Raw genomic sequence first — 72,089 nt, 5'->3', positions numbered from 1 at the left:
CTAAATAACGAAAAGTGTGAGTTCATCCACATGAGTGCTAAAAGGAACTCGTTAAACTTCGGTTACACGATAAATCAGTCTAATCTAAAAGCCGTAAATTCAACTAAATACCTAGGTATTACAATTACGAACAACTTAAATAGGAAAGAACGCATAGAAAATGTTGTGGGGATGGTTAACCAAAGGCTGCGTTTTATTGGCAGGATTCTTAGGAAATGTAACAGACCTTGTAAGGAGACTGCTTACACTACGCTTGTCCGTCCTCTTTTAGAATGCTGCAGCACAGTGTGGGATCGTTACCAGGTAGGACTGACGGAGTACATCGAAAAAGTTCAAAGAAAGGAAGCACGTTTTGTATTATCACGAAATATGGGAGAGAGTGTCATAGAAATGATACAGGATTTGGGCTGGAAATCATTGAAAGAAAGTCGTTTTTCGTTGCGACGGAATCTTCTCACGAAATTCCAATCACCAACTTTCTCCTCCGAATGTGAAAATATTTTGTTGACACCGACCTACATAAGGCGGAACGATCACCACGATAAAATAAGGGAAATCAGAGCTCGTACGGAAAGATATAGGTGTTCATTCTTTCTGGGCGCCATACGAGATTGGAATAATAGAGAATTGTGAAGGTGGTTCGATGAACCCTCTGCCAGGCACTTAAATGTGACTTGGAGAGTATCCATGTAGATGTAGAATGTTGTGGGTCAGTGTTGACACGATAAGAAGAAGTAAAGAGGAAGTAGGCTCAGTACGTTCGGGTTTACTCAGCTGTTTCAGAATCAAATAACGTAGAAGTTTCATCTTCTCAGTCATTCAGCAATTTAAGTACAGACACACACATTTAAATAAAGAAGTTTCACATTTAATTTATAAATGGATTTTAATAAATAAACGGCTTTTTGAAGAGTGTCCTCGCTTTCAGCTATAAGAAATTGTCAGTAAATAGTATTGTCGTAAGATAATTTCGTTGGTTGTAGTTACGAGTGTAAAACTACTTCAATACTAATCAAGAAGTCGGAAAGAATCTTACATAGGGCTGCCTACAATATATATTAACGACTCCCACGTGGGGCTGATCCCGGTCGTCGTCGTCTTACCTAAGCTATAAAAGCAGAACCGATTAATCGGCTTCGTGGCCGCGATAGTGCTGTTCACGGCAGTCGCGAGACACGAACTGCCATTACTCCAGCCATTAGTCGCGCCTCGTAAGTCGCGCATCGGACTGCGCGGATGATGCTTTAATTAACGTGTTAGAGTGCTGGAAATGAGACTTTAGATTTGTAGATGATACACTTCTGACGCATCTACATGCCCGGTACATGGAAAAAATACTCACTTACCACTGTACCAGGGGTCATCCCATAACGTACAATGCTGACGAATGTAATAAGGTAACATTTACTATGGAGGTTAAATGTGACCATAATATTTGGGAGCACCAAGAACATCCAAAGAGCTTTAGAAGCAGACACAGTAAAGACATTCTGCGCAATGGTGAAAAAAGGGAAAGCCTTATCTGGCATAATCACTGTTGAATGTGATGTGCATCGAAGTGCTTCAGAACGTATTAATACCGCCGAAACTGTGAACACTAACAACCTGAACGGATCAGAATACTTTGATGACAAAAATCTACGACGAAATTTTACACACAGTTCAGAAATATGCGAAGAATGGTGTTCTTTGTTTATCCAACGCACGTTTATAGACATCTTGTAATGACTATGAGTTCACTTGTGACGTGAGATAAAGAGAAACAATGTTTGATTTATGTAAATAACTCTGGTTTAATCAGCGCGAGTCTTCAAATCCATTGCAAATCTCACGAAGTCCTGGACATGATCTCCACTCAAATCAAAATTCCTATTGGACAGATCAAAAGTATTGAAAAGCCGACAGAATTCTGTTGTCACCAGCGGTTTAAGGGTAGCGTCTTCAACTAGTAATCATAACTTCCTTGGTGCAGGGTTCGAACCCCACCACTGTTTAAATTTTGAATAAAAATAATCAGCATTGGCGGCAGAAGACGTCCGGCGTAAGAAGTCACTCTCATTCTGCCCATGCCATTGCCAAAGAGAGTGGAGGAGTGGACAGAGGTTCAGCGCACTCTCTTGGGCTTGGGGTGCGTGTGTAACTGCCCCCAAAAGGCGGAAAAATCACTAATGATCAACGGCATAAGGATAAAGAAGGCAATGAAAACCACTGCATTAAAGACACATGGACATGTGGCCTGTAACTGAAAACGGTCATGATGATCTCACCATTAGCAAAAGATTCCGGAAAAGTCCCTTATTCGGATACCAGGAGAGGACTGCCAAAGGGAAGGTGACCATGAGAAAAAGACCGAATAACCGACGAAACGATAACGTTCTACGAGTCGGGGCGTAGCGTGGAATGTTAGAAGTTTGAACATGGTAGGGAAGCTGGAACATCTGAAAAGGGAACTGCTAAGACTCAAGCAAGATACAGTGCGCGTCAGTGATGCGAAATGATCAGACGAGTATAGGGTAATATCAATATCAGCGGAAAGTGGCATAACGGGAGTAGGATTCGTTATGAAGAGGAAGGTGGGCAGAGAGTGACTTACTATGAACAATTCACTGACAAGGTTGTTATCATCAGAATCGACAACAGACAAACACCAGCAACGGCTGTTCAGGTATACATGCCGACATTGCAAAACAATATGAAGAGACAGAGAAAGTATATGAGTATATTCAAGGAATAATTTAATACGTAAAAGGAGATGAAACCTAATAGTCACGAGGAATTGGAATACGGCTGTAGGGGAAAGTTCAAATGGCTCTGAGCACTATGAGACCTAACATCTATGGTCATCAGTCCCCTAGAACTTAGAACTACTTAAACCTAACTAACCTAAGGACATCACACAACATCCAGTCATCACGAGGCAGAGAAAATCCCTGACCCCTCCGGCAATCGAAGGGAAGCGAGAACGCTACCGCACGACCACGAGCTGCGGACGTAGGGGAAAGAGTAAAAGAAATGGTTACGGGCGAATATGGACTTAGTAGTGAGAACGAAAAAGGAGAAAAACTAATTGAGTTCTGCATTAAATTTCGGATGGTAATAGCGAATACTATGTTCAAGAATCACAAGAGGAAGAGCTATACTTAGAAAAGGCTGGGAGGTTCAGCAAGATTTCAGTTATACAGGGTGATTCAAAAAGAATACCACAACTTTAAAAATGTGTATTTAATGAAAGAAACATAATATAACCTTCTGTTGTACATCATTACAAAGAGTATTTAAAAAGGTTTTTTTTCACTCAAAAACAAGTTCAGAGATGTTCAATATGGCCCCCTCCAGACACTCGAGCAATATCAACCCGATAATCCAACTCGTTCCACACTCTCTGTAGCGTATCAGGCGTAACAGTTTGGATAGCTGCTGTTATTTCTCGTTTCAAATCATCAATGGTGGCTGGGAGAGGTTTCCCGCGGATTCTCAGTGCCCCATATACAGACATTGTGACGGTTGACTTTCCCGTTAGTGTGGAAAGTTGCTTCATCACTAAACACAATCTTTGAAACGAAAGATTCATCTGTTTCCATTTGAGCAAGGATAAAATCACAGAAATCGATTGTTTTAATCTTATCAGCTGCAGACAGTGCTTGAACCAATTTCAGACGATAAGGTTTCATAACTAACCTTTTTCGTAGGACTCTCCATACAGTTGATTGTGGGATTTGCAGCTCTCTGCTAGCTCTGCGAGTCGATTCTCCTGGGCTGCGAACAAATGCTTGCTGGATGCGTGCTACATTTTCATCACTCGTTCTCGGCCGTCCAGAACTTTTCCCTTTGCACAAACACCCATTCTCTGTAAACTGTTTATACCAACGTTTAATACACCACCTATCAGGAGGTTTAACACCATACTTCGTTCGAAATGCACGCTGAACAACTGTAATCGATTCACTTCTGCCGTACTCAATAACACAAAAAGCTTTCTGTTGAGCGGTCGCCATCTTAGCATCAACTGACGCTGACGCCTAGTCAACAGCGCCTCAAGCGAACAAATGTACAACTAAATGAAACTTTATAGCTCCCTTAATTCGCCGACAGATAGTGCTTAGCTCTGCCTTTTGTCGTTGCAGAGTTTTAAATTCCTAAAGTTGTGGTATTCTTTTCTGAATCACCCTGTATAATGGTGAAGCAGAAAGTCCGAAAACAGATATTAGATTATAAAGTGTACCCAGGAACAGATACAGTCTCAGATCAGAATTTAGTGGTGTTTATATGTTCAAATGAGTATGCATTCCTGAGGGAGCAAACTCCTGAGGTCATCGGTCCCTAGGCTTACACACTACTTAAACTAACACTAACTTAAACTAACTTATGCTAAGAACAACACACACACACACACACACACACACACACACACACACACACACACACGCTCGAGGGAGGGCTCGAACCTCCGGCAGGAGGGACGGCGCAATACGTAACATGACGCCCCAAACCGCGCGGCCACAATGGTGTTGAAGAGTAGGCTGAAGTTTGAGAGACTAGTCAGGAAGAATTAGTGGGCACAGAAATGTGGTAAGGAAGAATTAAGGAATGAAGAGATACGCTTGAAGTTCTCTGAGGCTATAGTTACTGAGATAAGAAATAGCTCAGTAGGTAGTTCACTTAAAGATGAGTGTACATTTCTAAAAAAAAGAGCAATCACAGAAGTTGGAGAAAAAAACGTAGATGCAAAGAAGGTAACTGAGAAGAAACCGTGGGTAGCAGAAGAAATATTTCAGTTGATCGATGAAAGAATGAAGCACAAAAAATGTTCTGGGAGATTCAGGTATACGGAAATACAAGTCACTTCGGAATGAAATAAACAGGAAGTGCAGGGAAGCTAAGGCGAAATGGCTGCATGAAAAATGTGTAGAAATCGAAAAAGAAATGATTGTCGGAAGGACAGACTCCGCGTATAGAAACGTCAAACCAACCTTAGATGAAAATAAAAGCAAGGGCGGTAACATTAAGAGTTCAAGGGGATTCCACTATTCAACGCAGAGGAGAGAGCTGATAGGTGAAAAGAGTACATTGAAGGCCTCTATGTGGGCGAGGAATTTTCTGATGACGTGACAGAAGAAATAACAGGAGACGACAGAGAAGAGATAGGGGAGCCAGCAGAGTCTGAATTTAAAAGAGCTTTGGATGTCTTAAGATCATATAATACAGAAGGGATTGATAACATTCGATCAGAATTTATAAAATCATTGACGGAAGTGAGTAAAATAATATTCTGGTGTGTAGAATTTATGAGTCTGGCGTTATACCATCAGACTTTCGGAAGAATATCGCCACACAATTCCGAAAGCCACTAGTGAGAGAATTATCGGTCAATCAACTTAACAGCTCATACATCCGAGCTGCTGACAAGAATAGCGTACCGAAGAAGAAAAAATAAAATTGAGGATCTGTTAGATGATGATGATCAGTGTTGCTTTAGGAAAAGTGAAAGCACCAGAGAGGCAGTTCTGATCTTGCGGTTGATAATGGAAGCATGTCTGAAGAAAAATCGACATGTTCATAGGTTTCGTCAACCTGGAAAAGCGTTAGACAATGTAAAGTGGAGTAAAGTGTTTTAAACTCTGAGAAAAAAATGGTAAACTATAGGGAAATATGGGTAATATACAGTATGTACAGGAACCAAGAGGGAACAGAAAGAGGAGGAGGCCAAGAACGAAGATCACGGATTAAAAAGGGTGTAAGACAGGGATGTAGTCTTTCTCCCCTGCTGTTCAATCTGTGCGTCGAAAAAATTATGACGGAAATAAAAGAAAGGTTCAAGAGTGGGATTAAAATTCAGGGTGAAAAGATACCAACGTTATGATTCGCTAATGACATTGCTATTCTCAGTGAAAGTGAAGGAGAATTGCAGGACCTGTTGAACGGAGTGAACAGTCTAATGAGTACAGAATATGTATTGAGAGCAAATCGAAGAAAGACTAAAGTAATGACGAGTATCAGACATGAGAACAGCGAGAAACTTGACATCAGGATAGGTGATCTAGAATTAGGTGAAGTTAAGGAATTCTGTCTGCTACGGAGGCAGCAAAATAACTCACGACCGACGGAACGAAGAAGACGTAAAATGCAGACTAGAACTGGCAGAGAGGACATTCGTGGCCGAGGGAAGTCTACTAGCATCAGACATGGTTCTTATGGAAAACACTGACAAGAAGAGCTACAGGATGGTAGGACATCTGTTAAGATATGAGGGAAAAATTTCCATGCTACTAGAGGAAGCTGCAGGGTAAAAACTGTAGAGGATGACAGAGATTGGGATACATGCAGCAAATAATTGAGCACGTAAGTTGAGATAAAAAGATTAATTCAGGAGAGGAATTCATGGCGGGCCGCATCAAACATGGATTGCAGGAAATCGAGGAAGCACTGAAAATGTGGTACTACAATACAATGTTAAAAATTAACTGACGATATGCATGAAACAATCATCATTGGGAGGAAGAAGAATAGATAGGTTAGCGGGCATACGGCGAGGTAAGCAAGAACAAAATAGACTCCGTTAAAGAATGTGGCTATGGGCCCACAGATAGACTGGGAAGAAAGTGATGACTCCTCTGAGGGTTCCGTACAAACTCAGTTACGTGTACAGCTATAATAATAATTTCTGCGTGGCTCAACGCCCCGGTGCAAGTCTTCCTATTGAACGTCACTTCAGCGACTTGCGTGCTCCCCACTTATTCAACGAGAAAGGAGATCTACAGTTTAACGTGGAATTCGAATCACGCTTTGTTTCTGGTGACACATCACATCGGCGAGAGGTGAAGTCTAGGTTATTACCAAGACTGAAAAAATCCTTGGTCTGACCGAGATTCGATACGGCGACAGGAGTCGTATCACTGGACCACCACGTCCGATATGTACATACATCTGTAGGTTTTGATACGTGAGCTTGCGAGTATCAAAATATCTACGTACATATTCTACAAGACACCATATGGTGCCTGGTACAACTACAAGTTTATTCGTTTCCTGTTACACTCGCAAATAGAACGAGGGTAAAACTACTGTCTGTATGCTCTCTACGAACCCTGATTTCTGTTATCTTCATGGAAATTGCGCGAAATGTATGCCGGCGGCAGTAGAATCGTTCTGGAGTCAGCTTAAAATGCAGGTCTCTAAATTTTCTCTATAGTGTTCCGCGAAAAGAAAGTCGCGGGAAGTATTTCCAGTCGAGTTCATGTATCATCACTGTAACACTGACGTGATGATCAAATTTACCGGTAACAAAACTAGAAGCACACTTCTGAATTGCTTTGACGTATTCCTTTAATCCAACCTGATGAGGATCACAAACACTCGAGCATTACTCTGGAATGGGTCGCACTGGTGTTCTATTCGCATTCTTCTTTACAGATGAACCACACTTTCCTAAAATTCGACCATTCGACTTCCCTACTACCGTTCTTACGTGTCTGTTTCATTTAATATCGCTTTGCAACGTTACGCCAAGATATTTAATCGAAATGACTGTGTCAAGGAGCACACTGTAACTGCTATTTTCGAACACTATGGGAATGCTTTTCCTACTTATCCACATTAATTTACGTTTTTCTATATTTAGAGCATGCTGCCATTAATAATACGAAATAGTCTAAGTGATTTTGTTGCTTCCACAGTCATACAACTACGATAATTTCCCGTACGCAAAAGCATCATCAGCAAACAGTCGAAGACTGCTGCTCACCGTATCCGTCAGATCATTTACGTATACAAAGAATAAACTCGGTTCTATCACTCTGTCCTGGGGGAGCCGCCCTGACCGTACCCTCGTTTCGATGAACGCTCGCCGTCGAGGAAAACGCTCTGAGTTCTGTTATTAAGAAATCTTCGAGCCCCTCGCATATCTGGGAACTTACTCTGCATCTCATACCTTCGTTAAAGATCTGCAGTGGGGCGCTCTGTCATGGGTCATATATAAGGCAGCATCTTTTGATTCCATTGATTTAGAAGTTTATATTTTTTACATTGCCAAGAGGCAGTAATCTCTAGTATGTTGTGTTAATTGCAAATTGATACCTCTACCACTTCCTGAGGAAAAATGGTCTTAACAATCAGACAGACATATAGACAGAGGAACGACAAAGAGATCCTGTAAAGATTCCGTTTTTACCGACTGAGGTACGGAACTCTGAGAATTACTAACAGTAATTTTGGTGTATCTGCTCAAACACGGCCTCTTCTATACAAGAAGTAAATAAATTGCAATAGCGAACGTGGTTTTAATTAAAATTAGTACTGGAACTTCACGATGGGAAGTAATAAATAAATTTTGGTATTTAACTATGTACTGTAGATATCGCTTGTCTTGACAACAGCTGTACGACATTTCACAAAAATTCATCCTATTTCACAATACCACATTTTCAACATGAATGAAGACAGAGAAAAAAGGGATACATTTTAGATTACACATCGAAACTAAAAGTTTATCTTGGTGACAGTTGAAATTTGCTGGTTTATGTGGTGGCCTTCAGGAATCTCCCTGGCGCAGCAATCAAGGTCGTTCGTTTCCTAAGACGGTGACAACACAACAGCAGAAGGTGTTTTATCGTTATCCGTTTTAGCAGGTGTTCAAATCAGTTACGAACGTGAGAAGTGATTTTCGTCGAGAGTACTGTACTGCACCTCTTGCATCTCATCTCATTCCACAATGAAACCAACAGTTTCAAGATATTGGTTGTTTGTACAAGGGTAAATCTACAAGTTGCTTCCGTGTGCTTGTTTAACACGTTCACGCCAGCGTGTACCACCAGTGGCTCACTCCCAGAGCCTCCCATCGGGCGGCCCATATGACCGGTGGCTCACGCTCGGCTGTACAAACTATGCTACCAGCATCGCAACGCGGTATGATGTATTACGTATCAGCCAGGCGCAACGATCATCTGTGAATATAATTTTGTGAGACCCTTCAACGAGACATTTTTCTGAACAAATAAGATCTCATAATCTGTCGTTATTTTATGTCGTCTCTCTTGTTTTAAGGGAATGGATTTACGTCATTTTCTAAATAAAAGGTCAATATATTAAAGCAGTAGCGAGAAAGAGGAAAAGCAGCGCCGCCAGACGAAGGAAAGCAAGAAACATAATTCTCAGCGACGGCTTGAACGTGTTACGACTTAGAGCACATTTAACAGAGTTTTGCACAGAGTCCACAGCAGTCTATTCGTCCTACAAACCGAGAGTTATCCATTCCTCATGTGCTTGTAGTGTTTCGCGGCGAAGTGTGCCTTTCAAACCCTACAAGATTCAATAGCTACAATTCTTTCATGTTGGTGATAACAACACATGGTTTTTGTGAATTCATTCGGTAATGGAGATAAAGAATAACAAATTTCTTTCATGTTTGGTATTCTGTGATAAGGCAACGTTCCATTTAAGAGGAAAGTGAATCACTTCAACATTACAGTTTGCTGAACACTGTCGACGAGTAACATAGTCGCGCTCGAGGGAGACTATCAATGAGCATCACACATTTTATACCAGGAAAGTGCGGTCTGGCAATGGTTTGGCTTCGCAGATGTTGATGATCGTAAGTTCAATAAATGTATCTAGCTACCTGAAAATGGGCTAAGACCGAAACTGTATGACTGTAAAGAAAATAATCCATTAACTGATAATTTCAGTGGGCACGAACTCATTTAAAATTTCTTTGCAACTGTGAACAAATTTCAGATAAAATAATAAAATAATTATGCATCTTTTGTAGCTGGAAGAATTCACTGACGTAAGCTGATGAGCCTTAAGATTCACAATTACCTGGATTTTCCCCCTCACCCCCCTCCCCACGCTCCAAAAAATGTTGTTGTCGGAGAGGATTAAGATTAACGTTTCTATAAACACGTCAAAGAAGTGGGACACGAGCATTACGGGAGCCTGCTATTAATCATTTCACCGAGACGCACAAATCCAACTGTTCGAGAAAAAGTACATTATATGCTTGAAGAAGAAGAAGAAAGGAAAGAATTGTAAGTCAATGGACTCGAAGTTCCCTTGTGGTAAAGGGGTGTTTTCATGCTTACACTTCAGTATTTTCGTTCTTAATGAAAATTTCTTCTAATTAAAATTACAAGTTTTAGCTAATTCTCTAATTTATAACGAAGTCTGATTGTGACAAAACTCTACGTGATAAAAAAAATCTGACATTTATGAATTCAGTGCCCAAAATATCTGTATGATTTAGCTATATGTAACAAGAAGTAATAAAAAAGTGTTTGTTCGTTGACCAGTGTAATCAACGTTTGACACTTGTCACTGACACTCAGACACATCAAATGTGACGCCGTGCATAGAAATAATTGAAAAGCCTCGATATTATTTTATTGCACCGGCGTCAGGCAAACACTGAATGAATCACAACGGGCCAATACCTAGCCAGAGCGATTTAAAGTAGCACGATGGCGTAAGTTTTGCTGTGGGAAATACAGATGACAGATTCATTAGAAGAAGACAGTGGAAGTGTAATCGTCCTCCGGGTAGTGCTTTGTGAACCTGAGTTTGTGGAATAGTATTCTGATTATTCACACTTATTCAACGTAAGTGTATGCTCCGTTGGGGTTCTGTCCTAGCAAAAAATTCATTCACGGTCAACCGCTGCCAGTCGGGGCACGACAGCTTCTGTGACACGGCAAACAAGGCATCTTAAACAGTCTGTAAGAGAAAGGAAGGACTGCCAGGGTTTAACGTCTCGTAGACGACAAGGTCATCAGAGACTGAGCACAAGCTAGGATTAGACAAGAAAACTTGCCGAGCCTTGTACACAGAACAGTCGCTTTAAAGTTTTTAGGGAAATTACGGACGCAGGTTTGAACGACATTCCTACAACACACGACCAGTGTCGTAACGTTGCCACACGTCACTCGGTATTTCTTGTCAAGAAACTCCTGCGATAAACGTTAATGGAAAGACGCTGAGTGTCGCATAATGGCTTAATGCTCGAGTTACCGGAGATTATCTTTTTAGACAAGTTAGGAAACCCACATAGGATGTTCGGAAATTCTCGTTACAAACTTCTAGGACTTATAGAGGGGAGTGAGTAAATAATATTTTGAACAGGAATCTATTTCCGAATACGTACCGTTCCCGTGCTACAGTCGATGGAAAAACGTTTGAAACAGGGTAGTCATACTGCGGGGCAATTAAGTTGTATTGGTGGATGTCATTTGACATCTATCCTACCTCTCTGACTTGATTCGAGCCTCATTATAGCAATATGGTTGAGTATACGCTTAAAGAATACACCGATATGATCCTTCTGAATGGCGAAGCTCATGGCAATGAAAGAGCTGCTCGTTGCTTTTATCGAGATCGTTCTTCACAACCTCCGACTCCATCGCATATCCTACCCGCTACAATTATGCAACGGCTTCGAGAAAGAGTACCTTACCGTCCGTTGGCGTAACTGAGGTACTCCAAGGAGACGCTGCACACCTGAAATGGAAGAGGTCGTACTGCACCACGTTGAAGAGAACCCGTCAACGAGTACACGAGCGTGCAATGGTGTTGCTCCATGTACCGTCTGGTATACTACGGATAACCAACAATTACATCCATACCTCCTCTATTCCAGACCACCTCTAACACTAACTCACACGTGAATGAAGCTTGAATCAGATGAGAGGTGTAAGGCAGGCGTCAAATGACGTCAGCCAATCCGGCATAAGCACCCCCACCATGACTCCCCTGTTGCAAACCGACCTAGCAGACATTTTTTCAAACGGCTGTAGCACAGAAACGGTACGTTTGCGGACGTGGCTTCCTTTTCAAAATATTATGTACTCACTCCCCTTTACAAGTCCTAGAAATTTGTAGCGGGAATTTACGAACACCCTGTACAACATTATCTCCCTACAAAGTAAGTAATCATCATGGCCGCCCGGTGAGCCGAGCGGTCTAACGCACGACTTTCCGGAGCGGGAAGTAGCGCCTGGTCCTGGCACGAATCCGCCTGGCGGACTTATGTGGAGGTCCGGTGAGCCAGCCATTCTGTGGATGGTTTTTAGGCCGTTTTCCATCTGCCTCTGTGAATGCGGGCTGGTTCCCCTTATTCCGCCTCAGCTACACTATGTCGGCGATTGCTGCGCAAACAAGTTCTCCACGTACGTGTACACCACCATTACTATACCAAGCAAACAAAGGTGTTACACTAGTCTGGTGTGAGACGTTTCCTTGGGGGGGGGGGGGGGGGTCCACTGGGGGCCGAACCGCACAATAACCTTGGGTTCGGTGTGGCGCGGCGGAGGGGTGAAATTGACAGCGGTAGTCGTCGTGGGGTTGTGGACCACTGCGGCTGCGGAGAGGACCAAGTCTCTCCGTCGTTTCTAGGTCCCCGATTAACATACAAGTAATAATCATAACGGAGATGCTGGAAAAAATGCCACCCCTCAAGGACTGTGTTATGGTGGCAGGGTACTGAGGACTTGTAGGGTTACTAATTCATTTGTCATGGTCGTCGACGATCAGATGGCGCTCCAGGGGCTTGTGCGTTTGTGCTCTGTGTATTGACTCTGCAGGCATTATCTATGCTGAGTTAAGAGGCGAGCAGTGTTTCATTCTAGTGTACAACCGTGCCTCATCGACGAGTACGTACTCCTGGTGAACAACTTCAGACATTTGAACGTGGTCGCATTGTTGGCCAGCGGTACGCTGTATAGAAGAATGGACGACTGCTGAACAAGTTGAGCAGATTGTATCGCTGATGTATCGCTCCTTTCAACAGAGGACTGTGAAATATTCCAACACCTGTAGACTAGGTTCTGGGCGTCCGTGTAAGTACACGCGCACGGCAAGATTGACGCAGCCTTAGCCGACCGAACATCACACAGGGATGATACCCAGACACATGTCACACCTGCTGCATCATCCGGGGCCTTTGGGAACCCACTGCCTGCAGAAGAATTAAGATGACGCATTCCTCTGAGAAGGCTACATCTGACACTATGACACTGCCGAGCACGGCTACTCGCGTGTCGTGAAAGAATTGACTGGAGAACGGAATTTTGCTCTATTATCTTCAGTGATGACAGTGGGTTCTGTTCTGGTGAGTGATGAACGTCCACGCGTCTCTAGTGAGCTGTCTATTCAAGAGTACATTCGCCCACGACGCTCAGGTGCCAACACAGGTTTCCTGATATGGGGATTACCTGTCACAACTCGTGGTCAAATACGGCGATCAAACATGGCGTGTTTGCATTGTCCTGCGTTAATGCCACTTCTTCGATAGGAAGGGGACGTGCTTTTTCAGCAGAGCAACGTATGTGCGCACACGGCTGCTGCGTCGTAACGTGCTTTTCGTGGTGTACAGCAACTGCTGTGGCCATCAAGACAATCAGATCTCTCGTCAGTTAAATACTGTTCAGAATATTGACGAATTACAACAAAAGGCGCAAGATGCTTGAGACAATCTATCGTAGGCTGCCATTCGATACCTTTACGATCTTTTGTATGCGGGAATAAATGTCTGCGTTGCCACCGGAATGTGGTACACTGTGTATTGATGCGACCGTTTCGGTACCCTTTACAGTGACACATGTGTTTCACTCGGTCTTAATTTGTTATCATAACTGGAAAAAATGAGTAACTACCTGTCACCTCATTTGTCAATATGACCACCTTGTCCTTGAGGGTGTCGCATTTTTTCCCAGCAGTGTATATTCACTAAACGTTCGGTAGTGCAGACCGGCAAATTACGTATACAGTAATGAGATTTTCACTCTGCAGGGGAGTGTGCGCTGATATGAAATTTCCTGAATGAGATTTTCACTCTGTAGCGGAGTGTGTGCTGATATGAAACTTCCTGGCAGATTAAAACTGTGTGCCGGACCGAGACTCGAACTCGGGAACTTTGCCTTTCGCGGGCAAGTGCCCTACCAAATAAGCTACCCAAGCACGACTCACGCCCCGTTCGCAGCTTTACTTCTGCCAGTACCTCGTCTCCTACCTTCCAAACTTTATAGAAGCTCTCCTGCGAACCTTGCAGAACTAGCACTCCTGATAGAAAGGCTATTGCGGAGACATGGCTTAGCCACAGCCTGCGGGACGTTTCCAGAAGTTTCATATCAACGCACACTCCGCTGCAGAGTGAAAATCTCATTCTGGAAACATCCCCCAGACTGTGGCAAAGCCATGTCTCCGCAATATCCACTCTTTCAGGAGTGCTAGTTCCGCAAGGTTCGCAGGAGAGCTTCTGTAAAGTTTGAAAGGTAGGAGACGAGGTACTGGCAGAAGTAAAGCTGTGAGGACGGGACGTGAGTTGTGCTTGGGTAGCTCAGTTGGTAGAGCACTTGCCCGCGAAAGGTAAAGTTCCCGAGTTCGAGTCTCGGTCTGGCACACAGTTTTAATCTGCCAGGAAGTTTCATTTCAGCGCACACTCCGCTGCAGAGTGAAAATCTCATTCTGGAAACATCCCCCAGGCCTTGGCTAAGCCATGTCTCCGCAATATCCTTTCTTTCAGGAGTGCTAGTTCTGCAAGGTTTCATGAAACTTCCTGTCAGATTAAAACTGTGCGACGAACCGAGATCCGATCTCGGGACCTTTGCCTTTCGCGGGCAAGTGCTCTGCCAACTGAGCTATACAAACACGACTAAAGACCCGTCTTCACAGCTTCAATTCCTTTAGTATCTCGTCTCCCACCTGGTAGAGCACTTGCCCGCGAAAGGCAAAGATCCCGAGTTCGATTCTCGGTCCGGCACACAGTTTTAATCTGCCAGGAAATTAGGTATACAGTGCCACACACAGCACGGTTGCTTGCAGAACACGGTTGAAGATTAAAGTATTTATCTGATGCCCACTTCCACGATGCTGTTTATTTCATGATATTCTATTGGAAAGAAAGTCGAATGACTCTGTAGGATGGCTTACATAGAGTTATGTTAAGTTGCCCAACCGGAAAGATTTTCAACTTTCACGCGCAACTGCAACTTTCGTTCAATTATTGTAAGTGTTGTCTTAAAAAAAAATGTTCAAATGTGTGTGAAATCTAACGGGACTCAACTGCTAAGGTCATCAGTCCCTAAGCTTACACACTACTTAACCTAAATTATCCTAAGGACAAACACACACATCCATGCCCGAGGGAGGATTCGAACCTCCGCCGGGATCAGCCATGTTGTCTTCAGCGTGCCTGTTGAATGTAAGCGACTGTAATGGTCATGTGTGGTAAAGTGTAGTGGCCTTATTGTGGTCGGTTAAAGGAAGAATAATCGATAAACTGGTGTCAGCACATGTAGGGGCCACGTGTGTGTGTGTGCGCGTGTGCGTGTGCGTGTGATTTCTTCACCACGTCACAAGTGTACAGCTTCCAGGAAATTTCCCTGTCTCATTTATCCTTCAAGGCAGTATTTTACGCGGTAGATATACAGGTGTATTTAATATGCCTACTTGTTTCACAAGTGTTGCATATGTAATGAAGGAAATTTTTCGGGAGGCAGACATCAACGATCTGGCAACATGAACGTATTTACACACTGATCTCTAAATAATAATCACAGATTATGCCTTATGAAATAACTAAAAACAGAGTGAAGTACAGTACTGGAAGTATGTAAGCGAACTTTAAACATCACAGCTGCGGGTTTATATATGGAATACCGGTACTCATTCCAGAAGGCTGAAGACCCTGGCCAGTTGGCAGAAATTCTTCAATACAGCTCCATTCCTAATGAATGAGTTGTCCCAGTTACGTGAAGTATGGCGTGAGTGCGTGAACGACCTGAGGCTCGATTTCTCCATCAGTTCTGGGAACTGTGAATTCCTGGAGCTCCGAAGTGACTGTGTGAGAACAGGCACCAAATGCTCAATTGAGTAGATTTGGATTATGTCGTCTAGATGCAGCTGTTGCCATATGAACAGCAATGAAATAGCAAACTTGACGTTCCTAAGAAAGCATGTTGTTTGCTTCAGTTGAATTATCACTTTCAAATCACTTATAACTCTTTCTGTTCTCGTAGCTGAACGAAGATCTACACAAGATATAGAACAAAGGGGACTAATGTCATTTATTGCTGAAGCGTCCAAGCAATATCTCCGTAGACATTCGAGTATATGATCATCCTTAGCACTCTCAGACCGTTCTGAAAAATTACATTTGCTACAGAATCAAATAGGATTGCCGAGACGGTAGTTAGTAATTAGAGAGAGAGAGTGAACTTGTTCATTTCTAGGATAATGGGGGAAGAGAGCCGTCGTGACCTGTATTAAGTAAAGATGCCGATATTCGGCGTGACTGATTTACGAAAATCACGAACGACCGAACGGGGACCTGAACCTTGCAGCAGGAAGGAATTCTTATATTTTGTGTGGAACTCCTGCGGGTATCTGAGGACAGTTTTTATAAATGAAAGACGTTTCCTTAAGCACGTAATAGTACACTTGACAGAGAACATCAATTCTATTGATTACAACACACTAATGTCTTCACTTCTTTTATTTACTTGCAGCTGGTCTAATTATTACTCCTTTCTGGTATCAAGTTGCCTCTTCTCGTTGTCTACTAGAAAAGGAAAGGAACTGGAAACAGCTCGCCACTGTGGCCGAGTGGTTCTAGGCGCTTCAGTCCGGAACCGCGCTGCTGCTGCTGCGACAGCTTGTTCGAATCCTGCTTCGGGCAAGGATATGTGATGTCATTAGGTTAGTTAGATTTAAGTAGTTCTAAGCCTAGGTGATGATCTCAGATGTTAAGTGCCATAGTGCTTAGAGCCATTTGAACCATTTGAATTGGGGACATCAGAAATGGATTACCAGAAAACATTGTCAAAGCCGAAGAGCAGATATTTTTTCTTTGTTATTGTCATCAGTCTTTGATTGGAATGGTTTGATGCTACTTGCCACGACATACTCTTCTGTACCAACCTCTTCATCTCACCGCAGCACCTAGACAATATTTTCTCCATTATTTGTAGAAATCTAATCTCTGCTTCCCCTACATTTTTTTAGCTACTGCTTCTTCTAGTACGGAGTACGTTACTCCCTAATGTCTTAGCATCTGTACTGTTATTCTCCCTTTTTCTACTAATTTTTTGCCACATATTTCTTTCCTCGTCGATTCTGCAGAGAATTCAGTTTTTAATTTTTCCAGTTCATTGAACTTTGGGCATTCTAGCACAACACGAAATCTCAAACCTTTCGATTCTCTTCTCTTCCGATTTTCAGGCAGTCTATGATTCACTTCCGTGCAATGCTGTGTACGAGACGTACAGTATCAGAAATTTCTTTCTCAAATTAAGATCAAAGTTTAATACTAGTGGAACCTAGCAGCGTGGTCTCAGAGTCTAGAGGGCTGGATACTTTTAGACTGTTAGCAATAATGAATGGTTTGCCTATTTTAGAGGATTCAGTTTCTTCAAAGTAACTTTTCTTGACAGCCACCTCATGTACCACGACGGTTTTGGGTTGAAAAATCCGTACAAGCGTCGCATGACAATATTCCTAAGATATAAAAAGAAGATATTCAGGGAAGGCACAAGAAACGTCATGGAAAAGATCTTTCAAATATACCGACCCTCAGATTTAAGGCCGACGGTTTGAATAGATACAGAATGCAAAAGTTACAGATCTGTCTACATCTACTACACAGTAATTAGCTATTTATGAAATGACGCATTGATGTAACACTTAGCAAAAGTCTACCAGTAATACCTACGCAAGAAAACGATTAACATTTGGAACTGGATGAGGAAAAATTACTGGCACTAGAACCAGCAAAATACGTGAAATCCCTGGGCCAGCAGGACAGAGCGGATGAGGTTATATTTGTGGGAAGGGGCCAAAATAAGTTACTGTCAGTTGCACTCAACATATAAACTTTAGTTCTTGAAACACACAAGCAACAATCAAAACTCTCAAGGTTTTAACGAAAGACCTCCTTTGAATTAATTTATATCGTCTGAAGGCCACATCGAAAATCCAAGGCACAAGCCCTAAGCAAGGAATTGAGGTACACAAATTCTTCTGGAGATTTCACTTCTTTAGAAAAAGAATTTTTATCTTCAATATAAATAGACTGAAAGCCTTAGCTTAAATTTTTCCCATAGAACTCGGCTGAAGGCCTCACATTAACCAAGAACAGTGTTACGGTTTAAGCCCGAGACAAAGATTTTCAAAGCTTAATCTAAATAGGCTGACTCAAATGGTTCAAATGGCTCTGAGCACTATGGGACTTAACATCTATGGTCATCAGTCCCCTAGAACTTAGAACTACTTAAACATGACTAACCTAAGGACATCACACAACACGCAGTCATCACGAGGCAGAGAAAATCCCTGACCCTATCAACAAAACAATTTAACGGCTTAAGGCCTAGGAAGAAGAGCTTTGCAATTTTAATAAGCTAAAACTCGGCTGAGAGCCACACAAAGTACTTCAGACTAAGAAGGAAATCACTATGTAAAACACAGGGAGCGGCGCTCAGAAGGTTCCAAGGACCGGCCTGGAAAGGTAAAACTAACACAGGTTTAGGTGACACAGGCAGCCAGACCGACAACCTCTTAATCGGGAGGCAACACAACCTAAGGACGGTTCACGACCGACCGACAATCTGACCGATTTCCAACGGTCAGATCGAACTGCACAGATAATGGAAAATATCGGCCGATGAAGAGTAAACCAAGATACCAATAACTTCAGACTCGGTCTCGCCAAGATCAAGGCATCAAAGAGCACTCAAGACAAGTTTAAAAGAATACCGAAAACAGAAGTGACAACTGTCAAGTCACTACGGGAGGTTTCAGATTCTAGGCAACAAAACACTCGAGTTGTTATCACACGCGTCAACGGCTGAAGAAACAACAATCCACAAATAACGAACAAATCGTAACAGTGGAGTTTCAAGAAAAGGTAAATAAGTATTGAACTTGAGGATCCTGCTTCGGAAGAAAGCGAAAAGTCGCTCACACAGCTAGCGCCTCCAAATGAAACAGCGCGTGCCAGCCGCCGAAAGCCCCGGCCTGACTTCGCGCTGTGGAGACTGCGGCTCTGCTCAGTTCCAACGAACCAACATGGTCCAACCACTCGGAAAATGGTGTTCGTGCTGAGGATACAAGGTGTCGTAGACTGAGACGACCGGCGGAGCAAACGACCAACGGCAGCCCATTTTCGCCGACAGCGGTCCCAGCGAATACTAACACCAAAGGACCCGACTGTTGCTGGCTGGCAACTCTTCCTCGACTAATACTGGTGTCAGTACTCAGCAGACCACATGTCGTCATCCGACGACCAGCCGACCGACCGACCAACCAACGACCAGCCGACCGACCGACCAACCAACCAACGACCTTCCGTCTGCGTCGACCACGGTCCCGGCGCGTACTTGCACCGTGCGAACCTGCCTGCTACTGACTACCAACTCGTCCAACCGCTTAGTAACGACGAACCCGACTCAGTCCACAATCCAAAAGCGAGTGAGACTCAGAGCCGATTGACTAACATGCGACTGTCTGCCTTCCGACTGACTCTGCCGACTCACTACACAAACTCCCCCGTCAGAGCAGAACCCGGAAATACTCGCCGTCGATCCACCGATAGTAAGACGAACCTGCTATCGAAAGCGCTGGTGCTGCCACTCACAGACAGCGAAGGTGAGCAAGGATAGTGGCGCCAGAAGACATTAACAAAAAATTAAAAAAAATATGCTCTCCGTTTCAGAATTTCAGGAAGGACAGGTCACAATCGTGAGCCACGCACGGCTCAATACGGTAAAGGTCGACTACGTTTTTCCACCAGATTTGAATCTACTCCGTACGCTAAACACGTCGCATTTGCCAGACTTGTTGGACACTACATTTTTTCCCTTGCCAGACTTGAGGGCTCTGATGTACTATTAATTATCGAATATTTGTGAACACTAGAGCCTTACTCCTCATTGAGGATCCAGATATGAACCGTCAGTGCACAATTGTCTGCGCCTTATTCTCGAGACTTGTCAAGAAACGAAAATGATGTGGTGACACAAACACCAGACTGAGCAAAACAGTTGGGAAAATTCTGTTGAGTAACAGATAGGTTTAAAATACGTAATTTTTGAGGCCACATGTAAGTGTTGTGCACGCCTATGTACACAACAGTAAGGAGACGCGGCGCGACAACTGTCATTGTAGGAAAGCTGGATAGGAGCAGAAGTGATTAGCGAACAAGTTAAGACAACAAACAGAAGATTTCCTTAACTTGTATTTTTCCAAGCATAAGAATAATCACTACAAATATTGTAGCAAGAAACAGAGTCCAGCTATCACAATATCAACAAGGAAGAGGCTCACTGTACGAAGCACGAACGATGGTGTATTAGTGAATAGGCTGAGTGCAAGTGGACTGAGTGCTGCCGCCGGCCTTCCTATATTGCAGCGGCAAAGAGCGCTCGCGGTACAGAGCCACTGTAGGCGTGGCTCAGCGGCCTCACTGTTTTGGGTCTGCCAGAGACCATGCGACTGCTGTTGGCATCAGATGGAAGCTTGCAGTTCCACTGCCAACAGCGACGCCCGCATTAGAGGGAAATCACTAGTTGGCGTAACTTGGTGTTTTTTTAAAATCATCATCATTCTTACTTTGCATCTCATGTCTAATTTCATAATTATATCGTTTAATTAACAAATCTGGATAAATCACTTTCATTAACAAAAAATGTGAACAAATCTTTCATATCATTAACATAACTATAGCGTGTTCATTTTCTTATAACGTAAGTGAAGTTCTTATTTTAGGAAAAGCTTGAATTATGTAGGAATTGTTACAATTCTACTATTTGATTTCCCTGATTTACTTCTAATAGCAATTCAAACAAAACAACATCGTAGTATTTCTTGACTCAGAAAAAACGCAAGACAACATTACAGAAGATGTTTTAAGGCCTCAGAGAATTAGTTGTAACCTTTATGGAAATACGGATAATGTACGATATGTACAAGAACCAAGAGAGGATAATAACAATGGAAAAAATAAGAGGGCCTAATGACTGGATGCAGTTTCCTTGTATATCGATCAACGTAAACATGGAAGGAGCAGTGATAGTTAAAGAACGGAGAATCAACAATAATACATGTGAAAGTGTATCTATCAGAAGATTCGCTGATGAAATTGTTACACTCAGTACAGGACTTTTCGAATAGAGCCATTTTGCTGTAAAACTGTTAAAAGCTACTATAAGGTGTACAACTTTGCTTCCGCCGTTTCTTCCCCAACATCTGAGGCTTTAATGAAACAAATTGGTTACACATGTATCATTCAAAGTATTTTCCATCGCTGGCGACTACTTTCTCCCGCCTTTCGGGCAGTTCACGAATTTCGAGTCGAAACAATTGCTCATCTTTTGAAACGATTCATGAATCGATCCAATTTGTGACTTCTTTATGAGATCGGAAGTGTTGGTCAGCCAGACCATGCACCATTGATCTACACAGATGATAGAGGGAGCAATGACTGGAGAATACGGCGGGTGGGGTAGGACTTCCCATTTTAAAGTTTCCAAGTACGTTTTGATCTCTTTTGCAACGTGGAGTGAGCGTTGTCGTGTTGCAAAATCACTTTGTCGTACCTCAAGCTGTATTGCGACCGAGTGTCTTTTAATGCTCCTGTGATTGTTTCACTTGGTTTTAACACCTCATAGTACACGACGCCGAGCTGGTCCCACCAAATGCAGAGCATGATCTTGGAGTCGTGAATATTCGGTTTGACCGTCAAGGTGGACGCATGGCCGGGATGTCCCCATGATTTTTTGCGTTTAGGGTTATCGTAATGAACCCATTTTCCATCCCCGGTCACAATGCGATGCAGATATCCCTGCCGTTTTTGCCTCTGAAGCAACTGTCCACAAACACACAAACGCCGTTCAACGTCTCTTGGTTTCAGCTGACACGGGACCCAAGTTTCTTCTTTCTGAATGATGCCCATAGCCTTGAGACGTTTTGAAATGGCTTGCTGTGTCACTCCCACTCATCGTGCCAATTCTTCTTCTGTTTGACGTGGGTCTTCACCCAGCAATGTCTCCAATTCTGCATCTTCGAAAACATTCTCTCTTCCACCACTATGCCGGTCTAAGACGTTAAAATCACCGTTCTTGAAGCGTTGAACCACTCACGACACGTTCTTTCACTAATAGCGTCCTTACCATATCTACTTGAGAGCATTTGATGAGACTCAGCCGCAGTTTTCTTCGTATTCAAACAAAACAGTAACACCTCCCACAAATGACGAGAATTAGGCTCCTAAACTGACATTTTCAATCAAGAACAACTTTATGATGCAGAAACAAATCGACTAATGTTTGAATGAGGTTATGTTGACCGAGGTCCAAGCTCACTGCCTGACGTCTGCGATCTGTTTCTTTCGACCGCTACTTACCGTTGTCGCCACCTATCGGCAAACGGCGGAAGCAAAGTTGTACACCTTGTAAAGTGGTTACCATTCTGTAACTGGTTTTGACATTACGACCTCCGGAGATACGGCGGAAAAATGCTCTCCTCGCAGAATAGAACAAGGGAATCAATAACCCTCAGCTGCCCATACACAATGATACAGCTGACCTGCAGCCCAGAAGACTTAAATCGAGGAGACTACCACTACTCAGTGCTAAAGAGATGACAATCACCAACTTTGTCATCCACAATCTTTAGAAACAATAATGGCGAGAACTCTGCCCACCAAAGTGCCAAAACTTCACCATAAATGAGAAACCGCCCGGCTTCAATCAGTCACGCAAAGTGTGGACAAGTTTAAACTGCATACGCATTGCCCACAGAAGAAGTGCTGACGTCCTCTACAAATGGGGAGAGATACCAATTCCAAATTGCGACTGTGGTGCTGAAAAACAAACAATCCAGCACATAGCAGAAGAATGTCCGATTCGACTTTACAAGGGAACTTTCGCCGACTCCCTAGCTGCAACCGAGGAGGCTATCGATTATATTCAATGTCTGGATGTCAATTTGCAATCAAATTGTATATAAAGTGTATAAGAATATCGATGTATGCCATACAATAAATAAAAAATAAATAAAACATTAATGTCATCATATAGAAGATTTTAAAAATATTTACGGTTTACACCACATGTCTAATAATTTGAAATATATTTGGTATCTGCGTTTTAAAATAGTAGACATGTAGTGGCAGACGATGATACTAATGTCGAAACAAGTTACAGGTAACCAGCTTGTGGTGATTTTACACAAAAATCTTGTACAAAAGCTGTGGAGCACAAGTTAAGTATATTATTCTAATAAGCACTGAATACGGATCGAGGATAAACAAAAATTAATTACAAATGTAATGAGGAGAAGCAGAAAAGACATTAACAACTAACTTAACATGAAAAAGGGTGGGAGGGGGGGGTGCAAGTAGTATATGACGTGCTGTCTTGCAAGCAAGGAAGATATAGAAAACAGACCATCACAGGCTAAGAAAGAATTTCTCCCTGCAAGAAAAAAAATTTGAGAACGAAAGCTCTGCTATTACATCTCTGGAACAAAGCGTCGAACGAAAATGAATCACTGAATGTGGAGAAACTGGAAAGAAAGAACACTGAAGCTTTTGACACGTGATATTACAGGAGGATGCTGGAAAAGAACGGAATTGATACGACATTAAATCAGTAAATATCTGCAGAGTCAGGGACAAAATAAATATGTGGAGCAGGATGATAACTTTTTAAGACATCAAGATATAAAATGCTTATTGTTAGAGGGAGCCACAGAGGGCAGAGATTGTATGGGAATCAAACATCTGCGAATATCTGACAAATAACCTAGGGTGTAAGTCGAGGCTTACGAGAAAGACAGGCCGCTGCGCGTACGTCACGAAGGTAGTCCTGCGCTCGCTCGCTCGCTCAAATCAGAAGCTACGTTTCTACACCTGTTAACTCCGTACCAGATGTGTCCGTACAAACGAAAACTGAATCTTCTAGTGGAATCCGCTATTATGGAATCTTACTGTTATTAGTCCTATAATGATGGGAAGTCCATGGGCCTACTTATAATTTGTTACAGCTGTACTGGTGTACAATAAAATCAAATCATGCTGACACTATTATCAGTTGCATAAGGCACCACTTCCAGCGTGTAATGAGTACTGTTAAGCATAAGAGACTAAATGCTATAAACAAGCCGTTATACCACTTATATCGAGTATTGAACTTAAATTAAATTTTGCTGTAGTGCTGTTAATAAGTAAGAATTCATAACAGCAGATTCCAGTGGAAGATGCAATTCTCTTTAGTACTTACACGCCCAGCTGCGAGTTAACAGGTTTAGAAACGCAGTTTGTCTGCTGAGCTGAGTGAGCGAGCGAGTTCAGGACTACCTTCGTGACGTACGCGCCGCGGCCTGTCCTCGTGGGCCTCGGTGTAAGTGCTACTCTGAGATAAAGAAGTTGTCACAGAAGAGTAATTTGTGGCGGGCTGCATAGTAAATCCCTATATACATATCTCTCTCTCTCTCTTTCTCTCTCTCTGGTTATTGTTTGCATTATGCTAAAACTACTGATATAAATAACTGTTAAGGATTTTGATGTTCCCATCGCTGATTAATCTGTGACTTGAGTTCACATAAAACGATAAACGTAGTCACACTTTCTCGGAAATAAAGAGCATTTCCGTATTAATTCTCCATTGTATACAGAATGGAATAGCCAGTATCAGTACTGACGTCAATAAACAGTATCTAAATTGGACAGTCAATACACTATCATTAATTTGTAACGTTTCAGTTTGAGTGTGCGCACAGCTTTGTGGACAGACGCTGCAGACAAACCAGTCTACAGTGTTCAGTCGTAAAGCGATTACCCTGAACGTCTTACAACATCGTTCCTAATTCGTCTCTCTACCGTTCTCTCTCTTTTTGTCATCAGACATCTGACTGGTCCGATGCGGTGCGTCACGATTTCCTCTTCTGTAAGAACCTCTTCATCTCAAACACTCGCACTCCACGATCTCAATTATTTCTTCGATATATTTCAATCTCTCTCTCTTCCCGTACAGTTTTTAACATTCGCTGACGTCTTAACAAACGTACTATCGTCCTATCTCCCCTTATTGTCAATGGTCTGCACATATTACATTAGGAGGACCCAACACAGACATAAAATTTGCCAAGCATCAATAGCGCAAATAGGTTTTAAATTACAACCTACCAACAAATAAATCCGAAAGACATTGAAGCACAAATATCCAGTTCTTTGAAAACTTGCAACTGATAATAACATGATGAAGCAGATTCGTAAATTTAACGACTTAGGATGTTTGATTTCATATGATCAAAATGAAGTGTTGATTAATAAATAAATTCCAGTGATATCTGGCGCTGTGAGCAGAACGCCGACAAACAAAACAAGAAAGGAGACAAAAATGCAATTATATTAAGTGTGGCAATGACTGTGCTGTTAACTGGTTGTGAGAATTGCGACACAAAGAGAAAGGGGAGCAGATATATTGAAATAGCGGAAATGAAATTCGTAACAAGGGTGGTTGGGTGTACCTTTAAAGTTGGAACCAAAAAAATCAAAACATTAGACATGAATTAAAAATGTTTTTGGGTATTAGTCCTTTGGTTTGATGCAGCCCGCCAAGGGAGTAAGCGAGATTTTGTCTACCTGTTGACTCATGACGCAACATAAAACTGTTACAGAGAAAAAGAGAACGTGTGTGTGTGTGTGTGGTGTGTGTGTGTGTGTGTGTGTGTGTGTGTGTTGAGAGAGAGAGAGAGAGAGAGAGAGAGAGAGAGAGAGAGAGAGAGAAAGAGAGAGAGAGAGAGAGAGAGAAGATAATATGTATACAAGAAAGAAGTTTCATACCCGATTTCACAATTTACATCCTGTAACCGCATGCCAGCTTCAATTTTCACTCCTCCTTTCTCATTCGCTGCACGCTTCAAGGGACGCCGCTGCTCGCCTCTTCCTTTCTGTCAACAACGGCTGACAAATCTGGGTGTTTACGTGAAGTGCCACTGTTGGTGGAGATTATAACTACTGAGCTTAGCCTGAGATAGGCACAATGCAATGTCAGACAGCAATAGAGGAAGATATGCGACAAGGTCAGGGAACAGGTGTATGTGTGCTTCAGTCTTAAGCTCTCATCTCTATACAGATATTGTTTGGTACAAACTACTCGTGATTTTATCACAAGAACAGATACCCACAAAATACATATTTGAAACAATCCAAAATTTTCGATATGTGTCATCGACAACAGAATTTACACACCTCAAAAAAAGTTTTGCATCATCCGAGAGTTCCGGAACCTGTACAGAAAATTGGATTAGAGATCGACACAAGCATCATTTCCGCCCTTTTTATTGCTCATGAAAATCACACATTGCATGTTGTACCAGCACATAGCAAGACCTTCAGAGGTGGTGGTCCAGATCGCTGTACACACCGGTACCTCTAATACCCAGTAGCAAGTCCTCTTGCTCGATGCATTCGTGACATGCTTCCATCAAGGCATTCTTGGTACAGATTGTCACACTCCTCAACAGTTATTCGGTGTAGATCCCTCAGCATGGTTGGTGGGTTACGTCGCCCATGAAAAGCCCTTTTCAATCTGTCCCAGGCATGTTCGACAGGGTTCATGCCTGGAGAACATACTGACGACTCTAGTCGAGCGATGTCGTTATCCTGAAGGAAGTCATTCACAATGGGGGGCTTATTGTTGTCATGAAGATGAATGCCTCGCCAATATGCTGCCGATATGGTTGCACTATCGGTCGGAGGATGGTATTCACGTATCGCACAGTCGTTACGGCGCTTTCCATGACCACCATCGGCGTACGTCGGCCCCACATAATGCCACCCCAAAACAGCAGGGAACCTCCTCCTTGTTGCACTAGCTGGACAGTGTGCATAGGACGTTCAGCCTGACCGGGTTGCCTCCAAACACGTCTCCGACGACTGGTTGAAAGCATATGCGACAATCACTGGTGAAGAAAACGTGGTACCAATCATGAGGGCCGGCCGCTGTGACCGAGCGGTTCTAGGCGCTTCAGTCAGTAGCACGAGTTGAGTAGCACCATGGTGTAATGGTTATGATACTAAACTGCTGCATGGAGGGTCGTGAGTTCAAAACTCACCTGGACTGTACAATTTTATTTCGTGATACACTTGTAAGAGAATTTGAAAACTGTTTCCCCAAGAAAGTAGTTAAATCTAATTATAAGAAACCATGTAAAAAACCTTGGCTTACTAAAGGAATAAAAATATCTTGTAACCACAAAAGGGAACTGTATCTAACAACAAGAAAGAGTAATGACCTAGAAACAGCCAAATATTACAAAAACTACTGTGCTACATTAAGAAAGGTTATTAAAAAGTCCAGAAGCATGTGCGTCATGTCTGAGATTAATACCTCTGATAACAAAATCAAAACAATTTGGAATATTATTACAAGGGAGACAGGGCAACCGAGAGCACAGGATGATGGCGTCACCATCGACGCGAATGGAAACTTGATAAACAACAAACCAGAAGTGGAAAAGATTTTGAATAATCATTTTTTAAATGTTGTAGAGAAAATAGGATCTAAATGTTCATTAGAAGAAGCAAGGCAGTTAATGGAAAGGCCTTACCCACACCATTTGATACAATTGAAATTTCACCCACCTCTCCTGCTGAAATTAGGAAGATAATAAACTCTCTCAAGAATAAAAGCTCACGTGGAATTGATGGCATTTCCAGCAGGATAGTAAAAGCTTGTTGCCAAGAAATAAGTGGGATTCTTAGCCATATATGTAATAGCTCTCTGAAGCAGGGTATGCTCCCAGATAGACTGAAGTGTCCCATTGTTAAACCACGGCATAAAAAAGGGGATACGTCTGATGTCAACAACTACCGCCCAATCTCTCTTCAGACTGCCTCATCCAAAATTTTTCAAAAAGTAATGTACTGTAGATTAGCTTCACACCTTTGTAAAAATAAAGTTCTAACAAAATGTCAGTTTGGTTTCCAGAAGGGTTTTTCAACGGAAAATGCTATATATACTTTCACTAATGAAATATTAAATTCTCTGAGTAACAGGAAGTCACCCGTTGGGATTTTTTGTGATGTGTCAAAGGCTTGTGATTGTGTAAATCATGGAATATTTCTAGATAAGCTCAAGTACTGTGGTGTGAATGGGACAGTGCTCCAATGGTTTAAATCATACCTAACTGGAAGAGTGCAGAAAGTTGAAATAAGCAGCTCACATAATACGCAACAACTGGTTATTTCTCAAACTGGGGAACAATCAAGAATGGGGCGCCACAAGGTTCGGTCTTGGGTCCTCTGCTGTTCTTAATATATTTTAATGACTTGCCATTCTATATTCACGAAGATGCAAAGCTGGTACTTTCTGCCGATGATACAAGTATAGCTATCACACCCAACAGACAACAATTAACTGGTGAAATTGTAAACGATGTTTTTCAGAAAATCATTAAGTGGTTCTCTGCAAATGGGCTCTCATAAAACTTTGTCAAAACACAGTATATACAGTTCCACACAGTAAATGGAATGACACCAGTAATAAACATAGACTTCGATCAGAAATCGGTAGAATATTAAAATTTCTAGGTGTATGCATTGACGAAGGGTTGAACTGGAAAAAATACACTGAGGATCTGCTGAAGCGTTTGAGGTCAGCTACTTATGCTATTAGGGTCATTGCATATTTTGGCGATATACATCTGAGTAAATTAGCTTACCACGCCCATTTCCCTCTCCGCTTTCGTATGGCATCATATTCTGGGGTAACTCACCATTGAGTAAAAGAGTGTTCATTGCACAAAAACGTGTAATCAGAATAATTGCTGGAGCTCACCCAAGATCATCCTGCAGACACTTATTTAAAGAGCTAGGGATCCTCACTGTAGCCTCACAATATATATATTCACTTACAAAATTTATTATTAAAAATCCGAACGAATTCAAAAGTAATAGCAGTGTACATGGCTACAACACTAGGAGAAAGGATGCTCTTCACTACTCAAGGTTAAATCCAACATTGGCTCAGAAGGGAGTAAATTATACTGCAACAGAAGTCTTTGGTCACTTACCTAATAGCATCAAAAGTCTGACAGATAGCCATATAGTATTTAAAAGGAAACTAAAGGAATTTCTGAATGGCAACTCCTTCTACTCATTAGATGAATTTTTGGATACAGTAAGTGGGTAACTTCCCCAACCCCCACAAAAAAAATTGTCATATAATATTTTGTGTAATGTAATATCTTATATAGACACCTTTTATTAATCTGACATGTTCCACATCATTACGAAGTGTCGTACTCATGATATATGGAACTAGTACTAATCTAATTTAATCATATCTACGGTCGTAGGTTCGAATCCTGCGTCAGGCATGGATGTGTGTGATGTCCTTAGGTTAGTTAGGTTTAAGTAGTTCTAAGTTCTAGGGGACAGATGACAGATGTTAAGTCCCATAGTGCTCAGAGCCATTTGAACCATTTGTCCGAACAACATCGCTTTGGTTCACTCCGAGACGCCTGGACACTTCCTTTGTTGAGAGCCCTTACTGGCCCAAAGTAACCGTGCGGACGAGATCGAACTGCGGTATTCACCGTCTATGCACAGTCGAACTACAGACAACAAGAGCCGTGTACCTCCTACCTGGTGGAATGACTGGAACTGATCGGCTGTCGGAGCCCCTCCGTCTAATAGGCGCTGCTCGTGCATCGTTGTTTACATCCTTAGGCGGGTTTAGTGACATCTCTGAAGAGTCAAAGGGACTGTGTCTGTGATACAATATCCACAGTCAACGTCTATCTGCAGGAGTTCTGGGAACCGGAGTGATGCAAAACTGATGTGTGTAGTTATTTAAGTCTGTAATGATTGTATCATCATCATTATCGTCAACAACATTACCATACGCCATTTGATATCGACTGCTGCTTGAACTGCTAATATACTTTGTTCTCCGTATTACAGACTTTATGTATGTTATCAGTGTTGATCCTGCATGTTTTCTACTTTCATCTACCTTCATCTTGCAATTTCAGCAAAGATGTACCTGGTACATTTATCATCTATTCGCCTTTCTACATATCCGACACGTCTTCCGCTTCACTCGGTTTCCTGATGACTTTTCTTGTCTCTCTTAGTAATTCTCCATGTCTTGCTGTACAATTCTCAGTTTTTTCATAGTTTTTGCGTTCATAGTTTGTGTCTTATTACCGGAAATCCACATTAATAGCGCACAGTAAATGTACATTTTGTGTTTTAGACGGACGGGAAACTATTTACTTTAGCAAAAGCGCCGCGGCCATTTGTATTAATCTGATCTTTTTGTCCGGTGTCCGTCCAGGAGTTATCTTCTACATACATACTCGGCAAACCAGTGTGAAGTGCTTGGCAGCGGGTATGTCCCAATGTAGCAGTTATTACAGCTTTTCCCCGTCACACCCAAGTATGACGGGGTAAGAATGATTGCTTAAACTCCTCTGTGCATAGTGTAATTAGTTAAATTTTGTTTTCGCGATTCCTATAGGTGCGACTCCTAGGGAATTTTAGTATATTTCTTGATTGATCACGTAAAGTTAGTTCTAGAGAATTTCAACTCAGACTATCTCAGAATAGTGTCTGCCAGTTCTGTCTTTTCAGAGTCTTCTTGACACTCACCTATGTGACAAACAAACCCTTCTCTCTATACGTTGAATATCGCTTGTTAGTCGTATTTGAGCAATATTCTAGAATTGGTCGCGCGAGTGATTTTTGTCCTTTCCCCTTTGTAGATTGACTTCAATTCCTTAGTATTCTACCAATGAATCGCAATCTGTCACCTGCTTTACCTACGAGAGAGACTGTGTGATAGTCCATTTCATATATCTACAAATTGTTACATCGGCACATGAGATGACCGATTCCAAGAGTCACTCGTTGATATTGTGGTCACAGGTAATTTTTCGTTTTATGAAGAGCGCAAGTTTATATTTCCGAAAATTTAAAGTTAATTGTCAATTTTGCACCACTTTGAAATCCTAAAAATATATGACAATATTTGTGCAGATTCTTTCAGTACTACTTTATTATAGATAACAGCTCATTAATACACAACACGAACAGCAAGAGTCCCAGCTTACTTACCTGGAGCACATCTAAAGTTACTTCTACATCCATCGATGACTGTCCATGCAAGATAACATGCTGTGTCCTCTCCACCAAGGAAATTTGAGTACAGTAACAAATCTCACTTGATATCCCATATAATCATACTTTCGATAATAAGAGTATGTGTGGTAATGAGTCAAATGCTCTTAGGAAGTTAAGAAACATTGCACCTAGCTGACTGTCATGGTCCATGGCTTTCAAGATGCCATAAGAGAAAAGCTTGGGATCGGTTTAACATAGCGATATTTTCGGAATCCGTGAGGTACGTCGGCTCTTCAACTTGTCGGTTTATAAACACTCATCAAATGGTTCTTTAACTTAAGTGTTAATTCTTTTTATTTGTCTTGTTATAATTTGCTACCAGTGACGCTGTTCTCAAATTGATATTGCATATTTATCCTATCCTCGGTTACTTTTTGCCAGCGCTCTTTGGTTTTTCACCTTGCGAACAGTTTATTTCTTATTTTTTCTAAAAAATCTCTGAGCCGTTTCTGCCCGTTACTTGTGTTTCTCTTCTATATATAATCTATAAAATGTGTATATAAACATGTACCATAAATTTTACAGATCTGGTCTTGACATCAAAACATTACAAAAATTTCATATGAACGTGGGTTCGAAAATTCAAGGTTAGGATGGTGCGTAAGGAGTTTTTATTCATGGCAGAAGAATGATACATTAACAGACACATTTACATTTACAGAAATTGCTCGGTGTGACCACGCCCCGCTTTCATGCTACCCCTGAGCATGCGTTCCATAATTTGGCGTACGTTGTGGAAAACCCCTGGAGTGTTCCGTGTTTAGTAAAACTCACGTTCGATACCTCCCTCAGAACATCGGAATTTAGTAGGGGAATTGAATCCATCAAGAATTATGAGCGTCCCAAAACGAAAAAAAAGAAAGTCCCTTGGATTCAAATCTGGCGATCGTGCACGCCATGCAGTGGACACCACCCGATCCGAAGCTAATTATCGAGATACTGGCGAACTATCCACATAAAGTGAGGTGGAGCACAATCTTGCAATCTTACGTCCAGAGGTACATCATCAAGTAAATGAAAAAACTCATATCTCAGGAACTACAGATACGTTTGTCCAGCAAGACTTTGGGGAAAGAGGTAGAGGCGATTGAGACGATTATGAATGATTCCACCCCACACGTAGAGGCTGTTGAGTTCCTTGTCGCACTTCATGAGTTTTCATAAACAGAATCGAGACTGTTGTGAAAACTAAAGATCCCACCACGTGAAAAGCCAGACTCATTACTGAATAATGTACTCGCTAAGAGAGTAGGGTATAAGGAGGAAATAAGATGAACATCAACAAAAGCAAAACTAGGATACTGGAATGTAGTCGAATTAAGTCGGGTGATGCTGAGGGAATTAGATTACGAAATGAGACACTTAAAGTAGTAAAGGAGTTTTGTTATTTGGGGAACAAAATAACTGATGATGGCCGAAGTAGAGAGGATATAAAATGTAGAATGGCAATGGCAAGTAAAGTGTTTCTGAAGAAGAAAAATTTGTTAACATCATGTATAGATTTAAAGGTCAGGAAGTCGTTTCTGAATGTATTTGTATGGAGTGTAGCCATGTATGGAAGTGAAACGTGGACGATAAATAGTTTAGAAAAGAAGAGAATAGAAGCTTTCGAAATGTGGTGCTTCAGAAGAATGCTGAAGATTAGGTGGGTTGATCACATAACTAATGAGGAGGTATTGAATAGAATTGGGGAGAAGAGGAGTTTGTGGCACAACTTGACAAGAAGAAGGGGTCGGTTGGTAGGACATGTTCTGAGACATCGAGGGATCACAAATTTAGTATTGGAGGGCAGCGTGGAGGGTAAAAATCGTAGAGGGAGACCAAGAGATGAATACACTAAGCAGATTCAGAAGGATGTAGGCTGCAGTAGGTACTCGGAGATGAAGAAGCTTGCACAGGATAGAGTAGCATGGAGAGCTGCATCAAACCAGTCTCAAGACTGAAGACCACAACAACAACTTGCTAAGAACTGTGGAAACGGAACACACTGTACTACCATGCGCTGGCAGATGGTCGTGTCTTATTTAATTCATGGAACCGTTCAGAGTCAAACGGAGACAGAAGATTGTTATGCTGAAAGTTCCAGACCGTCATGCGATTAAGACTTCCCTTCTTGCAGTTATCCTTGTACTAGAATGAAAGCGCGCAAGAAAGCGAGAAAAAAGGCACATGTGAGGTAAATTTCACAACCAGGAATTCCTTTCATATCTCCATAACGAAGAATTTTCACGCCCGTTTCCATATGAGCGTTTTGCATGTTTTGATCCCAAGAATACATACGTAAAGTTTCTGATGTTGTTTTGTACTTCCTGTATACATTCTGGATAGCATTTAGGTGAATCAACTTACACATTTAACGCGCTCCGACTGATGCCTTCACCTGGAACACTAACACAAGAAAGCATGAAATCAGGATTAGTACGACAACGAACCATCAATAATTATACTGTTAATGGCATGTCAAAATACAAGAGCTGGCTTGATAACGTATCTCTTGTATTTAGTTCTGATGACGGCTTTAGCAGAAACACCTGAATTGTACGCTATATTAAATGAATGTAAAGTGAGATTGTTGATTATAGTAGGACTTACGTAATTTAATAGCTTGTTTGTGTTGGACGTAAATATTTTATGGATTTTTGACGTGTTTCTGTCATTGATCGTCTCCAATTCGACGAAGTTACTTCGAAACCCTGGTCTTAAGATCAGTCTTTAAAGCATTACGTAGTTTGTCTAATGAAGAATTGAGTTACATCATATCAGAGAACATGTATTAAATTTGATCCTCATAATGTTTTCCATAATACATCCAGTGGGTCTTCACAGCTATTTATCATCTCTGATTCGCTAAATAATTACAATCATGAAAATATATTGAATTTTATTTTAATCACGCCTAAAATCTTAAGGAAATGTAATTAAACTACGAAAAATGTGGTTTACAAAACGCTTTTTCGACCGATTTTTAAGTGCCAGTAAATCCGCGATTCTTTAAAGGACCGAACTTCTACGCATAAAACAGCTTCAAACCTCTCATTACTTTAAAAATGACTCAGAATGTTAAATATTTGGCATTAAGCAAGCAAGCAAGAAATAGTTTAGAAATGGTTTGAAATTATGTTTAAAGTTTGTTTAAGTCGCTAGTTGGTGCCAATATCAAACAACTGATGAATATATTCTGGGTAATGCGCTTCATTTTAGGCAAAAGCTACTTTTTCATGCATAGAAATGTTTATGACGTCATATCTCTTTAACTGTGTGTCATAATATCATGATACAATTTCACAGACACAATCACTGATATATGTTAATACCGTGGGTATGGCTTTATATTTAGTAGTAAAGAAGTAATAAATTAAAACGTCATGTGCGACGTGGCAGAGCTCTCATTATCAAATGTCGGATGAATATACTCAGTGTATCTGGGAGCGGTGAATTACACTGCCTTAAGACACACTTGCAGATTATAGCTGCAGGGGTTTGATGTAGTCATGCGTTTTTTCCTATCTGCCTGGAGATTATTTGTGTATGTAAACTGTAATACTTGTCTTAGTATGTTGAACCTGTCACATAAGGTTCACATCTTGTCGAGTAGATAATGTCGCCGCTTCAAATTTTTACATTCGGTCGCTATTTATATGAAATATTGAAAATCAAACCGTTTGTGTCCCTCGAAGCTGTTAATAGGCAACCTGCAACTGGTGGGTTCCGTGTCTCTGGTAAGTAGTTCAAATTGTTCAAATGGCTCTGAGCACTATGGGACTTAACATCTATGGTCATCAGTCCCCTAGAACTTAGAACTACTTAAACCTAACTAACCTAAGGACATCACACACATCCATGCCCGAGGCAGGATTCGAACCTGCGACCGTAGCAGTCGCGCGGCTCCGGACTGAGCGCCTAGAACCGCTAGACCACCGCGGCCGGCGGGTAAGTAGTAATATATAAAGTGCGTCTGCAAAAAGTTCCGGTGAATGCGTCCAGAAAATAAAGGAAGCATGAATTACAAATAAAATGCCCTCACTGGTCTTCAATGTGATCATCATGTGCTACAACACAGTTGTGACATCTATTGTACAGCGGTTGGAAACTGTAAGCAAACTCTTCTTGTATAATCGCTCGAAGCACCGTGGTAACGCTCTGCTGGATATCTGCAACGTCTTCGTGTTCAACCTTATCGCTCAGTGCGAGGTGACTGTTTCTCCACGCCCTCCTCATCTACCCTCCTCACTCCCCAGATCTGGCGCCGGCAGACTCTTTTTTTTGCTTCCCCGACTTAAATTAACCCTGGAAAGCTTACGTTACACAGACGTTGCGCGTGACGACGAGGAGTCTATAAGAAGCGTTCGCTGACCAGTTTCCCACAGCTTTACAATCGACGTCAGAAGTGTGTTGCAGTTAACTGTGATTACTCTGAAGGCTAGTGAAGGTATTTTGATTGTAACACTCGTTTCCTTTATTTTCTAAGACCACTCTCCGAGCCGTGCGGAGTGGCCGCGCGGTTAGAGGCGCCACATCACTGATTGCTCGGCCCCTCCCACCGGAGGTTCGAGTCCTCCCTCGGGCGTGGGTGTGTGTGTGTTGTCCTTAGCATAAGTTAGTTTAATTAGTGTGTAAGTCTAGCAACCGATGACCCCAGAAGTTTGGTCCCTTAGGAATTCACACACATTTGAAAATTTGAACCACGTACCTTTTAAATTGCTCATCAGTCTTGGAACCTTATCTGATTGGATAAATAGAAAAAAACCGACGAAGAGCAGCGCGTTTCGTCGTGGCATCGTGTACTAAGCGAGAGCGCTATAACGATTCTCAATCAACTCCGGTATCAGACGTTGTAACAAAGGCCTTGTGCATCGCAGAAAGTTTGCTGTTGAAATGCTTAGAGTGTATGTTACGAGAACAGATGGAGATTATACAGGGCTATTACAAATGATTGAAGCGATTTCATAAATTCACTGTAGCTCCATTCATTGACATATGGTCACGACACACTACACATACGTAGAAAAACGCGTTAAGTTTTGTTCGGCTGAAGCCGCACTTCAGGTTTCTGCCGCCAGAGCGCTCGAGAGCGCAGTGAGACAAAATGGCGACAGGAGCCGAGAAAGCGTATGTCGTGCTTGAAATGCACTCACATCAGTCAGTCATAACAGTGCAACGACGCTTCAGGACGAAGTTCAACAAAGATCCACCAACTGCTAACTCCATTCGGCGATGGTATGCGCAGTTTAAAGCTTCTGGATGCCTCTGTAAGGGGAAATCAACGGGTCGGCCTGCAGTGAGCGAAGAAACGGTTGAACGCGTGCGGGCGAGTTTCACGCATAGTGATGTGAAAGATTCAGTGTTTAAACCTCCTCTACCAAGAAACGTGCCAGAACTGCGAGCACGCATCAACAATGCTTTCGAACTCATTGATGGGGACATGCTGCGCCGAGTGTGGGAGGAACTTGATTATCGGCTTGATGTCTGCCGTATCACTAAAGGGGCACATATCGAACATTTGTGAATGCCTAAAAAAACTTTTTGAGTTTTTGTATGTGTGTGCAAAGCATTGTGAAAATATCTGAAATAATAAAGTTATTGTAGAGCTGTGAAATCGCTTCAATCATTTGTAATAACCCTGTATAGGATGTTATGGGTATAGTTACAGTTAGTGTGATAATTGGTACCTTAATATGTGCTCACTTCAATGTGTTTGTCGTTTTCTCTTTGCATCTGACAATCTTCGAGCAGATATGTCACATAATTTACTACCTGATGTTTTCTGCACAGTAGTACCTGCACCGGGAAGTGGACTACACCCTTCAGTGTAGACTACCGGTGTTGCATCTAGGCATCCACATTTCACTACTTGGCCTTCGGCCCAGGGGAAAATTAACATTGGTTGGTTGGTTGGTTTTTTGGGGGAAGAGACCAAACAGCGAGGTCATCGGTCTCATCGGATTAGGGAAGGACAGGGAAGGAAGTCGGCCGTGCCCTTTCAGAGGAACCATCCCAGCAATTGCCTGGAGCGATTTAGGGAAATCACGGAAAACCTAAATCAGGATGGCCGGACGCGGGATTGAACCGTCGTCCTCCCGAATGCGAGTCCAGTGTGCTAACCACTGCGCCACCTCGCTCGGTGAAAATTAACATTAATGGCTTGCTTGTGCCATACATACTTGCGCATACTAACCAACCTAAAAACCTACTACTCATAATAGCTATTAGTATTAGTCTGCAATCGATGTTAATATTGATGTAATGTTGTTCAGTACATTTTCCTCAGTCATTAACACAATGCACTGTGTACTGAGTCGGGGGACCAGTTGCGCAGTGACTGGGCTCTCCCCTCTTGGATTCCACTGTACTGATGGTGCACCCTTTCTCCCAGTCACTAGAATTTCACAGAATGGTGTCTCTGATGCAGAACAGTAAGCTGTCTGCAAATCCACTCTGTCTGTCACTCACCTTTTGAGGAAGATGTCCACAGTAACACAGTAAGGTATTAAGCTATCCATTTTTATTTAGTCACACGCAATCTATCATCCGCTTTGACTATGATATTTAGAGAATACATGGAGCTTACTGCCCACCTCAAACATAAGAACCGCAGGAGGTGCCACAAAAACACACAAAATGAACTGACTAACTAATAAAAAGTTCACGCTAGTAGATATTAAATGAGAAGCTGTTTTATTAATCTCAAGTGACAAAATAGGTATCATTGTGAACCCACTTGCTAAGTCAGGTTCACTCCTGAATTGTAAGACTTTGAAACTAGTCACAGCAAAAGAAAGCTGCCATCCTCCGTTCCTCTACCAACAGAATTCCTTCCTCTCTCCCATAAATTAAATACAGCGAATTCCCCTCGAATCTTTCCTTTATGTTGCAAAGATCGTGTCTGCAATCTTTTCCACCGGGCCAGGTAGAATTGCCAAACTCTTCTTTCTTGTTGCGCAACGGCTGGCTTTGCCTTCTATTGCCGCATTTTGTGCTGGTCATCCATACTCGGGTCGACCACACCAGCTTATAACGGACGACCGTCCCAACCCAGACTCTTGACTGTGTCTCATAAACATGGATGATACTGACTTCTATTCTAACGTCAGGTGAATATCTCGCTAAATGCGACGAAAAAGATAAATGAAAATTCATTCACAGTTTTATCGACAGTCGTACTTCCCACACACCATTCAGCAATAAAACAGAAAAAGAAGTAAATTATACTGGTACCAGAAGTACCGTTCTCCATCCACAATATAGGGGATTCAGAGTATAGGTGTAGAGGGTTTTATGTATCTTGCATTTTTTCCTATCTCCACGTAATATTTTCAAGTCTATGTAACTATTATTCCCACCATCTTCTATAACATTTTTTGAATATTTTAGTCTTTATCTGCCTGTACCAACTTTTCCTTCCGAGCGAAGTAGTGCATAAATCGCAGTGTTTGGTTCGCTTTCCCCACATTACCTATGTTATCGATCCAGTTTAAGTTATCCGGAATTGTAATCGCATTAGTTGAAATCGTAGCTTTTAGGTTTCGGTGATTTAACATTTAAACGAAATTTAGCGGATTCCTTTTAGTACTCATATGGGAGACTTAACATTTCTCATTAGAGTCAATTTCCACTTTTCGCAACATACCGACATCTTGTTTAAACCATTTTGCAGTTGGTTTTGAACATGTGGTGACTTTGCAAAGTGGTAAATGACACCATCATCTACAACCAATCTAAGAGGCTCCTCCAGTTGTCTCTTAAATCGTTTATAAAGATCGGGATCAGCAGAGGGTCTAAATACTTCCTTGGAGAACGCCAGATATTACTTCCGTTTTACTTGATGACTTTCTGTCAATTACTACCAATACGAAATGTGAACTTCAACAGAAAATTATGAATCTACTCGCACAACTAAGACGATACTCCATAGGCACGCAATTGGATTAGAAGTCGCTTGTCTGGAATGGTGGCAAAAGCGTTCTGAAAATCTAAATATATGGAATCAATTTGAACTACGGGGACTATACAAAATTTACTCTCCTGATCTCTAACTGAAGAACCACAGTAGCCACGACAACGAATTCGTCCCAAAAATAGAGTTTGGATTCCATAAATGCTGCCATTAACCAAATGGATTCACCAGTACCGAGGATTTCGAGAAAAGAACATGTGGCGAAAATTTGTAAATAAAATCATTCCGCTTTAGGCTGTTTTGAGAGTCTAAAGCAGAATGAGTCCATTTACAAATTTCACAAGGGCTTTGGACGCAGTCGTCGTCAAACACCTAGCGAAAACACAAAGGAAAAAATATCTTGTATACTCCGATTATAATAACTTCATGACTGGCATATTAGCGAGTCGAGTGGTAGGTGCAAGCCGCCACCTAATTTTACGAAACGAACACGTCAAGTGCCATAACCCGATTACTCAGAAACTTCGCTGACTGGAAGAGAAGTCAAAATAAGCAAACACGTGTCTCAGCTTATCCGCAGATACCAGACGGTTTCTGGGAAAACAACGGTCAATGTTTTCGACATACTTTAAATACTCTTTAGCGCAAGATGATGTCAGACGAAATAGCGGCTCAGTTGCTAGCGTCGAGGCCTCTTATTTTTGCGCCCAGAGTTCGAAACCCGATTCCTGTCTACATTTGAACGTTTTGTTCGTATATCTATCCAGTCCGCAGGAGGTTACTACACGAATGATTCTTATTCTGTTAGGGAATACAAGGCCGTTATAATAACTGTGCCGCTCGGGATTAGCCGAGCGGACTGCGGCGCTGCAGTCATGGACTGTGCGGCTGGTCCCGGCGGAGGTTCGAGTCCTCCCTCGGGCATGGGTGTGTGTGTTTGTCCTTAGGATAATTTAGGTTAAGTAGTGTGTAAGCTTAGGGACTGATGACCTTAGCAGTTAAGTCCCATAAGATTTCACACACATTTGAACATTTTATAGTAACTGTGAGGTTACAGTTTTTTAAATCCTCATATTCTTACAGTCCATTCTTATAACAGTTCTTACATTAATTCTTATATATTATTCTCTTGTTTATACTTCAGGAAGATTTGGTACATTCTCTTGGATGGTAACGATCGAAGAAACATACGAAACAAAATAACTTCGAACACCACCAGCATCGCGCGAAGGCAGGTTCTTGGGGATAGAAACATAGTTAACATTGCTGACGATTTCACGCATCACGCGGCAAAGCACGTCTAACGGATGTACCTGGCGCTTGCAATTAATTATGAAACAAGATACACTATAGGAATTTCACCGAAAAAATTTCAAATAATTTTCCCAAATGTGTGTGAAATCTTATGGTACTTAATTGTTAAGGTCATCAGTCCCTAAGCTGACACACTACTTAACCTAAATTATACTAAGGACAAACACACACACCCATGCCAGAGGGAGGACTCGAACCTCCGCCAGGACCAGCCGCACAGAAATAATTTTCCCACTTTAATTCATTTAACACATACAATCAGTAGATGAATGAGGACAATGATATTTCAGTGTATATTGGAAAACATTCGTGGAGATAAATGAAAAATAAAAATGATCGGATTTCGAAGACGGGACGTCAATGTGGGAAGCGGCGATACTAGCCACTGTGCTACTGCTTCGATTGAGTTGTACTCTTGCTTTGGGGGGCTCTGAGCACTATGGGACTTAACATCGATGGTCATCAGTCCCCTAGAACTTAGAACTACTTAAACCTAACTAACCTAAGGACAGCACACAACACCCAGTCATCACGAGGCAGAGAAAACCCCTGACCCCGCCGGGAATCGAACCCGGGAACCTGGGCGTGGGAAGCGAGAACGCTACCGCACGACCACGAGCTGCGGACTGTACTCTTGCTACAAGAAACAAAGTGCTCCGAAAACTTTGACCGGCGTTTTCACAGAAATAATCAAGTATCTACGGATAAGCCGATACATGTGTCCGCTTATTTTGGCCCCTCTTCCACTTAGCGAAATTACTAGAAAATAGAGTTATGGTATGTTCTCCTCGTTAGTTCTTTCTCGAGCGCTATGTGCTCGCTGTTTTGACTATTTTGTACGTAAGTGCAGAGTCGTATATACCGTGACTGGCATTACATCAGCAACAATGCATCTAGCCACCTCAATCCGGCAGTTACAAATTTATTTAAATGGACGTATAATCAGCAATAATTTTCAGCCTGGATCGTAATTTGTTGAATAATCTAATACAATTCATTTAACTGTATGTTGGCTTGACCACAAATATTAGTTTTCCAACACAGATCAGCCACCGGCCATCCTCCAAAACGACACAGCTGTTTCGAAACGCTGTTTAATCTTGAAAGCATTAGTTGAAGTATAACGCAATTTGTAAGCGTCTCCAGTCAACACTCAGTACAAGTAGAGCTCAGAACAAAGTGTAACATGTAGATGCAAGGCATTTCCAGATGAATGGAGAAGAAAAAAAAAAAAAAAAGAAAAAAGAAAATCTAAACTAAGCCGGTTATATAGGAATAGCGTCTTTGACTAGCATTCAAAACTTCGTTAGTCCCTAGTTCGAACTTAGCCACTGCTTAAATACTGAGTTCAGTGCACTCACACTCTTGGCCCTGGGGTAGGAAATTGCCCGTAAAAGGCGGAAGAACCAACAATGGTCAACAACATGAGGATGCAGTAGGGAAATGGAAACCACTGCATTAAAGACAAATAATGTGTATTTGCAGGACTTGCGGCCTGTAGCTGAAAAACTTATGATCATCTCTATTGGATAGAGATTCCGAATTAGTCCGCTGTGTGTATCTCGAGTCGAGGACTGCCGAAAGTGAGGTGACCGTGAGAAAAAGATACAATAACCATCGAAAGGGGAATATTCCTCGAGTCGGAGCATCGAATGTCAGTAGTCTGAACGAGGTAGGGAAGCTACAGTATCTGAAAATGGAAGTGCAAAGGCACGGTAGAGATATAATAGGGTCAGTAAAGTAAAATGAAAAGAAGGTAAAGAACTCTGGTGAGCGGAGATTGATGCAACTGGAGTAGGATTCGTCATGAACAGGAAGGTAGGGCAGATAGTAAGTTACTGTGAACAGTTCAGTGATCGGGTTGTACTTAGCAGAAATGACAACAAACCAACGCGGATAACAATAGTTCCGTTCACAAATCAACGCCGCAAGCAGAAAAAAAAAGAGAAAGTGTATGAAGATACTGAACGGGTAGTTCAGTACATTAACGGAGACGAAACTCTGTTAAGCATGGGGGACTGGAGTGCAGTTTTAGGGAACAGGGTACGAGAACGAGTTTCCGGAGAATAAGCAATAAATTTCAGTTAATAATAGCAATTACACTGTTCAAAAATCGCAAGATGAGAAAAGGTTGGTCAGGCAGATATTTCGAAATCAGACACTGGGTTGTAAGGTGCACCCACGAGCAGACGTGGACTAAGATCACAATTTCGTACAAAAGTATACTGAAGAGAATCGTACGAAAGAATCAGTAACAAACGAAATGGAAGGAGGAATAAGGCGCGTTTGAAGTTAGTTAAATATGTGTATACTTCGATAAGGAATGCCACGGTAGGCAGCACAGTTGAAGACGAGTGGACATCTTTAAAAAGAGCTTCGAAGAAACCGTGGCTAACAGAAGTAATACTTCAGTGTATCGACGGATGAAGGGAGTACAAAAATGATGAGAGAAAGACAGGCACACATCAATACAAATTACTTAAGAATTAAATAAACAGGAGGTGTAGAGAATCCAAGGTGACATGGCTGTAGAAAAGACGTTAGAAAATCGAAAAAGAATCAGATGGACTAACTCAGCTTATAGGAAAATAGGAGCAATTGTAGGTAAAAGTAGAATGAAAGGGCGGCAACGTGAAGAGTGGAATGAGAATTCCCTGTTTCAGGAGGAGCAGTTGTGTAGATCTGGTAGAAGAAGAAGAAGAAGTCGACATGGGAGAGGTGGGTATCCAGTATTAGTGAATCATGAACTGTGGGAAAATTTGAAGAGAAGAGACTCGAGATGTGGTGTTACACAAGAACGTTGACGTTTAGGTCGACTAATAATGTAATGAAAGGGAAGGATTTGCTCAGAATAGGCGAAGAATGGAATATACGGAAAACACTAATAAGGAGAAAGGTCAGACTGATAGGACGTCTGTTGTGACATCGGGGAATGACTTCCTTGGTACTAGAGGGAACTGTAGTCGGTAAAAACTGTACAGGAAGACAGATTGGAATATATCCAGCAAATAATTGAGGACGTAGATTGGAACTGTTGGTCTGAGATGTAAAGGTTGGCAAACGAGAAGTATTCGCGGCGGGCCGCATCAAACCAGTCAGAAGACTGATGACTCAGAAACGCGCACGGAATGATATTACAGGTCTAGTTATATTGAAAAACAGGTATGCCCTCACGGTAAACCTACATGTTTACTCTGCAATTCACACTTAAGCACCTGGCAGAGGGTTCATCGAACCATTTTCATACTACTTCTCTACCATTCCACTCTCGAATGGCGCGTGGGGAAAAGGAACACCTAAATATTTCCGTTCGAGCTCCGATTTCTCTTATTTTATTAAGATGATCATTTCTCCCTACGTAGGTGTGTGTCGACAAAATATTTACGCATTCGGAAGATAAAGTTGGTGACTGAAATTCTGTAAATATATCTCGCCTCAAAGAAAACCGCCTTTGTTTCAGTGACTGCCACCCCAACTCGTGTATCATATCAGTGAGACTCTCACTCCTATTGCACGATAACACGAAACGAGCTGCCCTTCTTTGCACTTTTTCGATGTCCTCCGCCAATCCTACCTGGTGAGGTACCCACACCGCTCAGCAATGTTCCAGCAGAGGACGGACAAGTGTAATGTAGGCTGTCTCTTTAGTGGGTTTGTCGCGTCTTCCAGGTGTTGTGCCAACAAAGCGCAGTCTTTGTTTCGTCTTCCCCACAATTTAAGTTGCTCGTAATTGTAATTCCCAGGTATTTAGTCGAATTGACAGCCCTTAGATTTGTGCGATTTATCGTATACCCAAAATTTATCAGATTTCTTCTAGTACCCATGTGGATGACCTCGCACTTTTCTTTGTTTAGTGCTAATTGCCACTTTTCGCACCATACAGAAATTCTCCCTAGATCATTTTGTAATTGGAATTGATCGTCTGATGATTTTACTAGATGGTAAACTACAGATTCATCTGCAAACAATCTAAGGGGGTTGCTCAGAGTATCACCCACATCATTTATATAAATCAGGAACAGCAGAGGGCCTATGACACTACCTTGCGGAACTCCAGATATCATTTCTGTTCTACTCGATGATTTACCGTCTATCACTACGAACTGTGACCTCCCTGCGAGGAAATCACGAATCCAGTTACACATCTGAGACGATATTCCATACGCACGCAATTTGATTAATAGTCGTTTGTGAGGAACGGTATCAACAGTCGTCTGGAAATCGAGGAATATCGAATCTATCTGAGATCCCTTGAGTCTGCAGCTCGTGGTCGTGCGGTAGCGTTCTCGCTTCCCACGCCCGGGTTCCCGGGTTCGATTCTCGGCGGGGTCAGGGATTTTTCTCTGCCTCATGATGACTGGGTGTTGTGTGATGTCTTTAGGTTAGTTAGGTTTAAGTAGTTCTAAGTTCTAGGGGACTGATGACCATAGATGTTAACTCCCATAGTGCTCAGAGCCTTTTGAATCTTTTGAGATCCCTTGTGGACAGCATTCATTTCTTCATGAGAGTAAAGAGCTAGCTGTGTTGCCCAAGAACGATATTTTCTGAGTCCGTGTTGATTATGTATCAATAAGTCATTTTCTTCAAGGCGATTCATTATGTTCGAGTACAGTATATGCTCTAAAATCCTACTGCAAATTTAAGTCAGTGATATGTGTCTGTAATTCAATGGGTTACTCTTATTTCCTTTCTTGAATATTGGTGTGACCTGGGCTACTTTCCAGTCTTTAGGAACATACTTTTCGTCAAGTGAGCGGTTGTATATGATTGCTAAGAAACGCGCTATTGTGTCTGCATACTATGAGAGGAATTTGATTGGTATACATTCTGCACCGGAAGACTTGCCTTTCTAAGTGATTTGAGTTGTTTCGCAACACCTAAGATATCTGCTTTTATGTCGCTCATGCTGACAGCTATTCTGGTTTCGAATTCTGGAATATTTACTTCGTCTTCTTTCGTGAAGGAATTACGGAAAACTGTATTTAGTAACCTCGCTTTAGTGGCAACATCATCGATAACATTTCCATCACTATCGTGCAGTGACGGTCTTGACTGTTTTCTGCCACTGGTGTACTTTACATACGACCAGAATCTCTATGGGTTTTCTACCATATTTTGAGACAATGTTTCAATGTGGAAACTAGTAAAAGCATCTCGCATTGACGTCCGCACTAAATTTCGAGCTTCCGTGAAACTTAGCCAGTCTTGGGGATTTTGCGATCTTCTGAATTTGGCATGCTTTTTTTCGTTGCTTCCGCAACAGTGTTCTGACGTGTTTTGTGTACCATGGTGGATCAGTCCCGTCTCTTATTAACTTATGCGGTATGAATTTATCTACTGCTGTCGATACTGTATCTTTGAATCTGAGCCATATCTGGCCTACACTTACATAATTAGCTTGAAAGGAATGGAGACTCTCTCTCAGGAAGGCATCAAGCGAATTTTTATCTGATGTTTTAAATAGATATATTTTGCATTTATTTTTAGTGGTTATGGTTGATATGATTTTGAGCCTCGTTACACTAATCCCTGTATCCGACATGACGCTCTCTATTAGATCAGGATTATTTGTGTCTAAGAGGTCAAGTGTGTTTTCGCAACCATTAGCAATTCGTGTGGGCTCATGAACTAATTGTTCAAAGTAATTCTCAGAGAAGGTATTCAATGGTACAAACCCATCTCTTGTGTCATTAGCAAATATACAGGACACCCATCACAGAGACGCGTTAAATTACTCTAAAACTTCCGTATTATAGACGGATCCGAATAGCAGTCTATATAAAGCGTAGTGGTACAGATATCTCAGTCACAAGTTTCCATAGAAGCTGTGCAACTATCTATTTCAAGTTGACAGTGATAGGTTTCTGGTAAATAATGCTATGCACTTTGAAGCTATTTGCAGAGTTTTAGAAAAAGAACCACTAATGTAGCAGCGTTCCACCAAATGCTATATCTGTGCTGGCCTCAATCCTGGCGGCAGACAACGCAAACAGAGCGGGTACTGGCGCCAGTTGGCGGTAGCGGCGCCGCCCGGGGCGCTTTACCTACAGGCACAGCCTTGGTCGTGATCTTGTTTTGTGGCGAGCCGTCAGCCAGCGCCAGCGCGCGGAATGTGAGCCTGCCCGGAGAAAGTAGCCGCCACGAAAGTGGTCCAGCGCCGCACTGCGCTGCTCTGCTGTTACGCCACGAGCGCCCGCGGCTCACATTTGTTTACAAGCGGGCCGCACCCTCTCCTCTCACACACCCGTCGAGACACTGCCCTGTGAGCGCGCGAAAGCAACTAATAGTGATCAGCGTTCACCGCTTACAGCTATCAGAAACTCCTGGACCGGGACTGTCTCTGTCGTACAGACTAACTGGATAGTTGCTTGTTGTTCAAGTTGTATTCTTCAGTCTGGTTTGATGCAGCTCTCCATGCTAGTCTAACCTGTGGATGCCTCTTCATTTCTGAATAAACGCTGCATCCTACATCCATTTTAACCTGCTTGCAAAGTATTTTCCAAAACAATATAAACGACGCACCATGAAGGTATTATCCGAATGGAATGGGAATCGGTAGACGTGATGTACGTGTGCCGACAAACAAGTGATTACAATTTCGGAAAATCTGGATGATTTACAAAGCGCTGGTCGACCTCTCGCCCTTATTGAAGCACTTGTTCGGTTTGACAGTTATTGACAGAGTTGCTGGATGTACTCATGAGGGATATCGTGCGAAATTCTGTCAAATTGGCCAAGGCGGGGTTTGGCAAGCACGAAGACAAGCAGTAGAAACCGTTGCCGTGTGCGGGCGGGCATTATCTTGCTGAAATGTAAGCCCAGGATGACTTGCCATGAAGCGCAACAAAACTAGGCGTAGACTGTCGTCAACGTACCACTGTTCTGTGAGACAGCCGCTCATGACAACCAAAGGAGTTCTGCTATGAAAAGAAATGGCACGCCAGAGCATCCCTTGCGGTTTTCGAACCGTACTGCGAGCAAGTCAGGCTTGCGTCTCACTGCAATCTGGGACGTACAGACCCGTCTTAGGCCCGGCATCTCATTGACACGAAACAGAGACGGACCAACTCTTTACTGACTTGCTCAATCTTAGAAGCTCTTCTCTTGAATGAATCATCCAACTATACTGAAACAGTGACCATTTGTTCGTACATGTCCATCGCATCTACTGATTTCCGTGCCATTCAGATAATTAATTCGTTGTACGTCTTTTTTACCGTCTTAGAGTGTACAAGGCTTAGTCTCCCTTCAAAATTATTACTCAAACTACAAAGCTTTCTTGCATTACTAATCTGACGATTCCTTCATACCTTAAAGTGTGTCCTAGCGATACATTTCTTCCTATAGACAACTTGTGAAATAAATTTCTTTTTCCCCATTTCGATTCAGTACCTCCTCATTAGTTACGCTATCTACCTAACTATTTTTCAGCTTTCTTCTGTACCACAACATTTACGAGCTTCTGTTCTCTTATTTTCTGAACTGCTTGTCTTCCACTCTACAGTCCCGTTCAAGGCTACTCTCCATTCAAATTCCTTAAGGGGAACAGCTTCCGAACAAATTATATTCAATGTCAGAAAATTTCACTTTTTCGGAAATAATTTTCTTGCTATGGCCAGTATGCATTTTACATCTTCTCTACTTCGGCTGTCATCAGTTATTTTGTTCCCCAAATAATAGAACTCATCGTCTACTTTTAACGTCTCATTTCGTAATCTAACTCTATCAGTATCCTTGATTTAATTCGACTACATCCCATATCCTTGTTTTACCTTTATTGATATCCATCTTAAAACCTGTTTACAAAACACCAGCTCTCTCAAGTCCTTGGAGGTCTCAGACAGAAATACAATGCCGTCGGCAAACCGCAAAGTTTTTATTTCTCACTGAACTTTAATTTCCTTCCAAACTTGTTACGCAATGTGCGGGTTGAACAAATTTGGGGAGGAGCTGCAACCCCTGTTTCCCTTTCATGCCCTTCCGTTCTATCTACGGTGCAGAAACTTAGGGGGGAGGGTCCAAATTTAAGGCTCAGAACTTCAAAATTTCAAAACCTGAATTCAGCCTCGTGACTAACAAACAGTAACGGAAACTCGTCGTAATTACAGCCTGTATTACTGTTTCTGACGTGCACTTTGAGTTTCTACGACACCTTTACACCGCAAGCCAAACTGCAGTGTATGGTGGAGGGTACTTGCGTACCACTATCTTTCCCCCCTTATCTGTTTCATTCGCGGATGCCGCGTGGATACAGTGATTGTCGATAAACCTCCGTATTTTCTCTAATTTCTCTTGTTTTCTCATTGTCTACATTTCGGGAGACTTAGGCGCGAGGAATTAATACGTTTCCCGACTCTTCCCAGAAAATATTGTCAGAATTTCAGTACTAAACCTCTCGGTGAGGTTCTCTGCCTCTCTTGCAACGTCTGCCACTAGTTAGTCGTGCATCTCGTTAATGTTATCCCACTGATTACACAATCCCGTGACGAAACGCCCACTCGTCCTTTGATTCTGTCTACCTCTTCCATTGATCTAGCCTGGTAAGGATCCCAGACTGATGAGCAATAATCAAGCAAGGGTCGAACAAGGTCTCATTAAGTCACATGCTTCGTAGAAGAATTCCATTTCTTTAAGATTCTTCCAATGAAGAGCAGACTGTATCTACTTATCCTTAAAAGGCTTTGTGTGGTCGTTCTACTTTACGTCGCTCCAGATGTCTACTCCTGTGTGTTTTACAGCAGTTACTGTTTCCTGTTCTGTTGTCAATAGTGTAATCAAACATTACATTTATTTACGTTCAGTGCCAACTGCCACACCCTGTACCAACGCTCGATGCTGTGCAGTTCTTACGAGATTTCTTTCTTCTTAGGTACAACTACATCGTCTACGAACAGCCTCATGGTGCTACCGAGGTTATCTAGTAAATCATTTACATATCTAAGGTGTTCCACAATTGATGTTACACACTTCTAGACTTGTAAAGGGGACCTGGAAGATCAAGTTTTACATAGGAACCCATGTCGGGAAACATCATCCAATGACTCTACAGAAAGTCAAAGATATAAGCCCCGGCGCCTGTGAATGTATGGATATACAGGGGGAGTCCGTGATGATGTTACAAACGTTCTACAATGACGAAGTAGGGACAAATGTATCAATTTGAGGTAAAATTCCCTCTACCCGAAACGAACAAACTTGAAGTTATAAGCGAAAACCATTCTGATTCCTCTGTTAGTGGAGTACGTGTACTGTTATTGTTAAGATTGTAGGCTAGGCAACTTTCAGAGGTGGTAGTATGGACCAAAACAAGGGAAAAAATGTCCAATAAACATGGGTTATAGCTGATGAGATATGAGCACTTTTTCACCTTCGCTGTGGTAAAACCATATATCTTCTGTTGAACAAGTGCTCATAGCTCTCAAGGTACGCATTTTAGAGCCCGACATTGTATAAAGTTTGTAACATCATCACGGAATCACCCTGTATATACATAATTTGCATCCTCCGGCGCCTTTAACGCTCTGCAGCGTCGCTGGATGACATTTCCGTAAATGGGTTACTACGTAAAACTTTATCTACTATGTCCCCTCTACAGCTTCTAGAAGTGTGTAACATGAATTGTGAAACACTCTGTATGTTGAAACAGTAAATGAAACTGATTGTATATCTATCGATCACGACGGGATGAATACCCCATTGAATTTCAGGCATGCAGTCGTACAAATTCGGTTACTTCTACTAATGTTTCGGCTGAGTATCTTCTGTGAGCCAAGAGACGACATTGTAATTAAGAGCAGTCGTTAATGCTCGACAGCAAGGGCACTGCGCAATCTATTCGGTGCCACAGATTCTGCTCGGTGGGAAAGATATATGCCTTGCACTGTTGTCAGTCTGTTGGCTCACTCCTCGGGTGGCCGAAGATATACGGGGGAAATATTAATAGAAGATACGACTTTTGCACGACTACATGTCGAAAATTTAAGGGACTACGGCGCTATGGCATAGAAGTATGTGATACTGAAAACTCAACGAAGGTCATCTTTTTCAGGACATAAATCCAGCACACCTCTTGTATGATTACAGCCTCTTAAATAAACTTCAAATATCTTCTCTGTACTGCAGGCAGAATTGCAAGTGTTTGGTTAGTGTCGTACGTCTACAAGGTAATCGTGGTTGTTATTATTATTATTATTGCAAATCATCGCTAGGCAAACTTCTAACGTATCCTGTGTGTGCTATACACAGAGGTGGGTGGAGGGGGGGGGGGGGGGGGGGGTGAGACACCACTTAAACATTTCCGGGTCGCCGAAGATAAAAGGGTGGTTTTTTTTTTTTTTTTTTTTTTTTTTTTTTTTTTTTTTTTTTTTTTTTTTTTTGTGGTTTTAGGGCGCACAACTTCAATGGTCATTAGCGCCCTGACTACTCTAAGAATGCACCGTGAGGCACAAGTTGACCACAACAACTAAAAGGGAAAACACGATAAAAGACAGACTGACAGGCATAGGATTAAAAAACAGCATCATCAAATGTCCTTAGCGAGGTGTGTCAAATTGATAAAACGAAGAACACGAGCAACTGCTCGTGGGTCATCCGCTAAAATGGCATCGAAAGTATTTGGCAGGTTAAGATCGAGGCGCAGTGTGTTAAGATCTGGACAGGACATTAAAATGTGTCTAACCGTCAGCAAGTGCCCACATGGGCAGAACGGCGCCGGCGCAGCCGTCAGCAGATGGCGATGGCTGAACCGCCAGTGTCCAATTCTTAACCGGGCTAAAACGACCTCCTCCCGCCGAGAAGGGCGTGAGGAGGACGTCCAAGCCACGGGAAGAGGTTTTAAGGCCCGAAGCTTGTTGTCGGTAAGTGCAGCCCAATCGGCATGCCACAGAGATAAGATGCGCCGACAAATCACCCTGCTAAAATCGGACGAAGGGACGCAACAAGAAGCTGTTCGAGGCTGGAGGACCGCAGCCTTGGCCGCGGCATCTGCAGCTTCGTTCCCAGGGATACCGACATGGCCCGGAACCCACATAAAGCTAACTGGAGAACCGACGTCCACCAGCTGCTGAAGAGAGCGTTGGATCCGGTGTACGAAAGGGTGAACCGGGTACGGATCACTGAGGCTCTGGATGGCGCTCAGGGAATCTGAGCAGATGACATAAGCAGAATGTCGGTGGCGGCAGATGTAAAGAACAGCCTGGTAGAGGGCAAAGAGCTCAGCTGTGAAGACCGAACAATGGCCATGGAGCCGGTATTTGAAACTTTGTGCCTCGACAATAAAGGAACACCCGACCCCGTCATTGGTCTTAGAGCCATCTGTATAAATGAAAGTCATGTCGATGAACTTCGAACGAAGTTCCAAAAAACGGGAGTGGTAGACCGAATCGGGGGTGACCTCTTTTGGGAGCGAGCTGAGGTCAAGGTGAACGCGGACCTGAGCCTGGAGCCAAGGTGGCGTGCGGCTCTCGCCCACTCGAAAGGTTGCAGGGAGGGAAAAAGTAAGGTGTTGAAGGAGGCGACGAAAGCGAACGCCAGGGGGTAGCAGGGCAGAGACATACAACCCGTATTGACGGTCAAGAGAGTCGTCAAAAAAGGAACGATAAGACGGATGGTCGGGCATTGACAGTAGCCGACAGGCATACCGACAAAGCAGTATATCGCGCCGGTAGGTGAGTGGCAATTCGCCAGCGTCAGCATGAAGACTCTCTACGGGACTGGTATAAAATGCTCCGATCGCAAGTCGTAAACCCCGATGTTGTATGGAGTTGAGGCGGCGTAAGATGGATGGCCGTGCAGAGGAGTATACGAAGCTCCCATAATCCAGCTTGGAGCGGACGATCGACCGATATAGACGAAGTAGGACGGTTCGATCCGCTCCCCACGACAGACCACTGAGAACACGGAGGACATTTAAAGAACGGGTACAACGGGCGGCCAAATATGACACATGTGGAGACCAGCTAAGTTTCCTGTCAAATGTAAGGCCTAAAAATTTGGTTGTCTCCACGATTGGGAGAGCAACGGGACCGAGTCTTAAGGACGGTGGGAGAAACTCTTTGTATCGCCAGAAGTTAATACAGACCGTCTTCTCGGCAGAAAAACGGAAGCCATTGGCGACACTCCAGGAGTAAAGACGGTCAAGAGAACGCTGAAGACAGCGCTCCAGGACACGTGTACACTGCGCGCTGCAATAGATGGTAAAATCGTCCACGAAAAGGGAGCCTGATACATCAGCTGGGAGGCAATCCATTATTGGATTGATCGCGATGGCGAAGAGAGCGACGCTCAAAACTGAGCCCTGTGGCACCCCATTCTCCTGGCGAAAGGTGTCGGACAGGACAGAACCCACACGTACCCTGAACTGTCGATCCATTAAAAAGGAACGAATAAAAAGAGGGAGGCGACCGCGAAGGCCCCATGTATGCATGGTGCGGAGGATGCCCGCCTTCCAACAGGTGTCGTAAGCCTTCTCCAAATCAAAGAACACAGCCGCGGTCGGGCGCTTCCGCAAGAAGTTATTCATAATGAAGGTCGACAAGGTAACCAGATGGTCAACAGCAGAGCGGCGCCTACGAAATCCACATTGTACATTGGTAAGTAGGCGTCGAGACTCGAGCAGCCAAACCAATCGAGAGTTAACCATTCGCTCCATCACTTTACAGACACAGCTGGTAAGCGAGATAGGTCGATAACTGGAAGGCAAGTGCTTGTCCTTCCCCGGCTTAGGAAACGGGACAACAATAGACTCGCGCCAGCATGCGGGAACATGTCCCTCAATCCAGATGCGATTGTATGTACGAAGAAGAAAACCTTTACCCGCAGGAGAAAGGTTCTTCAGCATCTGAATATGAATAGAATCTGGCCCTGGAGCAGAGGACCGTGATCGGCCAAGTGCGTTTTCGAGTTCCCGCATGGTGAATGGGGCATTATAACTTTCACAATTCGAGGAGCGGAAGTTAGGTGGCCTAGCCTCCTCTGCCTGTTTGCGGGGGAGGAAGGCAGGGTGGTAATGAGCGGAGCTCGAAACCTCTGCGAAAAAGCGGCCGAAGGCATTGGAGACAGCCTCAGGGGCCACAAGGACGTCATTCGCGACCTTCAAGCCAGAAACTGGTGAGTGGACCTTAGTGCCAGATAGCCGGCGCAGGCTACCCCAGACAACAGAAGAAGGAGTAAAACTGTTGAAGGTGCTTGTGAAAGCAGCCCAGCTGGCTTTCTTGCTTTCTTTGATAATACGACGACACTGAGCACGTAATCGTTTATAATTGATACAATTCGCCACTGTAGGGTGGCGTTTAAAAGTGCGTAAAGCACGTCGACGAGCACGTAAAGCGTCTCTACATGCTGCGGTCCACCAGGGGACCGGTACGCGACGTGGAGAAGAAGGAGGGATGGAATATTCAGCAGCAGCGAGAATGACTTCCGTGAGGTGTGCGACCTGACGATCGCAGCTTGTAAAGGTTTGATCCTGAAAGGTCGCCCTGGAAGAGAAGAGCCCCCAGTCTGCCTTGGAGATGGTCCAATTAGAGAAGCACGGAGAGGGGGTATGCTGCAGGAGATGGATAACACACGGGAAGTGGTCGCTCGAATATGTATCAGAAAGTGCATACCACTCAAACCGGCGTGCAAGTTGGGGAGTACATATAGAGAGGTCTAAATGGGAATAGGTGTGAGATGTGTCCGAAAGAAAAGTAGGGGCGCCAGTATTGAGGCAGACAAGATCGAGCTGGTTGAAAAGGTCTGCTAACAAGGAGCCCCTCGGGCAGGATGCTGGAGAGCCCCAAAGGGGATGGTGGGCATTGAAGTCTCCAGTTAATAAAAATGGTGCAGGTAGCTGAGCAATAAGTTGCATCACGTCTGCCCTGGTAACGGCAGATGACGACGGAGTGTAAACGGTACAAAAGGAAAACGTAAAAGTGGGGAGAGTAATGCGGATGGCAACTGCCTGCAGGCCGGTGTGCAACGTGATGGGATCGTAGTAAATATCATCCCGGACCAGCAACATAACCCCTCCATGAGCTGGGATACCTACCACAGGGGGTAGGTCAAAACGCACAGAGGTGTAGTGTGCCAAGGCAATTTGATCGCATGGGCGTAGCTTCGTTTCCTGGAGGGCTACGACAAGCGGATGGTGCAAGCGGAGCAGCAACTTCAAGTCCTCTCGGTTGGAGCGAATGCTGCGAATATTCCAGTGAATAAGTGCCATCGTAAGAAAAGAAAGATGAGAGAAGTCGTCACCTCGAAGGCCGCTTAGGGCCTGGCTTCGAGCGAGCACTGCCGCCGCTATCAGTAGGCGGACAGTCATCGTCCATTGGGTCTATAGGGTCATCGGCCATCTCGGGAGGATGGCCGGGAGGGGGAGCTTCCTCCGCCAGTGAACGGCCAGATGTACGGCGACCAGCGGTGCGGCCAGGCGAAACGGATGACGGCCTGGGGCGGCAGCCGCTGGGTGGCGCAAGAGAAGAAATGCGCCGTGGCGGGGAAGGAGAACTGTGCTTCCTATGCGCCTTTTTGGAAGGACGTGTAGTGGAAGTACCGGTCGAAGGCTGGGAGGTCGAGGTACGGAGGAAGTCTGCACGGGATGGTTCCTTCTTGAAGGCCCGTGCATCTGACTTCGGTGTCTTCGTCTTAGCAGAAGCTGAAGAAGGTGCTCGTGGCTGTGGGGTGATGGGAGGAAGAGGAGACGTCGACCGCGCGATCTTAGCACTGGCCGAACGGACGACCGTGGTGCTGAAGGTCAGATCGCATGTCTGGGTTGCTACCTCCCGGGTAGTCCGAGGAGAGGCGAGGACAGTACTGTATTTCCCCGCTGGGAGCAGCGTGGGCTTCCTACTAGCCAATAGCTTGCGAGCAGCCGAGGTGGACACTTTCTCTTTGACCCGAATTTCCTGGATACAGCGTTCTTCCTTATAGACAGGACAGTCACGGGAGGATGCGGCATGGTCACCCTGACAGTTCACACAACGAGGAGACGGAGGTGGACAGTCACCCTCATGGGCATCCCTGCCACAGGTGACACATTTAGGAGCATTGGAACAAGACTGTCGAGTGTGATTGAAACGCTGACACTGGTAGCAGCGCGTAGGTGTCGGGATATAGGGGCGAACAGAAATAACCTCGTAGCCCGCCTTGATGCGCGATGGCAGCTTAACACTATCGAAGGTCAAGAAAATTGTCCGGGTCGGTACAAGGTCATTGTTGACCTTTTTCATGACCCTATGGACAGCCGTCACGCCCTGCTCAGCGAGGAATGATTGAAGCTCCTCGTCAGTCAATCCGTCGAGGGAGCCAGTATAGACCACACCACGAGACGAATTCAAAGTTCGGTGGGCCTCCACCCGGACAGGGAACGTGTACAGGAGGGTGGCCCGAAGCAGTTTTTGTGCCTGAAAGGCATTCTCAGTTTCTAGTAATAAGGTGCCGTTACGCAACCTGGTACAGGATTTGACAGATCCGGCTATGGCATCTACGCCCTTCTGAATCACGAAAGGGTTGACAGAGGAAAAATCCTTTCCGTCCTCAGTTCGAGAAACTACGAGGAACTGTGGGGCAGGCGGTAGTACTTTTGTCACTGTTGGCTGGTCACGTTTCCGTTTTTGGGTCGAAGTCGAAAGAGATGGCGTAGAATCCATTGCGGAGGAATCCCCCATGATTGCCAGCGTCTCCGATGGCGCGCTCCTTCCTTGTGGGGACCCTCTCAGAGGGCACTCCCGCCTTAGGTGAATGTTTACACCTCAGGTCACACCTCCCGAGAAACAGACGGAGGGACCAATCGGCATGGTCAGAAGGTATCAGCTCAGGCAATCACCCCTCCCCGGGCCTGGCCTTTACCAGGGGGTACGCGCGTGCCTTACATGTCTACCCAGGGCGGGGACTTACGCGTTACCCCGTCACCGGCTACGCGTGCGAACGCGTGGGTCGGCCTTCAGGCACGCACAGGGAGGAAGGAAGAAGAGGAAAAAGAAGAGAGAGAGGGAGAAAGAGGACAGACTGTCTCAAACGCCGAGGCGGAGACCAGAGAAGGCAAGGAGAAGAAGGCAATGAGAAAGCAAGGGGAAGAAGGCAATGAGAAGGCAAGGAGAAGAAGGCAATGAGAAGGCAAGGAGAAAAAGGCAAGGAGAAAAAGGCAATGAGAAGGCAAGGAGAAGGCAAGGGAAAGAGTAAGGAAGACAGTGAGGTGGAGAAGAGCAAAGAAAGGAACCAACAAAAGGAAGGAAGAAACGAGAAGTGAAAAAACCAAAAGGACCACGATGATAGGTCGTGGAACCGTCCGTCTCCGGACGCAGGCGCGAACTACCCCCGTGAGGGGGATGGACTCCTTTTAGTCGCCTCTTACGACAGGCAGGAATACCGCGGGCCTATTCTAATCCCCGGATCCGCAGGGGGGATAAAAGGGTGGAATTGAGTGCGGAGGGGGGGGGGGGGGGAGGAGATAATTGAGGAGAGAATTATTATTCACTCCGGGTACCAAAATACCTAACTCGTGTTGAGCTAACCATATTACTTATGCTCTGGTGCTTTGCCATTGTACTACAGTACTACAGTATCCTTCCAAGCGCTCCGGGCATCTAGTACGCCTGGAATTATTGTAGATTTGTGTTGGTTTCACATCGTATTGTACTTTACGGACTTCCAGTAACAACAAAGTGTCCGTGCGGCTCAGCTGCCGCATTCCTGGCAACAGTCACAAATGTGGTAAGGACGTCTATAGTTAGAAAAGAGAATGTAAAATTCAGATCTGAATAGCAAGGAAAGCTATTCTGAAGAAAGGAGTTATTGTGACAGCTAAGATAAATGCAAAGTGCTAGAAAGTCTATTCTGAGACCTGTCTCTTGTAATACGATACACCAACAGTTAAAATACTATAAGACACAGAGCAAAGTTTACACGATCAACAGACAGATGGCGCAAACGAGTTTCCTCCCTTAGCTTAACTCACGACTATGGCGAGAGGTAGACCATCCTGTCACAAAGTTCAAATAAAAACTTATTAATTAACTAACTAAAAATTTCCAAAACATGGAAATATTTGACCCTGTATGAGGGGTTAAACGCCGGGAAAGAGGGAGTTAATGAAGTTTTTTTATAAAACTGTTTGTCTAAAATGTACTGAGATGAAAAGTGAGTGATGCACGATTATATTCTGCGGTTATTTATGGTAAGTTACAAGACATACTTTCGAAATTTCGTTTTCATTTGTTCCGTAAACGCACACATAAACACAGTACATATTTCTCCGTAACTTCACGTCTAAGTTACAATTTTTCACCTTACCAAACACAGTGTTTTCGTTGCTGCTATGTGTCCAATTCCTGTTGTTGACTTATTCTCATATCACTTTGACAACTTTCTTTAATTTGTCTATTTGCCTACACCTGTGTGTGTGTGTGTGTGTGTGTGTGTGTGTGTGTGTGTGTTATAATGTACTTTCCTTTTGTTAATGTCTTATGTATGTTAACTCGCCAACCAAATTCACAATATCATTTAAGTGCAGATGGAAGACTGCCGGTATCAATATACAGTAATGTAAAGAGCATCCTACATAACAGCAATGTAAAAACAATGATACAACAACAATAGAGAAAAACTGTTTTCGACCTCATTTTGTTAGAATAATTATCGATTAAAACATGTTTATATTTTGCTCAAATGAATAAAAGTACCACTGACTATGGCACAAAGCTGCTGAAACATGTTTGGGCATTGATTGAAAAACATTTGTGTGCACAACAGACGACCCGAAACCGAATAATTTTGTCTGCAAACACGGCTACTGATAGAGCTTCAAAACCAAATGATGAATACACGTGGAAAACTTTAACACGAAGGAGGGACAAAACGAGAGAATATGTATTCAGACATCAAGGAGTAACTTCCATGCGTGTAACTGTACCGGTAGTATGCTTTATTTTACTTCCTTAGTAAAGTTCTCCAGGCACTTAACTATATTTCAGTGGCAAAATTGCATTCGCGTTCCACGTATAAGGTTCATGCACTTATACAGGGTGGTTGAAAACAGTGAGAAAAGTTTGTAAGGATGTTGCAGAGTACGTTGTGCTGAGAGCTGGTGGAAAAAAAATTTGATACGTTGGACTCTTTCCGAGTTAATTGGAGTTGAAGTTAGCCAATCAGAAAATTGCACACGTAAATTCAAGCGGCCAGATACATACAATTAGTGTCAATTGTTCTCATATCGCAGATGACAGCGCACGAGACTGCACAACCTTTGTCTCTGATTGGATCCTTATTACCGACCATGTCTAATTTTTGTGTTGCTCTCATGTTCAGTGTTAGGGAACCAAACAAAGAACGTTTGGCGACAAGATCTCTGGCGAGCTGCCTGAATCTGTGTACGCATCGGCCTGATTGATTAACTTCAATGCGAATTAACTCGGAAACGGTGCAACATATCGACTTTTTTTCTTAACAGTTATTTACCAGCACAACCTACCCAGCAACACTCATACAAACTTTTCAGACTGTTTCTGACCTCCCTCTATAACACTGAACACGTGTAAACATTGCATATCATGGTTTCTGTGAACTAAAATTGTAATATTGCATACTATTAATTAGTTTCTTACTGGACCTGAAATATTTTATGCTTTAATCTATCGCTAGCTACAAGGAATCGTGGTAGTTATTACCTCGGATAGTTTGTAACTGAGCACATGTGCTCCTGCAAAACCAAACAAATAATTAGCTGTCCAGTTAATTTTTCCTGCTAATTTGCTTCTACATAAATAATTATTTAACTAATATGAAAATAACATCGTTAAATTTTATTATGACTTCTGCTGTGTACAGGTGACGCTGTATCGTTCACTTTTGTTTTGTCAATGTTTTTTAATGCCCAAAGATTTATGCAAAGAAGTCTCTCCTACATTCCTACATGCTCTCCCATGGAGACATAATACCTCCATGTGCTCCCCCACCTCGTAACATATCAATATGGCGAGAGTTGCTGCACTCTCTGCCTTCCCTGGCTTTGATGAGATGGCACGGCATCTTCCTTGATTTTATGCGGATAAACATCGAATTAATTATTGACGCTGGTGTGAGACAAAGTCGTTTAAATCAAATAGCTTTTTTTAAAAGTAAAAATAAACGCCGAGCGGTATACGAAGATATCGAGGTGGAATAAATATTTTCAGTTTACTCAAAAACGTCGATTTTGAATCGCATTTGATTGCAAGAACAGAAATATAGTTGTAGGGGGTACGATCCTTTATTAAACTGAAGGGATATGTATTCCATTTAGATGTGCTACGCCTTCGGGAAAGTTTTGTTTAACAGTTAATCATTCCTCGCCATAAATCAACACTGTGGTGTCACCGCCAGACACCACGCTTGCTAGGTGGTAGCTTAAATCGGCCGCGGTCCATTTAGTACATGTCGGACCCGCGTGTCGCCACTGTGCGATCGCAGACCGAGCGCCACCACAAGGCAGGTCTCGAGATACGGACTAGCACTCGCCCCAGTTGTACGGCGACTTTGCTAGCGACTACACTGACGAAGCCTTTCTCTCATTTGCCGAGAGACAGTTAGAATAGCCTTCAGCTAAGTCCATGGCTACGACCTAGCAAGGCGCCATTAACCGTATCTGAAGAGAGTCTTATTTGTATTATCAACAGCGATGTACCACAACATGGAATAAAGTTAAGTATTTGAGGAGCTGCATACTTTTCTTATTAGAATTCACTACTTATCCTGTTCCAGAATTCACGCCAGTCGGCGTGTGTGTACGCGTGCCTTTGTTTCGGCTACCCGTCACTGTGGACTGGCTGCCTTGTCAGTCCACTACAAACACAATGCTACTTTCTTCTGTTATTGGTTCAAATGGGTCTGAGCACTAAGGGACTTAACATCTGTGGTCACTAGTCCCCTAGAACTTAGAACTACTTAAACCTAACTAACCAAAGGACATCACACACATCCATGCCCGAGGCAGGATTCGAACCTGCGACCGTAGCGGTCACGCGCTTCCAGACTGTAGCGCCTAGAACCGCACGGCCACACCGGCCGGCTTTCTGTTATTTACAACTCACACATCGGCTTCTCTATGCTCTGACATCGAATGCAGAATCTCAGTAACTCTAATCACGTGGACTCACACGCCCTCTATCCCACCTTTGACAACGCTTTTTCACCAACAGTTAGTCCCTTAACAACTTTCAAACATCCAACGTCCAGAGAATTTTCCTCTTCTTTCCACCTTCTTTCGACTGTCTGTTTCTCTGATTGTCTACAGATATTAATTTTCCCGGGCATAGCACCGGTGCAACAGAAACTGTATATGTACAGACACACAAATTTACATGCAAGGGGCGTTCAATAAGCAATGCGACACATTTTTTTATGAAAGCAGTTTGGTTTTATTCAGAAGTCCAATACACCATGTCATTGCCAACTCTTTTGGCTACAAAACTTTATTTTTCAACATAATCTCCATTCAATGCTACGGCCTTACGTCATATTACTCAGAGAGGGGAGGCTGTATGCCCGCATGGTACCACTCTACTGGTCGACGTCGGAGACAATATCGTTTGCATCAGTAACCTCTCCTCAACCTACTGCTTCCCGCGGAGTGCGTCCTTCATTAGGCCACGCAGATGGAAATCGGAAGACGCGAAATCCAGATTGTAGGGAGGTAACCAGTGCACATATACACCTTTGACTACCCTAACTGATAGACGAATATGACAGCTCTGACGACAGAAACGGCCAGTTGAGCAGAGTGGTGTTTGACTGTGATCCGTCGATCACCTCGAACGAGGCTGCGCGCACGCAGGAGTCACAGCTGCGTGCGCCCTCTGGCAAGCGGCACATCGGATAGGTTTGTGCGAGATCGGACAGGTGTGCGAGATCGGACAGGTATGCGCGACCTTATAGCGATTATGACAGACGCCTCGCCTCGCCTATCGACTCGCGGTGCTTTTCTTCACTACCTACTCCCCCTAGACATTATGGAAGTGCCTATGAATATCTGCAATGCCCTGATTTTCCGACAACGGAAATTCATTGACAGCTATCTGCCTGGAACGCACCTCCATTACAGACTCAATTTTTAAGGCTACGTCTAACGCCACGACGTATCGGAACTTCATAAAGCTTTAGGAGGTGAAGCGGAAATGTTCCACGATGTCCCACAATAAATTCCGTACTTTTTCAACAGAAATTAGCCGAGAAAAGAATGTGTTACTTCACTTATTTAACGTCCTCATATTTCAGATAATGTAGATACTATGAAAAAGGCAAAGTCTGTAGTGCTCAATCCGTGAACTTGTTTCTGGCCTCACTGCAGGAAGAAGGCAGTTTTTCGTTCGCCGTGGCACTAGGGAGGGACGGTGGCGAGCTTGTTGCACGGTCGCCTTTTACCCCAAGGAAAGATCCCCGGAACTCAGTTTCATAGCAGGCTGAGTGGACTTGTGGCTGTACTGGATATTCTGACCTAACCGAATTGAAAGCAGCTCTCTGAAGAAATTGGATGGAGGAAGCTGTGAAAAGGAGAAACCAACATAACAAAAATGTAAAACCCAGTGAACTTGTAGTTGGGGATCTGGTGTTAGTACGAACTCTTAACACATCCAACAAGATGATGGAAGAAATAGACAAGAATTAGATATTTACAAGGGTGCAGGAATGGCTACAGGACAAAGGTAAGGATGTAGAGGCTTATCTCACTAGGGGTAAGATAGATACTGCCTACAGGAAAATTAAAGAGACCTTTGCAGAAAAGAAAACCACTTGTATGAATATCAAGAGCTCAGATGGAAACCCAGTTATAAGCAAAGAAGAGAAAGCAGAAAGGTGGAAGGAATACATAGAGCGTCTATACAAGGGCGATATACTTGAGGGCAATATTATGGAAATGGAAGAGGATGTAGATGAAGATGAAATGGGAGATATGATACTGCGTGAAGAGTTTGACAGAGCACTGAAAGATCTGAGTCGAAACAAGGCCCCGGGAGTAGACAACATTCCATTAGAACTATTGACAGCCTTGGGAGAGCCAGTCCTGACAAAACTCTACCATATGGTGAGCAAGATGTATGAGAGAGGTGAAATACCCTCAGACTTCAAGAAGAATATAATAATTCCAATACCAAAGAAAGCAGGTGTTGACAGGTGTTAAAATTACCTAACTATCAGTTTAATAAGTGACGGCTGCAAAATACTAACGCGAATTCTTTAGAGACCTCGGGGAAGATCAGTTTGGATTCCGTAGAAATATCGAAACACGTGAGGCAATACTGACCCTACGACTTATCATAGAAGCTAGATTAAGGGAAGGCAAACCTACGTTTCTAGCATTTGTAGACTTAGATAAAGCTTTTGACAATGTTGACTGGAATACTCTCTTTCAAATTCTGAAGGTGGCAGCGGTAAAATACAGAGAGCGAAAGGCTATTTACAATTTGTACAGAAACCAGATGGCAGTTATAAGAGTCGAGGGACATGAAAGGGAATTAGTGGTTGGGAAGGGAGTGAGACAGGGTTGTAGCCTCTCCCCGATGCTATTCAATCTGTATATTGAGCAAGCAGTAAAGGTAACAAAAGAAAAGTTCGGAGTAGGTATTAAAAATTCATGGAGAAGAAATAAAAACTTTGAGGTTCACCGATGACATTGCAGTTCTGTCAGAAACAGCTAAGAACTTGGAAGAGCAGTTGAATGAAATGGAAAGTGTCTTGAAAGGAGAGTATAACATGAACATCAACAAAAGCAAAACGAGGATAATGGAATGTAGTCGAATTAAGTCAGGTGATGCTGAGGGAATTAGATTAGGAAATGAGACACTTAAAGTAGTAAAGGAGTTTTGCTATTTTGGAAGCAAAATAACTGATGATGGTCGAAGTAGAGAGGAAATAAAAAGTAGGCTGGCAAGGGCAAGGAAAGCGTTTCTGAAGAAGAGAAATTTGTTAACATGGAGTATAGATTTAAGTGTCAGGAAGTCGTTTCTGAAAGTATTTGTACGGGGTGCAGCCATGTATGGAAGTGAAATATGGACGATACATAGATTGGACAAGAAGAGAATAGAAGCTTTCGAAATGTGGTGCTACAGAAGAATGCTGAAGATTAGATGGGTAGATCACATAACTAATGAGGAGGTATTGAATAGAATTGGGGAGAAGAGGAGTTTGTGGCACAACTTGAGTAGAAGAAGGGATCGGTTGGTAGGACATGTTATGAGGCATCAAGGGATCACCAATTTAGTATTGGAGGGCAACGTGGAGGGTAAAAATCGTAGAGAGAGACCAAGAGATGAATACACTAAGCAGATTCAGAAGGATGTAGGCTGCAGTACGTACTGGGAGATGAAGCAGCTTGCACAGGATAGAGTAGCAAGGAGAGCTGCATCAAACCAGTCTCAGGACTGAAGACAACAACAACAACAACAACAACAACAACGAGGGGTGCATTGAAGATTACAAACGTATTCGCTAACAACGTGTAGGAACTCATGGATCTGGTATCGGACGAACGATATGGCGTTAGTATTGTGACAGAAATACGAAACTTGATGTAGAGAATAAGAAGTGAGCAAACAGAAAATACGTATGTGTATGAAAGAGGCTACATGATTGCTAAGGACAACTACGTTAGTAATAATCGACGTCTACAAATGGAAGAATGTATGACCAGTGAGAATAAAGCAGATACCAAAGAAGTTTCCGCTAGTTATCGAGAGAGCCAGGAAGAATTTTTGATGCAGAAATAAGTGATTTATCTGTCAACACGAAGTGCAAGATCTACCAGGGGACTTTCGAATGAATGAATGAATGCGCGAGTTCGAACAACACAAGGGAGATTTCTACATAGAACGTTTACGCACACGGAGAGCCAGTCATGAACCGCAAAAAGAAAGTTAGGAACTGCACTCACGAGTCAGTCCGAATGACGAGTCGTAAATGAGTAGAAGAATGCATGTCAACAGAGACTGTTCGTGATTAATAATTTCAGATTGTGTTTAGTATTTGTTACTGGCAGACATTTTCATAATACACTGGCTAAAAAAAAAAAAACGGTCGGATATCAATGTAACTTCGTACACAACACCGACGGTATGATCAGGGTTGCAATTCTCTGTGACAAGTAGGAAGGCCACCAGAATATACCAGTGTTGCTCGTATTTAATGTTGTTACCAAGAATTGTAGTATATATAAGGGGAGTAACAGCGTCAGATGTTGAGTGATCACTGTGAATGACTCGTAGATGTAGCGTACTCTCGTGAGACAGCGTTATCGGGACCTAACAGGTTCAAACGTGCCTCACTATTGGTCTCCATTTGGTCGGCTGGTCGAATCTAGAAATATCTGGATTTGCGGGGCATTCGGATGTGACACTGACCTGATGATGGACAGTATGGTGTGACGTCACGTGTGCTGGACTGCTGTTGAAATTGCTCGTCAATATTTTATAAAGTTTTAGTCTTCAGTTAACAATTAAAAAGTTTATTTGGGTTAATATTTGCTGTAAAAGTAACTTATTAGTGGCTTTTCTTTAATCTCAGTCTTTCTTCCGGTGGTATTGACTCGAGTGGTCTGTTATTTGCGAGTGTGCTTACGTCGTTCGTCTAAGCCTCACGCCTCAGTAGTGTGGCTCTGAGCACTATGGGACTTAACATCTATGTTCATCAGTCTCCTAGAACTTAGAACTACTTAAACCTAACTAACCTAAGGACATCACACAACACCCAGCCATCACGAGGCAGAGAAAATCCCTGACCCCGCCGGGAATCGAACCCGGGAACACGGGTGCGGGAAGCGAGAACGCTACCGCACGACCACGAGCTGCGGACTCAGTAGTGTGTTTACGTATTGCGGCGTGCAGTGGTTATAAAGCTAATGACAATCTTATTTGTGCGCTGTTGTACAGTTATTAAATTTAATAGTTTTCAGCGGTGTTTCATGCTGTTTGTGGAGGAATAACGATTTAATAAAATTGTGGAAACCTTCGCTCGCTGTGTTTTTTAGAGTTTTCTGTGTGTTGAAGTCGTTTAGTAAATTTCGTGCTTTACTTTTCAGCTGACGTTTCTTATTGTTTCTAATTAAATATTTCAGTAAAATTTGCATTCAGTGTTTTAACTTCGTTGAGTGTTCTAGCGGCTGTTTGAATTTTTCATTTTAGCTAATAATTTTGTGAAGTTTTGTTGGTAATGGTATTAGCTGTGGTGTAGAACTATTAATACAAGTAGTTGCTTTCTTAGTAGACAGAAAATTTCGAGACCGCTATTGTTAGTTCTATAAATAGTTCTACTGGTGTAACTGAAATGAGGTAACGTAGACGTATAGTTCTTTTCAGTAACTGTAAAGATTTACCATGAGTGAGAAGTGTGGGCTTTGTCGTAGGTTTGTGAATAGTGGATTACGGTGTGGGGTTTGTTCGAAGTATTTTTATTGGGGAGAATGCAGTGGGGAAGCCAGTGGGCATTCTAACGAGATCCTCTCCTGGGAATGCAGAATCTGTAGCAGAAATAAGTTGATAGAGGAGCAGGAATAAGATCTGTGCCCTTCAGGTGCAGTTATAACGCGCAAAGGAGGAACTAGATAGGTTGAGAAGGGTGAAGGGTACTGGGGAATGGGAACTGGCAGTTGGCAAGAAGGCAGCTAGGAGGAGGAGGAGGAGGAGGTGGTATTCGGACAGTTACACTTTGCGTATATGCAATAGATTTGACCAACTGTCAGAGTTGAGTGGAGAGGAGCCTCGTGTAGCTGTAGACGTAGGGAAAATTCAGCAGTCCTCAGCAGCTAGGAGGCCTAGTTCGGTTGCAAAGACTAACAGAAAGAAATAGGTTCTGCTGCTAGGCAGTTCGCAAGGTAGAGGTGTGGGCCAACAGTTGCAGGAAGTGTTGGAGAGTGAGTACCAGGTCACCAGCATTGTGAAACCTAGTGCAGGGTTGGATCAAGCGACTGACAGCATAGGGGAGTTATGTGGGAATTTTACGGAGAATGATTAGGTAGTGATAGTGGGTGGAGCAAGAACAGTCATGATAGGGACGGGGAATATGATCTAGGTGGTGACCTGGTAAAGATAGCTGCTCAAACTGGTGGCACTGAAGTGCATTTCGTGCAACTGTTTCAGATTCATGATCGGCCTCATATTAATGTGGCGCGTTAACATGGGTCTGGAGAGGACACTGATGGCAGAGGGCATGGGTCACATCTCAGTGGTGCCAGTTGAATCTATCAGTAGATCGGGATTCACTAGGCATGGCCTGCACTTCAATGGGTATGGGAAGGGGAGGCTGTCAAAGCTTATAGGTGACAGTGTAGTGGGTGGTGGTGGTGGTGGTGGTGGTGGTGGTGGTGGTGGTGGAGGGTGGGTGGGGGGAATCACTCATGGAAAAATTCCTGTAGTAGGTGGTGTTAGAGCTGCACCATTTCTAGATTGAAGTCAGCTGATAGATATACCTGCTTAAAGGAAGTCCCTTTAACTAAGGGCTCACCTTCAGAGGATGTAATGTTTTCAAGTAGAGAAGGAATTAGCATATTTCATCAACATATAAGAGGTATTAGAGATAAAGTTAGTGAACTGCTTATAGATCTTGATTCTAACATTATTGGTATATCAGAGCACCACTTAAATAATTTGATAATTGAGAGGCTTCCTTTACCAGGATACAGATTAGCTGGCTGTTTTTCAAGGAGTTCCTTGTGGGGTGAGGGAGTGGCTATGTACGTAACAAAAACGTATTCCATTCTAGTCCATAGATGTATCACGGCACTGAACTGAACAGACATTTGCATGTTGTCCAGGGCAGTGGATTTTAGTTAAACTAAACTTCTAATTGTTGTTGTTTATAGGTCCCCTATCTCTGCTCAAGCTAGAGAGGGTTCTTGATTCACTTTGTAGGATGTACCACAAATTAGTTATATGTGGTGACTTCAATATAAATTTTGTATATGATGGTGGAAGAAAAAGGATGTTGGTAGATCTCATAAATTCATATGATCTGATGCAGATTGTTTTTTCCAACTAGGATTCTTCATTACTAGATGGGTATTCTGTTAGAAAAGGGGTGAATGGCCTTTCAGACCATGATGCACAAATTTTAACACTAAATTACAAACTATGTAATTATAAACTATGTAGAAAAGTTAATCCAACAGCAATAGAGAGTTTTTTTAAACCTTGTCAAGGAACAAGAGTAGCAGGATGTTAATAGTGCCGATAACATGGATGATAAATATTATGCTTTCCCTAACACATTTCTAATGCTCTTTGAGAACTGCTTTCCATTAGAAAATTCTAAACGGCGTACTAGCAATGATAGGCAGCTTGGGTGGCTGACTAGTGGCTCAAATGGCTCTGAGCACTATGTGACTTAACTTCTGAGGTCATCAGTCGCCTAGAACTTAGAACTAATTAAACCTAACTAACCTAAGGACATCACACACATCCATGCCCGAGGCAGGATTCGGACCTGCGACCGTAGCGGTTGCTCGGTTCCAGGCTGTAGCGCCTAGAACCGCACGGCCACTCCGGCCGGCGGCTTAGTGGGATAAGGATATCTTGTAGAACAAAGTGGGAAGTATATCAAAATGTTAGAAGTAGTCACAATCAAGCTACAGTAGCCCATTACATACAGTATTGTAAGGTGCTTAAAAATGTTATTAGGAAGGCAAAGAGTATGTGGTATGCAAATAGAATAGCTAATTCACAGGATAAAATTAAAACCATATGGTCAGTTGTGAAAGAAGTGTCGGGTCAGCAGCACAAGGTCGACGATACAAAGTCAGTTCGCAGTAAAAATATTTCTAAAACTTTGAACATAGTTGCTAAGGTTCAGTGACCGTGTCAGAATTATATTGGAAGTCTTGTTGCAACCCTTGTTCACAGTACGAGCAGCCCTTAGCGGCTCGCCATCTCACAATTGTTCATGACGTCGCCTTTCCGGCTTAGATCTTTTTTAGTATGTGACTTTTAAGTACTGCATCTTTTCGAGTCAGTACAAACTTTAATTTTATTAAGCTTTAGTACAGTTACTCTAATTCTGAAGACGACGCTCATAGTAGCGGCGAAACCAGGTCAATTTTGACTTAATATTTGTGACCGAGGGCTTATTTGTTCGAATATAAAAATATTTCTGTTACTGATAAAACAGATATTTAACAATCATTTCTGAGCGTTCCTAGTGAATTAAATAAAAATTTAGTTTCTACAGGGAATCATATAACTTTCTTGGCTCATATCTTTCCGAGATTGATGTCTGAAATACTCTTCTGTGATACAGACAAGAGGGAGATTGAGTAAATAATTAAATCACTGATGACCTAGGATTCTCATGGTTATGATGGAGTGCCTTGCAAAATATTCAAGTACTGTGCTCCACATGGTAGCCCTGTATTTAGCCATATTTGTAATTTTTTCTTGTAGGAATGGTCAGTTTCCTGAACGATTAAAGTACTCAGTAATAAAGCCGCTTTATGAAAAGGGAGAAAGGGATAATTCAGATAGTTTCAGACGTATTTCTATGCCATCAGTGTTTGCTAAAGTTATTGAAAAGGCTGTGTATGTAAGGAGAATTGATCATTTTATATCACACGATTTGCTATCAAACGTACAGTTCGGCGTTAGTAGTCGTTTAACAACTGAAAATGCTATAATCTCTTTTCTCTGTGAGGTACTGGATGGGTCGAACAAAAGGTTTCGAACGCTAGGCATATTTTTTGATTTAACTAAGGCATTCGATTTTATTGATCACAAAATATTGCTCCAGAAGTTGGACCATTATGGAACACGGGGAGTAGCTCACAATTGGTTCACCTCTTACTTTAGCAACAGATAGCAAAAGGTCATTATTCTCATTGTTGGGAATGGCTGTGATGTGGGGTCTGAGTGGGGTACAGTCTAATTTGGGGGGGGGGGGGGGGGGGGGGCAGGGATCGGTGTTGGAGCCATTCCTGTTCCTTATTTATGTAAATGATGTGCCCTCTAGTATTACGGGTAACTCTAAAACATTTATGTTTGCTGATGACACAAGCTTGGTAGTAAAGGATGTTGTGTGAAGCATTGGCTCGGTTTCAAATAGAGCAGTTCATGACCTAAGTTCATGGCTTGTAGAAAGTAAACTGACGCTAAATCACAGTAAGACTCAGTTTTTAAAGTTTCTAAAATAAAATTCAACAAAACCTGACGTTTTAATTTCACAGAATGGGCGTATGGTTAGTGAAACGGAACAGTTCAAATTTCTAGGTTTTCAGGTACATAGTAAGCTGTCATGGAAAGCCCACGTTCAGGAGCTTGTTTAAAGACTTAATGCTGCCATTTTTACTATGCGAACGGTATCTGAAGTGTGTGATCGTTCGACACGAAAATTAGTCGATTTTGCTTATTTTCATTCGGTTATGTCGTATGGTGATATATTTTGGGGTAACTCTCCCCATTCTAAAAGGATATTTTTGACTCAGAAACGGGCGGTTCGGGCGATAAGTGGTGTAAGTTCACGAAGCTCATTAGCTTATTCCCAAGGATAAGCAGCTTTCACTCAGTTAATACTCGGCAGTAATCAAACCTGCATTTGGATCGCACTTCCGTAAGTCTTATCCGGGAGATGTGCAGTATACTGCTGCACCCATTTTCAATAAGCTACCACTCGAATTCAAAAATCTTAGCAGTAACCAATGCGCTTTCAGATCGAAACTGAAGAGTTTCCTCATGGGTCACTCCTATTCTGTCAAGGAGTTCCTTGAAAAATTAAGCTAATTCTTGTTGCATTGTTGACTGTGTTTACTTAAACTTATGGACTGACTTTTTCGGGTTCATAAACATTTATTATTATCTGTTACTACTTTCATGTTGTAATTTCGTGTACTGACACGTTCCATGACTTTGGAGATTTGCTGCTCAATTTGGTCCTACGGAACTTGACGTGTAAATAAATAAATAAATAAATAAATAAATATGGGAAAGTGAGAGCAGGCACACTCGTCGTCAAGCTTTCAGTCTACCACTTCTGACCAAGACAAGAGACGATAGCCGTATTATGCATCAAGCACATCGTAACCCTTCACTTCTGCGACTGCCGAAGAAGTACTATACAGGGCTATTACAAATGATTGAATCGATTTCATAAATTCACTGTAGCTCCATTCATTGACATATGGTCACGACACACTACAAATACGTAGAAAAACTCAAAGTTTTGTTCGGCTGAAGCCGCACTTCCGGTTTCTGCCGCCAGAGCGCTCGAGAGCGCAGTGAGACAAAATGGCGACAGGAGCCGAGAAAGCGTATGTCGTGCTTGAAATGCACTCACATCAGTCAGTCATAACAGTGCAACGACACTTCAGGACGAAGTTCAACAAAGATCCACCAACTGCTAACTCCATTCGGCGATGGTATGCGCAGTTTAAAGCTTCTGGATGCGTCTGTAAGAGGTAATCAACGGGTCGGCCTGCAGAGAGCGAAGAAAGGGTTGAACGCGTGCGGGCAAGTTTCGCGCGTAGCCTGCGGAAAATTGGCTCATGCCACAACTGGAGACCGACAGCGCCGACTTCATCTTGCAACAGGATGGTGCTCCATCGCACTTCCATCATGATGTTCGGCATTTCTTAAACAGGAGATTGGAAAACCGATGGATCGGTCGTGGTGGAGATCGTGATCAGCAATTCATGTCATGGCCTCCACGCTCTCCCGACTTAACGCCATGCGATTTCTTTCTGTGGGGTTATGTGAAAGATTCAGTGTTTAAACCTCCTCTACCAAGAAACGTGCCAGAACTGCGAGCTCGCATCAACGATGCTTTCGAACTCATTGATGGGGACATGCTGCGCCAAGTGTGGGAGGAACTTGATTATCGGCTTGATGTCTGCCGAATCAATAAAGGGGCACATTCGAACATTTGTGAATGCCTAAAAAAACTTTCTGAGTTTTTGTATGTGTGTGCAAAGCATTGTGAAAATATCTCAAATAATAAAGTTATTGTAGAGCTGTGAAATCGCTTCAATCATTCTTGCAACATCTTCCACAATTGGAGGGAGACTAGCAGTGACCGGACGAGGTAAATGCCATCCCATAGATAGGCTCCCGTTAACACAATAGAAACGGCTGCATTTGGAGTGGAGTACTCATCGGGAAACATGCAACGGTCATGAATGGCGTCGTATCATGATCAGCGATGAATTGTGGTTCTGAACCACCCTGGACGATAGTCGTCGGCGAGTATAGCGACGATCTGGGAGACGTCTCGCTCTTCCAATGCTTTGGAGAGAGACGGCGGCTACATCGTGTGGGGAGCCATCAGGTGTGACTGGCGGCACAACGGTACGTCCGAAAATCATGCGTCCTCCTACGTTACCTCTCACACGACAGTTTTTTTGTCATCAGTCTTCTGACTGGTTTGATGCGGTATGTCATGAATTCCACTCCTGTGCCAACTTCTTCATATCCAAGTCGCACTTGCAACCAGCGTCCTCAATTATTTTCTGCATGTATTCCAATCTCTGTCTTCCCCTCCAGTTTACTCTCTATAGCTCCCTCTAGTGCCCGGGAAGTTATTCCCTCATATCTTGATAGGTCTCCTATCATAATGTCCCTTCTTCTTGTTAGAGTTTTCCATATACTTCTTTCCTCTACGATTCATTACCTTATCAGTCCATCTAATTTTCAGCATTCTTCTGTAGCACCGTATCTCAAATGCTTCGATTCTTCACTGTTCAGATTTTCCCACAGTCCATGTCTCACTACCATACAATGCTGTACTCCAGACGTA

The sequence above is a fragment of the Schistocerca americana genome, chromosome 2 (genome assembly GCF_021461395.2).
Source record: "Schistocerca americana isolate TAMUIC-IGC-003095 chromosome 2, iqSchAmer2.1, whole genome shotgun sequence".
Classification (NCBI taxonomy): Eukaryota; Metazoa; Arthropoda; class Insecta; order Orthoptera; family Acrididae; genus Schistocerca; species Schistocerca americana.
Note: the sequence above shows the minus strand (reverse complement) of the source record.